This window comes from Zea mays, chromosome 6 (assembly GCF_902167145.1).
Source record: "Zea mays cultivar B73 chromosome 6, Zm-B73-REFERENCE-NAM-5.0, whole genome shotgun sequence".
Lineage (NCBI taxonomy): Eukaryota > Viridiplantae > Streptophyta > Magnoliopsida > Poales > Poaceae > Zea > Zea mays.
In genome coordinates, this window is record NC_050101.1 from 151,960,160 (window position 1) to 152,030,358 (window position 70,199).

The 70,199-nt window shown below is 46.3% G+C and overlaps 1 protein-coding gene across 1 annotated transcript; it reads right to left on the reverse strand.

Moving 5' to 3' along the window:
- Nucleotides 1-36,514: 36,514 nt before the first annotated feature.
- Nucleotides 36,515-56,459, reverse strand: LOC103631495 (phagocyte signaling-impaired protein). The gene is made up of 19 exons (NM_001351031.1): nt 56,133-56,459; nt 54,541-54,697; nt 54,328-54,446; nt 54,133-54,207; nt 53,321-53,414; nt 53,122-53,240; nt 50,320-50,390; nt 49,746-49,896; nt 49,490-49,665; nt 42,583-42,782; nt 42,326-42,456; nt 40,963-41,039; nt 39,868-39,942; nt 39,425-39,617; nt 39,107-39,226; nt 38,697-38,835; nt 38,537-38,583; nt 38,023-38,286; nt 36,515-37,570 (listed from the first exon to the last, which is right to left on the reverse strand). Exons 1-19 carry the CDS (start codon nt 56,277-56,279, stop codon nt 36,869-36,871), a joined length of 3,057 nt encoding a protein of 1,018 aa, NP_001337960.1. The 5' UTR covers nt 56,280-56,459; the 3' UTR covers nt 36,515-36,868.
- Nucleotides 56,460-70,199: the final 13,740 nt, after the last annotated feature.

Consider the following 70,199-nt stretch of genomic DNA (forward strand, 5'->3'; position numbering starts at 1 on the left):
GCACTTTGATTTATTGTAAGAACCATATGGACGTCTCAGACGTATGATGTAATCGACTATTTCCCTTATTAATACTATTTTGAGCACTGTGTGATGATGTCCATATTATGTAACTGCTGTGTACGTGAATAACTGATCCTGGCACGTACATGGTTCGCATTCGGTTTGCCTTCTAAAAACCGGGTGTGACATAAGTGGTATCAAAGCCGTGCTGACTGTAGGACCGCTAACCTAGAGTAGAATGGTCGTTCTAAGGATTATAGACCTCTGTCTCTTCCTTGACTTTGATATCCCTTCAAAAGTTGGTCCTACTGACCAAACCTATGTTCTACTACATATTATACCTTGCTGAAAATTATGTTTTATTCTGATCCTTCATTTATTTATGATTCATTACTTGCTGGTCATATTAATTCTGTTCTCACCCTTTTGCTTGCGATGTCTTTTGTAGATGGCTCGACTTAGACACACTGCACGAAAGTCAGTCATCCCCTTCTTACCCTCTCGCCTTGCTGAGCGTCCGCTTCGCCGTCCTGTGGCCGGACAGTCCAGCCACTTGGAGAGACTACACCACCGCCTGCGTGAGGAGCAGGAACGTCGACGACAGGAGCAGCAGAGCTCTTCCCTCTCGCTCCACCAGGAGATAGAGTCTGTGAGGAGCTGCTCCCCTGTGCTTCCTCTGGAGCCGCCCCCTGCACCACCACTGGGCGCCCCAGCCTCTGGAGTAGCTGCTGGAGGAGACCCAGACGACGGAGGAGGCGACGACAGCTCGAGCCACGACACCGACTTCTCTGCTAACCCTGAGCCGGAAGGATGGGTTGCTCGACCCATCACTCGCGACGCTGCTCGCGGGTGTCACTTCCATGATGCGCTCGACACCCTGCTACGTCGGGCATTTGACCGGCATACTTGGTCCGTCGAGTATCGCTGTGTGGTCTACCAGCATAGTCGCGGGGTCTACCCGGACCGCTGGGAGGCGACTTGCTTGGTGCGCTGCCCGGAGGACAGTCTCCAGGGTGCAGAGGCCTGTTCAGAGCACTATTCTATCTCTAAACGGGACTCAGCTGAGGCAGCCATGCAAGATGCTGCACGGCGTGCGCTTTCGCACTACTGCTCGGTTTTCGGTGGGGCAGCTGACGGTCTTGACCTGAAGTATTACCCCCGCCGTTCATCCGGCAGCACAGGAGGCGTGATTGTCTCACCTGTCGGTGAGGGCAATCCTAGGTTGAGCAGCACAGTCAACCTAGCCGCCGTGCTAAACACGGAGCTGGACCATGCATTAGACGAGCTGAGTAGGGCTCGTGCTGAGATCGCCCTGCTGCGGGCTGAGCGCGCGGAACGTCGTTATCTGGACGGTGGTTCCCCCGCTCCCGTTGGGACTCAGCACCCGTACCGCTCACCTCAGCGTGGACACCAGTCTTATGGCAACCCCGCTTGCAAGACCAAGATAACTCTAGAACCATAGATCGTTAGAGTTGGATCTTGTAATTAATACGAAATAAATATATACATGGAAGCTTCAGTCTTAGCGTTAGTCTCGGTCTTAGTTAGTTTTAGTTAGACAGGGTAGTTTGCTATATCCTGTGCATTTATGTTTGTCATGATGAACTATGTTTGGTTTGGATCTTTGTAATGATTGTCACCAGAGTGTGGGTATCCCCTGCATTTTGGTTTACATACTATGTCAATAAAGTTAGTTATATAGTTGGGAAACCCATTATTCTCCTTTCCTCTTTATCTGAGAAGCTGTGTGGTCTGTGTTGGAGATCAGTGAAGATGCTCATCTGTTCAGTGCTGTTGGAGAATTCTATACTCTTTTCTTATGCTGCAAGCTTTGCCAGATCAGTTCTGATGTGTGGTTGCGTTCTGCAGATGTCAGAAAACAGGCGTAGAGGAGGAAGGCGTGCTCAGCAGGAGCGAGCCGCTCCGCAGGATGAGGTGCCCCAGCAGCAGCACCTGCCGCCCCCGCCCCCGATGTCGATTGAGCAGATGTTTCTGATGCAGACTCAGGCAGTTCAAGCCATCGGTCAGACTCTGGCCGCCATTCAGCAGCAGCAGCAGCAGCAACAGCAGCAAGCACCACCCCAGCCTCAGATGCCTCAGATGCCTAGAGACAAGCGTGCTGAATTCATGAGAGGTCATCCACCAACGTTCGCTCACTCTTCTGACCCCATGGATGCTGAAGATTGGCTGCGCACTGTGGAGCGGGAGTTGCATACCGCTCAGTGCGATGACCGGGAGAAAGTCTTGTATGGTCCCCGTCTGTTGAGAGGAGCAGCCCAGTCATGGTGGGAGTCTTACCTCGCCACCCATGCCAACCCCGACACCATCACCTGGGAAGAATTCCGAGGTAGCTTTCGTCAGTACCATGTGCCTGCAGGTCTGATGACAGTGAAGAAGGAGGAGTTCCTGGCCCTTAAGCAAGGGTCATCGTCTGTCAGTGAGTATCGAGACAGGTTTCTGCAATTGTCTCGCTATGCTCCTGAAGATGTCAACACCGACGCCAAGCGACAGTACCGTTTCCTGAGAGGCTTGGTTGACCCTCTGCAGTATCAGCTGATGAATCACACCTTCCCGACATTCCAGCACCTGATTGACAGAGCAATCATGACAGAAAGGAAGCGCAAGGAGATGGAAGATCGTAAGCGCAAGATCAGTGGACCCCAGCCTGGAAGCAGCAGCCGTCCCCGTTTCTCAGGCAATCAACCTCAGCAGTTCAGGCAGAACCAGCGTCCATCTCAGCAGCATCAGCAGCGTCAGCAGTATCAGCAGTTCCAAAGGCAGTATCCTCAGCATCAGTACCAGAACCGTCAGAGCAATCAGTCAGGAGGTCAGTTTCAAAAGCAGAATCAGCAAACACCTCGTCTTCCTGCCCCAGCAAATCAGCAGAACAGTCAGGCAGCACCAGCTCAGGTTGGAAACAGGGCATGTTTCCACTGTGGAGAGCAAGGCCATTGGGTGATGCAATGTCCGAAGAAGGCAGCCCAGCAGCAGTCAGGCCCCAATGCCCCAGCAAAGCAGAATGTGCCTCAGCCTGGAGCAGGCAATCGCTCTCAGCAGCGCTATAATCATGGAAGATTGAATCACTTGGAGGCTGAAGCAGTTCAGGAGACCCCCGACATGACAGTAGGTATGTTCCCAGTCGATTCCCATATTGCAGAAGTGTTATTTGATACTGGAGCAACACATTCTTTCATTACTGCATCATGGGTAGAAGCACATAATCTTCCAACTACTACCATGTTAACCCCCATTCAAATTGACTCAGCCGGTGGTAGAATTCGAGCTGATAGCATTTGTTTGAATATAAGTGTGAAAATAAGGGGGATAGCATTTCCCGCCAACCTTATAGTAATGGGTACTCAGGGAATAGATGTCATCCTAGGGATGAATTGGCTAGATAAGTATCAGGCAGTTATCAGTTGTGATAAAAGGACAATCAAGTTGGTGTCCCCACTAGGAGAGGAAGTGGTGACCGAGTTAGTCCCGCCTGAGCCAAAGAAAGGAAGTTGTTATCAGATGGCTGTCGATAGCAGTGAAGCAGACCCAATTGAGAGTATCAAGGTTGTGTCTGAATTCCCAGATGTGTTTCCAAAGGATTTACCGGGTATGCCACCAGAGCGGAAAGTTGAATTTGCTATAGAGCTTCTTCCTGGAACCGCCCCCATCTTTAAGAGAGCTTACAGAATATCTGGACCAGAGTTGGATGAGCTTAAGAAGCAGATTGATGAGCTGTCAGAGAAAGGTTACATCCGGCCAAGCACCTCGCCTTGGGCCGCCCCTGTCTTGTTTGTGGAGAAGAAAGATGGCACCAAGAGGATGTGCATCGATTATCGAGCTTTGAATGAGGTCACGATCAAGAACAAGTATCCTTTGCCCAGAATAGAAGATCTGTTCGACCAGTTGAGAGGAGCCAGTGTGTTCTCCAAGATCGATCTGAGGTCAGGTTATCATCAGCTCAGGATCCGACCTTCGGACATTCCGAAGACGGCATTCATTACCAAGTATGGTTTATATGAGTTCACAGTGATGTCTTTTGGTTTGACCAATGCGCCAGCATTCTTCATGAACTTGATGAACAGTGTATTCATGGATTACCTTGATAAGTTTGTGGTGGTATTCATTGATGACATTCTGGTTTATTCTCAAAGTGAAGAAGAGCATGCAGATCATTTGAGGATGGTATTGCAGAGATTGCGAGAGCACCAGTTGTATGCAAAGTTGAGCAAGTGTGAGTTCTGGATCAGTGAAGTCCTGTTCTTGGGTCACATAATCAACAAAGAAGGATTGGCTGTGGATCCGAAAAAAGTGGCAGACATTCTAAACTGGAAAGCGCCAACGGATGCTCGAGGAATCAAGAGCTTCATTGGAATGGCCGGATATTATCGGCGATTCATTGAAGGGTTTTCGAAGATTGCGAAGCCAATGACAGCGTTGCTAAGCAACAAGGTTGAGTTCAAGTGGACCCAGAAATGCCAAGAGGCCTTTGAAGCGCTGAAAGAGAAGTTGACTACAGCGCCCGTCCTAGTCTTGCCTGATGTGCACAAGCCCTTCTCGGTGTATTGCGATGCTTGTTACACAGGTTTGGGATGTGTGTTGATGCAAGAGGGAAGAGTTGTGGCTTACTCGTCCCGACAGCTGAAGGTTCATGAGAAGAACTACCCAATCCATGATCTAGAGTTGGCAGCAGTGGTTCACGCACTGAAGACATGGAGGCACTATCTGTATGGACAGAAATGCGATGTTTACACAGACCATAAGAGTCTGAAGTACATATTCACTCAGTCAGAGTTGAACATGAGGCAGCGAAGATGGTTAGAGTTGATCAAAGACTATGAGTTGGAGATTCATTACCATCCAGGAAAAGCGAACGTAGTGGCAGATGCTTTGAGCAGAAAGAGTCAAGTCAATCTGATGGTTGCTCGCCCGATGCCTTATGAGTTGGCCAAAGAGTTTGACAGGTTGAGTCTCGGATTTCTGAACAATTCGCGAGGAGTCACAGTTGAATTGGAACCTACCTTGGAGCGCGAAATCAAAGAAGCGCAGAAAAATGATGAGAAGATCAGTGAGATTCGGCGATTGATTCTAGATGGCAGAGGCAAAGATTTTCGAGAAGATGCTGAAGGTGTGGTATGGTTCAAAGACCGCTTGTGTGTTCCCAATGTCCAGTCTATTCGGGAGTTGATTCTTAAGGAAGCTCATGAGACAGCTTATTCGATTCACCCTGGCAGTGAGAAGATGTATCAGGATCTGAAGAAGAAATTCTGGTGGTACGGAATGAAAAGAGAAATCGCAGAGCATGTGGCTATGTGCGATAGTTGTCGAAGAATTAAGGCAGAACACCAGAGACCAGCTGGATTGTTGCAACCGTTGCAGATCCCTCAGTGGAAATGGGACGAAATTGGTATGGATTTCATAGTCGGATTGCCTCGCACTCGAGCCGGCTACGATTCCATTTGGGTAGTAGTGGACCGCTTGACCAAGTCAGCCCACTTCATACCTGTCAAGACCAACTACAACAGTGCAGTATTGGCAGAATTGTATATGTCTCGGATCGTTTGTCTTCATGGTGTGCCAAAGAAGATAGTGTCAGACAGAGGAACGCAGTTCACCTCTCATTTCTGGCAGCAGTTGCATGAAGCCCTGGGCACGCATCTGAATTTCAGTTCAGCTTATCACCCGCAGACAGATGGTCAGACTGAAAGAACCAATCAAATTCTTGAAGATATGTTGAGAGCCTGTGCGTTGCAAGATCAGTCCGGATGGGACAAGCGATTGCCTTATGCAGAGTTTTCCTATAACAACAGTTATCAGGCCAGTTTGAAGATGTCACCGTTTCAAGCGCTGTATGGAAGGAGTTGCAGAACTCCGTTGCAATGGGATCAGCCTGGAGAGAAGCAGGTGTTTGGGCCAGATATTTTGCTTGAAGCCGAAGAGAACATCAAGATGGTCCGAGAGAATCTGAAGATAGCGCAATCAAGGCAGCGAAGCTATGCAGACACAAGAAGAAGAGAGCTGAGTTTCGAAGTCGGAGACTTTGTTTATCTGAAAGTGTCACCGATCAGAGGAGTCAGAAGATTCGGAGTGAAAGGCAAGCTAGCACCCCGCTACATTGGTCCGTATCAGATTCTTGCAAGACGAGGAGAAGTGGCTTATCAGCTCAGTTTGCCAGAGAATTTGTCTGCTGTGCATGATGTCTTTCATGTGTCTCAGTTGAAGAAGTGCTTGCGTGTGCCGGAAGAGCAGTTGCCAGTGGAAGGTCTGGAAGTCCAGGAGGACTTGACCTATGTTGAGAAGCCAGCTCAGATCCTTGAGGTTGCAGATAGAGTCACCCGAAGGAAGACCGTCAGAATGTGCAAAGTCAGATGGAGTCACCACTCTGAGGAAGAAGCAACCTGGGAGCGTGAAGATGATCTGATGGCCAAGTACCCGGAGCTCTTTGCTAGCCAGCCCTGAATCTCGAGGGCGAGATTCTTTTAAGGGGGATAGGTTTGTAACGCCCCGAATTTTGCAGTGAATTTTTTTTCTTTTCTTTACTCGCCAAAATTCGGGCGTTACCTTTTCCTTTTCTTTTTCCCTTCGCTAAACCTTGACCTTTTCCAAAGTTCTAAGCGGGATTCGGTTTGGAATTCCCGTGTAAGGAAAAACCCTAAATACTTTATGTTGTTTGATGCACCATGCCGAACCTTGCATTTCCTTTGATTGCTTTGAAAGCGCAATTGCATTCATGTAGAAAGATCGGATTTCGAAAATGTGGAGAAGATCTTTTCTTCCTTTTTTCTCCCTCTCTTTTTCTCTCCTCTTTTTCTCTCTCTCCCGCGCCGTGGGCCGACCCCGGCCGGCCCAGGCCCCTGCGCGCCCCCCCTCTTGGGCCTGGAAGGCCCAGCCGCCCCCCCCCTCTTTCCCTTATTCCCTAACCCTCTCCCTCTCCCCCCTCATTTTCTCCCTCCCCACCTAAGCCGCCGCCCCTACCCCCTACCCGCCCCCTGCCCTAGGTCGCCGCGCCGCCCCCTGCCGCCGGCCGCCCCTCGCCGTCGATCCCCGACACCGGTGAGCCCCCCCCTCCTCTCTCTCTCCCTCCTCCCTCTCTCCCCTCTCCTCCCTCCCCTTCCCCTCGCCGCTCGGCCCCATGGCCGGTTCGGCCGCCCGCCCCACCCCGCCGGCTCGGCCGCTCGGCCGCCCCGCGCCCTGCCCCGCGCCCTGCCCCGCGCCCTGCCCCGCGCCCCTGCGCGCCCTGCGGCTCGGCCGCCCCGCCCCCTGCTCGGCCGGCTCGGCCGCCCCCTGCGCCGCCCGCCCTCCCCAGCCCGACCCCCCCCCCGCGCGCCCGCCTGGCCGCCGGTTCAACCGGCCGGCTCAGCGGCTCAGCCGCCCGGCCAGCCCCGCCCGCGCCCGCGCCCCGCCTAGGGCCGGTTCAACCGCCCTAGGGCCGGTTCAACCGCCCCCCCCCCCTTCTGTTTTTTTTTTATTTTATTTTTTTTTATTTTATTTTATTTACTTTCTGTGATCATAATTACTGTATTTTAAGTAGGCTAATCACTGTTCATGCTATAGGAAAATAGGAAGTTTAATTTAAAATTCCGTTATGTTATTGATTCACGTAGTTAATTGTTTACCCTGTGCAATGTTGATCAACTAAAAGTGATTAGGTTTCCATCAGTATATATAAATATATATAACAGAATTATTTTGTTAAAAACCAATTGTGTCATTAGTGCATAAGATTTAACCCCCTGCGAGACCTTTCCCCGTTTCTTTCTAACCATAACAAATGCGTTATCGAATGTCATACTTGATGCATATTCGCTTTATTTGTTATCTTGTATGGTGTACTGTTCTTTTGTATTAAATATGTGGATGTATGTATGTACGTTTGCGCTCGCATAGAGAACGATCCGGTCGAAGAGCCCGAGGAATTCGCAGGAGAAGCCCCTGAGCAGCAGTCGTTTGGTGGAGGCAAGTGTCCTTTGACCTATCTATGTCCTATTCATTCTTTAATTCACTCCCCGCATTACACGTTTATACCTAAGGATTGACTAGCTTTTGTTATCCATGTCCTTGTTTACCTATTTGGGTCGGATTATTACTACTTAGTCTGATGCTATTGCTCAACTCTAATCAATGAACATGATGTGATTATCTATGATACGCTGTTTTCCCTTCTCTTATTATGATGTTGTACTTGTGGTTTTCAAGGGGACTCGAGCGGTTTCTCGAGTGCCTCTCCGTAAGGACCTGTTCTATGGATGACCGCCCGGGAAAACAGTGCAACCATGAGGGTGGAATGGGGTGCCCTTAGCTGAATAATTAGAGGATCCGGGATGTAGTTCACTTAGCCGTCGTGCCGTCAATGGGGCTCGGTGTATGCGGCTCGCTCTGCCAAGTTTGGGTTCGCCCCTTGGGGAGGAGTGCGGTGCATTTAGGAAACCTAACGGGTGGCTACAGCCCCGGGGAATCTTTGTAAAGGCTACGTAGTGAAACCCTGCCTATTCACCTTGGTAGTGTTTAAGGGTTTGATCGGCCCGAGGCAAGAGGGAATCACGGCTTATGGGTAAAGTGCACAACCTCTGCAGAGTGTTATGAAACTGATATATCAGCCGTGCTCGCGGTTATGAGCGGCCAAGGGAGCTCCAGTGATTAGTGATACTTGATCAGAGACATTGTGGTACAGGTGGCAATGAGATTGATGGTTCTGGTTATGATTATGGTGCTGGTAAGTGGTATTCTTTCCGTTTGGAAAGGGTACATCGGGTTAATAACTTGGGTTAATGCTAAAACTTGGCTTTCTACTAGTAAATAATAATCTGACCAACTAAAAGCAACTGCTTGACTTATCCCCACATAAAGCTAGTCCACTACAGCCAAACAGGATACTTGCTGAGTATGTTGATGTGTACTCACCCTTGCTCTACACACCAAACCCCCCCCAGGTTGTCAGCATTGCAACCACTGCTCAGGAGAAGATGAAGCTGTGGAAGGAGACTTCCAGGAGTTCCAAGATTACGACGAGTTCTAGGTGTGGGTTAGCGGCAACCCCCAGTCGGCTGCCTGTGAAGGCCGTGTTATCTACGTTTCTTTTCCGCACTTTGATTTATTGTAAGAACCATATGGACGTCTCAGACGTATGATGTAATCGACTATTTCCCTTATTAATACTATTTTGAGCACTGTGTGATGATGTCCATATTATGTAACTGCTGTGTACGTGAATAACTGATCCTGGCACGTACATGGTTCGCATTCGGTTTGCCTTCTAAAAACCGGGTGTGACACATACCAACTTGAGTTACCTGCTAGTCTATCAGATGTGCATAATGTGTTTCACGTATCTCAACTCAAGAAGTGTCTCTGTATTCCCGAGGAACAGTTACCCATGGAAGAGCTCAGTGTTCAAGGTGATTTGACTTACACGGAGTACCTGATCAAGATTTTGGATACTTTGACTAGAGTTACAAGGAATAAGGTTATAAAGATGTGCAAAGTGCAATGGAGTCACCATGGAGAAGATGAAGCAACTTGGGAAAGAGAAGAGCTTCGTATAGATTTTCCCCATCTTTTCTCTAGTTCTTCTTAAATCTCGAGGACGAGATTATTTTTAAGGGGGGTAGGATTTGTAATACCCACTTTGTAATTGGTTAGGAATAATACCAATAGAGAAACAGTTTCTCTTTATGTGAGTTTGATCTTTGTGCATCATCATATGTGAACACCATGTCCAAGAACAATTAATAAAAAAAGATATGCTACTAAATCCATGCATCATGTTGAATATTCTATTTTTGTGTGCATTTTGTAACAAGAAGATAATAAAGACCAAAAGGGGAAAATTAAATCCTAAAAGAAATTCTTGAAAATAGAGAAGAGAAAAGAATATTATTCAATACAAATAAAATTATCATTAAAAATTACTTCATCACAGTTGATATGTTCAAAACAAACAACTAATGTGAAATAATATTTGTCACAAAGAAATTTGAATTTAAACTTAGAAGATGATTTGAATTTTGAATAGGAAAGAAGGCAAAAAGGAAAAATAAGAAAAAGAAAAAGATACCTAACCATTACTGGGCCGGCTACGTTACTTTTGGCCCAACCCCGAATTCACGCCCGCGCGGCCCAGGCGAATCCTCCACCGCGCGCTGCCACTTCCACCCGGGGCCCGCATGTCAGTCGCTGGGCTCTCACGCGCGCGTCCGCCTGGGTGCCTCGCTCTCCCTTGCTCTGTGTGACTTACTTGTGGGTCCCTCCTGTCATCTTGTCGCCCAGCTGATCGTGGCCGAACAGACCGCTTCTTCCGCCATGGCCGTTGACCCACCTTCGCAACCACCACGCGGAATTCGGGCCCGGGGGTCCACGGGCACTGGGGATAAAGGCCTGTCCGCGCCGCAACGACCTCGCTCGAGCTCTTCCCTCTTGTTTTCCCCCCCTTCCAGCCGTCGTCCGCGGAGAAGTGAGTGCCGCCTCCGTCGGTGTTGGCATACGCCATCGCCAGTGCTTCGCGTGAGACCGGTGGACTTCGGTGGGGCATCCAGGAACCGTGTGGAGATCTCTGGGACACAGGGAGCCACAAGGCGAGGAGTATGATCTGATCTAGGTGGCGTTTCTCAGTTGACATTGGCGCCGACGATCCTTAGTTCGTTTTATCTTTATTATTTTATTTTGTAATAAGTCTTCCGCTATGTAATAAATACTCTGATGTTTTATGACATTTATCTCTATACACTCTGTTATTATATGTGTTGTCTTCTTGGCGCATGTATGAGATGCACTTGGCTTTGTTCTTTAAAGCCGGGTGTGACACACTCCTATGCGATAATGAGAGTGCTATCCGCATGGCGGAAAATCCTGTTGAACACAGCCGCACAAAGCACATAGACATCCGGCATCACTTTTTGAGAGACCACCAGCAAAAGGGAGATATCGAAGTGTTTCATGTTAGCACCGAGAACTAGCTAGCCGATATCTTCACTAAGCCTCTAGATGAGAAAACCTTTTGCAGGTTGCGAAGTGAGCTAAATGTCTTAGATTCGCGGAACTTGGATTGAATTGTAGCATACATGTATTTATGCCTTATGATCATGTTCCTTTCTGCATTTTGTTGCTTATTATGGTGCTCAAGTTGTACAAACACTCCCTGGACCTCACAAGTCCGTTGCAAAGTGATGCACATGTTTAGGGGGAGATGTGTTACAACTTGACCCTTGGAGACTAACCATGTGTTTGAGTTTGATGATTTAGTCTCGAAGGAGGATTAAAAGGGAAAAAGGTGGACTTGGACCATGAAAGACTTCCACTGCACTCCGATGAGAGGGTAACTTCTCCAAGTTCATCTTTTAACTCTTATTGCCTATTTGCTCTTAATTGAAGATTTTGGTAAGGCAATGGGGTTAAAGGGCCAAGATTGATCCCGTTTTGGTGCTTGATGCCAAAGGGGGAGAAAATAAAGGCCAAAGCAATAGATGGATCAGCTACCACTTAGATGGATCAGCTACCACTTGAGAAACTTTGAAAATAGTAGTGGTTTGTCAAAACTCTTGTATTGTCTCTTTTGTCAAAAGTTGGCCTCTTGTGGGGAGAAGTGTTGATTATGAAAAAAAGGGAGTTTTTGAAATCTTTGATCAATCTCTTTAGGGATAACTCTCTATATGCTTCAACATGTGTGTTTGACTTAGAGATAGAGATTTGAGTTTGATTTGCAAAAACAAACCAAGTGGTGGCAAAGGATGATCCATATATGCCAAAATTGAATCAAAATCAATTTGAGTTTTATTTGAAGTGATTTTGCACTTGTTCTAGTTGCTTTATGTTGTGTTGGCATAAATCACCAAAAAGGGGGAGATTGAAAGGGAAATGTGCCCTTGGGCCATTTCTAAGTATTTTGGTGATTGAGTGCCAACTCAAGTGCTTAAATGTGAATTTATGCCATGGATGAATAAAGTGCAAATCAAGAGCAAAGGTATGTTTCTAAGTCTTAGTACATTGGTTTTGTGTACTAATATACTTGTCTAAGTATTGGAAACAGGAAGAAAAAGAAAAGAAAAGAGTTGGCTGTGTATAGCCAGAAGGCTGCTTCGGTCTGGAGCACCGGACTGTCCGGTGGTGCACCGGACAGTGTCCGGTGCGCCAGGCTGCCTCGGTCGAAGAGGCCGCTCTCGGGAATTTGCTGACGGCGTACGACTAAAATTCACCGGACTGTCCGGTGAGCCAACGGTCGGCCGGGCCAACGGTCAGCCGCGGATTCTGCGCGCGACACGTGGCCAAGCCAACGGTCGGAAGGGGGCACCGGACTGTCCGGTGTGCACCGGACATGTCCGGTGCGCCAACGGCTCCCAGATCTGCAACGGTCGGCTTCGCCATTTAAGGAAAGGAATTGGGCACCGGACACTGTCCGGTGTGCACCGGACTGTCCGGTGCGCCCGATGACAGAAGGCAAGGATGGCCTTCCAGATTTGTTCTCAACGGCTCCTAGCTGCCTTGGGGCTATAAAAGGGACCCCTAGGCGCATGGAGGAGTAGACCAAGCATTCCTACAACATTCCTAAGCACCAAGACATCGATCTCGCGCATTCGTTTCATTGTGATAGCATAAGGAGCTCTTGTGGAGTTATGAACTCTTTGAGTTGTGTTGCGAGCTCTTGTTGCGACTTGTGTGCGTGTTGTTGCTCTGATCTTTTGAAGTCTTGTGTGCGTTGCTCATTCCCCCTTTGCTCTGTGTTCTTTGTGAACTTCAATTGTAAGGGCGAGAGGCTCCAAGTTGTGGAGATTCCTCGCAAACGGGATTGAGAAAAAGCAAGCAAAACACCGTGGTATTCAAGTGGGTCTTTGGACCGCTTGAGAGGGGTTGATTGCAACCCTCGTCCGTTGGGACGCCACAACGTGGAGTAGGCAAGCATTGGTCTTGGCCGAACCACGGGATAAACCACTGTGTAATCTCTGTGATTGATCTCTTGTGGTATTGTGTTTTGTTGAGACTCCTTTCTAGCCACTTGGCATTTATTGTGCTAACACTTAACAAGTTTTTGTGGCTATAAGCTTAAGTTTTACAGGATCACCTATTCACCCCCCCCCCTCTAGGTGCTCTCAGTAGGTTCGGCATGGGTGCATTCAATGCACCCAGGTGTAATATATAAATACAATATATATATATAGTGGGGAGCCAAATGTTATGTTTAGGGTGTGTAAAAAAACAGGTTTATCAAGATTCGAACTGTGTGACTGATAAGTTCAATACACAATACTTACACCACTAATCTAACTACTCTTTCTTAGGTACGCATGGACCATCCGCTGGATCCGCCATGTATATAGAAGTATATCATCCATAATGCCATATTGTACTCGTATGTGCTGCATCGCTACAGTAGTAGCTAGGTCTCCACGTTCCATCCTATGGCTTACGTTGTTCATATAACGTATGTTTGGTTGTCCAAGCGTACAAGCCCAGGCTCATAACATGCATTGATCAAGCAAATGTGCTTGATTGGTTGACTGCATGATGGATCTAGAAACTGCATGCACGGGTGTAAAGTGGACCATTTTAGTTCTAGTTTGGGTACTCTAATACTGACCCCAAACCATGTGTATTGAGGTGATATTGAGGTGGATTGGGATGTAATTTAAACTAATTTATACTTAAATCCACCTAAATACATGTGGGTTGGGACCAATACTAGAGTACTCAAACAAAGTCTTAAGGAACGTGGAATGTGGGTTGCATCCGCAGGAACGCGTGGGTGAGGCCCGTATCTCTCCGTGCATGCTCTGGCGGGCTGCGCTCGTGCGTCTGGCCAACCAAACATGACGATAGTGTTTAGGTCGAATGTGAAAGTCGCCTAGAGGGGGGGTGAATAAGGCGAAACTGAAATTTACAAATATAAACACAACTACAAGCCGGGTTAGCGTTAGAATTATAAACGAGTCCGCGAGAGAGGGCGCAAAACAAATCGCAAGCAAATGAAGAGTGTGACACGTGGATTTGTTTTACCGAGGTTCGGTTCTTGCAAACCTACTCCCCGTTGAGGAGGCCACAAAGGCCGGGTCTCTTTCAACCCTTCCCTCTCTCAATCGGTCCCTCGGACCGAGTGAGCTTCTCTTCTTAAATCACTTGGGAATCAAACTTCCCGCAAGGGCCACCACACAATTGGTGCCTCTTGCCTCAATTACAAGTGAGTGTTTGATCACAAGAAAGAATCAAGAAAGAAGAAAGCAATCCAAGCGCAAGAGCTCGAAAGAACACAAGCAAATCTCTCTCTCTAGTCACTAGGGCGTTGTGTGGAATATGGAGAGGATTTGATCTCTTTGGTGTGTCTAGAATTGAATGCTAGAGCTCTTGTAGTAGTTGGGAAGTAGAGAACTTGGTTCAATGAATGGTGGGGTGGTTGGGGTATTTATAGCCCCAACCACCAAAAATGGCCGTTGGGAGGCTGTCTGCTCGATGGCGCACCGGACAGTCCGGTGCCCCCTGCCACGTCATCACTGCCGTTGGATTCTGACCGTTGGAGCTTCTGACTTGTGGGCCCGCCTGGGTGTCCGGTGCACACCGGACATGCACTGTTCCTTGTCCGGTGTGCCAGTATGGGCGCGCCTGACTTCTGCGCGCGCAGAGCGCGCATTAAATGCGCGGCAGAGAGCCGTTGGCGCGGAGATAGCCGTTGCTCCGGAGTCGCACCGGACAGTCCGGTGTACACCGGACAGTCCGGTGAATTTTAGCGGACTAGCCGTTGGAGTTTCCCGAAGCTGGCGAGTTCCTGAGGCCGCTTCTCCATGGCGCACCGGACACTGTCCGGTGTACACCAGACAGTCCGGTGAATTATAGCGCGAGTGCCTCTGGAAATTCCCGAAGGTGGCGAGTTGGTGTTGGAGTCCTCTGGTGCACCGGACATGTCCGGTGGTGCACCGGACACTGTCCGGTGGCACACCGGACAGTCCGGTGCGCCAAACCAGAGGTGCCTTCGGTTGGCCCTTTGCTCCTTTGTTGAATCCAAAATTTGATCTTTTTATTGGCTGAGTGTGAACCTTTAACACCTGTATAATCTATACACTTGGGCAAACTGGTTAGTCCAATAGATTTGTGTTGGGCAATTCAACCACCAAAATTAATTAGGGACTAGGTGTAAGCCTAATTCCCTTTCAATCTCCCCCTTTTTGGTGATTGATGCCAACACAAACCAAAGCAAATATAGAAGTGCATAATTGAACTAGTTTGCATAATGTAAGTGTAAAGGTTGCTTGGAATTGAGCCAATATTAATACTTACAAGATATGCATGGATTGTTTGTTTCTTAAATAACATTTTGGACCACGCTTGCACCACATGTTTTGTTTTTGCAAACTCTTTTGGAAATCCTTTTCAAAGTTCTTTTGCAAATAGTCACAGGTAAATGAATAAGATTATGCAAAGCATTTTCAAGATTTAAAATTCTTCTCTCCTTGTTTCAAATGCTTCTCCTTTAACTAAACAAAACTCCCCCTGGAAGAGATCCACCTCTTAGTGTTCAAGAGGGTTTTGATATATCATTTTTGAAATACTACCTTCTCCCTTTTGAACACAATAGGATACCAATTGATAAATACTTTTGAAAAACACTAAGTTTTTGAAATTGGTGGTGGTGTGGTGCGGTCCTTTTGCTTTGGGCTCATTTCTCCCCCTTTTTGGCATGAATCGCCAAAAAACGGAATCATTAGAGCCCTCGAAGTGCTATCTTCCCCTTTGGTCATAAATAAATGAGTTAAGATTATACCAAAGGCGAAGTCCGGTCCTTTAGCTTTGGGCTCTTACTTTCTCCCAAAGACGAAGTCCTTTTCTTTGATGCTCATTTCTCCCCAAAGAATAGAGAGTTGCTTGGAGTGATGGCGAAGTATGAGTTACCGAGTGAAAGCCTTTGTCTTCGCCGAAGACTCCAATTCCCTTTCAATATACCTATGACTTGGTTTGAAATACTCTCGAAAACACATTAGTCATAGCATATACAAAAGAGATATGATCAAAGGTATACTTGTGTGCTATGTGTGCAAACTAGCAAAAGAAATTTCTAGAATCAAGAATATTGAGCTCATGCCTAAGTTTGGTAAAAGTTTGTTCATCAAGTGGCTTGGTAAAGATATCGGCTAATTGATCTTTAGTGTTAATGTATGAAATCTCGATATCCCCCTTTTGTTGGTGATCCCTAAGAAAATGATACCGAATGGCTATGTGTTTAGTGCGGCTATGCTCGACAGGATTGTCGGCCATTTTGATTGCACTCTCATTATCACATAGCAAAGGAACTTTGGTTAATTTGTAACCGTAGTCCCGCAGGGTTTGCCTCATCCAAAGTAATTGCGCGCAACAATGACCTGCGGCAATATACTCGGCTTCGGCGGTTGAAAGAGCGACCGAATTTTGCTTCATTGAAGCCCAAGGCACCAAGGATCTTCCTAAGAACTGGCAAGTTCCCGATGTGCTCTTTCTGTTAATCTTACACCCCGCCCAATCGGCATCCGAATAACCAATCAAATCAAATGTGGATCCCCGAGGGTACCAAAGCCCAAACTTAGGAGTATAAGCCAAATATCTCAAGATTCGTTTTACGGCCGTAAGGTGTGATTCCTTAGGGTCGGATTGGAATCTTGCACACATGCAAACGGAAAGCATAATGTTCGGTCGAGATGCACATAAGTAAAGTAATGAACCAATCATCGACCGGTATACCTTTTGATCCACGGACTTACCTCCCGTGTCGAGGTCGAGATGCCCATTTGTTCCCATGGGTGTCTTGATGGGCTTGGCATCCTTCATCCCAAACTTGTTTAGAATGTCTTGAGTGTACTTTGTTTGGCTAATGAAGGTGCCCTCTTGGAGTTGCTTTACTTGGAATCCTAAGAAATACTTCAACTCCCCCATCATAGACATCTCGAATTTCTGTGTCATAATCCTACTAAACTCTTCACATGAAGACTCGTTAGTACACCCAAATATAATATCATCAACATAAATTTGGCATACAAACAAGTCATTTTCAAGAGTTTTAGTAAAGAGTGTAGGATCGGCCTTGCCGACTTTGAAGCCATTAGCAATAAGGAAATCTCTAAGGCATTCATACCATGCTCTTGGGGCTTGCTTGAGCCCATAAAGCGCCTTAGAGAGCTTATAGACATGGTTAGGATACTCACTGTCTTCAAAGCCGGGAGGTTGCTCAACATAGACCTCTTCCTTGATTGGTCCGTTGAGGAAGGCACTTTTCACGTCCATTTGATAAAGCTTAAAGCCATGGTAAGTAGCATAGGCTAATAATATGCGAATTGACTCAAGCCTAGCTACGGGTGCATAGGTTTCACCGAAATCCAAACCTTCGACTTGGGAGTGTCCTTTGGCCACAAGTCGAGCTTTGTTCCTTGTCACCACACCATGCTCATCTTGCTTGTTGCGGAAGACCCATTTGGTTCCTACAACATTTTGGTTAGGACGTGGAACTAAGTGCCATACCTCGTTCCTTGTGAAATTGTTGAGCTCCTCTTGCATCGCCACCACCCAATCCGAATCTTGTAGTGCTTCCTCTACCCTGTGTGGCTCAATAGAGGAAACAAACGAGTAATGCTCACAAAAATGTGCAACACGAGATCTAGTAGTTACCCCCTTATGAATGTCGCCGAGGATAGTGTCGACGGGGTGATCTCGTTGTATTGCTTGGTGGACTCTTGGGTGTGGCGGCCTTGGTTCTTCATCCTCCTTGTCTTCATCATTTGCATCTCCCCCTTGATCGTTGCCGTCATTTTGAGGTGGCTCATCTTCTTGTTCAACATCTTGAGTCTCATCCTCAACTTGTGTTGGTGGAGATGCTTGCGTGGAGGAGGATGGTTGATCTTGTGCATGTGGAGGCTCTTTGGATTCCTTAGGACACACATCCCCAATGGACATGTTCCTTAGCGCTATGCATGGAGCCTGTTCTTCACCTATCTCATCAAGATCAACTTGCTCTACTTGAGAGCCGTTAGTTTCATCAAACACAACGTCACAAGAAACTTCAACAAGTCCAGTGGACTTGTTAAAGACCCTATATGCCCTTGTGTTTGAGTCATAACCAAGTAAAAAGCCTTCTACGGTCTTAGGAGCAAATTTAGATTTTCTACCTCTTTTAACAAGAATAAAGCATTTGCTACCAAAGACTCTAAAATAAGAAATATTGGGCTTTTTACCGGTTAGGAGTTCATATGATGTCTTCTTGAGGATTCGGTGAAGATATAACCGGTTGATGGCGTAGCAAGCGGTGTTGACCGCCTCGGCCCAAAACCGATCCGAAGTCTTGTACTCATCAAGCATGGTCCTTGCCATGTCCAATAGAGTTCGATTCTTCCTCTCCACTACTCCATTTTGTTGTGGAGTGTAGGGAGAAGAGAACTCATGCTTGATGCCCTCCTCCTCAAGGAAGCCTTCAATTTGAGAGTTCTTGAACTCCGTCCCGTTGTCGCTTCTAATTTTCTTGATCCTTAAGCCGAACTCATTTTGAGCCCGTCTCAAGAATCCCTTTAAGGTCTCTTGGGTTTGAGATTTTTCCTGCAAAAAGAACACCCAAGTGAAGCGAGAATAATCATCCACAATAACTAGACAGTACTTACTCCCGCCGATGCTTATGTAAGCAATCGGGCCGAATAGATCCATGTGTAGGAGCTCCAGTGGCCTGTCAGTCGTCATGATGTTCTTGTGTGGATGGTGAGTGCCAACTTGCTTCCCGGCTTGGCATGCGCTACAAATCCTGTCTTTCTCAAAATGAACATTGGTTAGTCCTAAAATGTGTTCTCCCTTTAGAAGCTTATGAAGATTCTTCATTCCAACGTGGGCTAGTCGGCGGTGCCAGAGCCAACCCAAGTTAGTCTTAGCAACCAAGCAAGTGTCGAGTTCAGCTCTGTCAAAATCTACCAAGTATAGCTGACCCTCTAACACTCCCTTGAATGCTATTGAATCGTCACTTCTTCTAAAGACAGTAACACCTATATCAGTGAATAGACAGTTGTAGCCCATTTGACATAATTGTGAAACGGAAAGCAAATTGTAATCTAATGAATCAACAAGAAAAACATTGGAAATGGAATGGTCAGGTGAAATAGCAATTTTACCCAAACCTTTGACCAAACCTTGATTTCCATCCCCGAATGTGATCGCTCTTTGGGGATCTTGGTTTTTCTCATATGAGGAGAACATCTTTTTCTCCCCAGTCATGTGGTTTGTGCACCCGCTGTCGAGTATCCAACTTGAGCCCTCGGATGCATAAACCTACAAAACAATTTTAGTTCTTGACTTTAGGTACCCAAACGGTTTTGGGTCCTTTGGCATTAGACACAAGAACTTTGGGTACCCAAACACAAGTCTTGGAATCCTTGTGTTTGCCCCCAACAAACTTGGCAACTACCTTGCCGGATTTGCTAGTAAGCACATAAGAAGCATCAAAAGTTTTAAATGAAATAGCATGATCATTTGATGCAATAGGAGTTGATAGTCGCCTAGAGGGGGGGTGAATAGGGCGAAACTGAAATTTACAAATATAAACACAACTACAAGTCGGGTTAGCGTTAGAAATATAAATGAGTCCGAGAGAGAGGGCGCAAAACAAATCCCAAGCGAATAAGCAAGAGAGACACGGAGATTTGTTTTACCGAGGTTCGGTTCTTGCAAACCTACTCCCCGTTGAGGAGGCCACAAAGGCCGGGTCTCTTTCAACCCTTCCCTCTCTCAAATGGTCCCACGGACCGAGTGAGCTTCTCTTCTCTAATCAAAGCCGGGAACAAAACTTCCCCGCAAGGGCCACCACACAATTGGTGCCTCTTGCCTTGATTACAATGGAGTTGTGATCTCAAGAACAAGTGAGAAAGAAAAGAAGCAATCCAAGCACAAGAGCTCAAATGAACACGGCAAATCACTCTCTCTAGTCACTAGGGTTTTGTGTGGAATTGGAGAGGATTTGATCTCTTTGAATGTGTCTAGAATTGAATGCCTAGAGCTCTTGTAGTAGTTGAGAAGTGGAAAACTTGGATGGCAATGAATGTGGGGTGGTTGGGGTATTTATAGCCCCAACCACCAAAAGTGACCGTTGCTGGCAGCCTCTGTTCGATGGCGCACCGGACAGTCCGGTGCACACCGGACAGTCCGGTGCCTCTGCCACGTCACCATTGCCGTTGGATTCTGACCGTTGAAGCTTCTGACTTGTGGGCCTGCCGAGGTGTCCGGTGCACACCGGACATGCACTGTTTGATGTCCGGTGCACCGGTATGGGCAGCCCTGACGTCTGCGCGCGCTGCGCGCGCATTTAATGCTCCGCAGGGAGCCGTTGGCGCCGCAGAGAGCCGTTGCTCCGCTGGCATACCGGACAGTCCGGTGCACACCGGACAGTCCGGTGAATTATAGCGGAGCGGCTGTCGTGAAAACCCGAGGATGACGAGTTCCGGAGGCCGCGGTTCGTTGGCGCACCGGACATGTCCGGTGCACACCGGACAGTCCGGTGAATTATAGCACGCTGGCCTCCGCGAATTCCCGAGGGCGAAGGGTTGAAGTCGAAGTCCTCTGGCGAAGGGTAGAAAACGAAGTCTACGGGCGCACCGGACACTGTCCGGTGCACACCGGACAGTCCGGTGCCTCCAGCCAGAGGTGCCCTCGGTTGCCTTATTGCTCCTTTGTTGAATCCAACACTTGGTCTTTTTATTGGCTAGATGTGAACCTTTTGCACCTGTATAACTTATACACTAGAGCAAACTAGTCAGTCCAATATTTGTGTTGGGCAATTCAACCACCAAAATTATTTAGGAACTAGGTGTAAGCCTAATTCCCTTTCAATCTCCCCCTTTTTGGTGATTGATGCCAACACAAACCAAAGCAAATATAGAAGTGCATAATTGAACTAGTTTACATAATGTAAGTGCAAAGGTTACTTGGAATTGAGCCAATATAAATACTCATATGATGCGCATGGATTGTTTTCTTTGTTTTTGACATATTGGACCACATTTGCACCAAGGGTTTTGTTTTTGCAAATTCTTTTCAAAGTCATTTTGCAAGATAGTCAAAGGTAAATGAATGAGATTTGCAAAGCATTTTCAAGTTTTGAAATTTTCTCCCTTTGTCCAAATGCTTTTCCTTTGACTAAACAAAACTCCCCCTCAAATAAAGTCTCCTCTTAGTGTTCAAGAGGGTTTTAAGATATCAAGTTTGAAAATACTACTTGCTCCCCCTTTAGAACACAAAGAGATACCAATTTTGAAATTTATCAATTGAAAAATCATCAAATTTTTAAGATTAGGGTGGTGCGGTCCTTTTGCTTTGGGCTCATTTCTCCCCCTTTTTGGCATGAATCGCCAAAAACGGAATCATTAGAGCCCTTGAAGTAATTTCTTCCCCTTTGGTCATAAGTAACGAGTTAAGATTATACCAAAGATGAAGTCCGGTCCTTTTGCTTTTGAGCTTTTACTCTCTCCCCCAAGGATGAAGTCCTTTTCTTTGATGCTCATTTCTCCCCAAGGAATAGAGAGTTGCTCGGAGTGATGGCGAAGCATGAGTTACGGAGTGGAAGCCTTTGTCTTCGCCGAAGACTCCAATTCCCTTTTAATATACCTATGACTTGGTTTGAAATAGACTTGAAAACACATTAGTCATAGCATATAAAAGAGATATGATCAAAGGTATTTAAATGAGCTATGTGTGCAAGCTAGCAAAAGAAATTTCTAGAATCAAGAATATTGAGCTCATGCCTAAGTCTGGTAAAAGATTGTTCATCAAGTGGCTTGGTAAAGATATCGGCTAATTGATCTTTAGTATTAATGTAAGAAATCTCGATATCCCCCTTTTGTTGGTGATCCCTAAGAAAATGATACCGAATGGCTATGTGCTTAGTGCGGCTATGCTCGACGGGATTGTCGGCCATTTTGATTGCACTCTCATTATCACATAGCAAAGGGACTTTGGTTAATTTGTAACCGTAGTCCCGCAGGGTTTGCCTCATCCAAAGCAATTGCGCGCAACAATGTCCTGCGGCAATGTACTCGGCTTCGGCGGTGGAAAGAGCGACCGAATTTTGCTTCTTTGAAGCCCAAGACACCAAGGATCTTCCCAAGAACTGGCAAGTCCCTGATGTGCTCTTCCTATTAATTTTGCACCCCGCCCAATCGGCATCCGAATAACCAAGTAAATCAAATGTGGATCCCCGAGGGTACCAAAGCCCAAACTTAGGGGTATAAGCCAAATATCTCAAGATTCGTTTTACGGCCGTAAGGTGGGATTCCTTAGGGTCGGATTGGAATCTTGCACACATGCAAACGGAAAGCATAATGTCCGGTCGAGATGCACATAAATAAAGCAATGAACCAATCATCGACCGGTATACCTTTTGATCCACGGACTTACCTCCCGTGTCAAGGTTGAGATGCCCATTAGTTCCCATGGGTGTCTTGATGGGTTTGGCATCCTTCATCCCAAACTTAGCAAGAATGTCTTGAGTGTACTTTGTTTGGCTAATGAAGGTGCCCTCTTGGAGTTGCTTGACTTGGAATCCTAGAAAATACTTCAACTCCCCCATCATCGACATCTCGAATTTCTGTGTCATGATCCTACTAAACTCTTCACATGTAGACTCGTTAGTAGACCCAAATATAATATCATCAACATAAATTTGGCATACAAACAAGTCATTTTCAAGAGTTTTAGTAAAGAGTGTAGGATCGGCCTTGCCGACTTTGAAGCCATTAGCAATAAGGAAATCTCTAAGGCATTCATACCATGCTCTTGGGGCTTGCTTGAGCCCATAAAGCGCCTTAGAGAGCCTATAGACATGATTAGGATACTCACTGTCTTCAAAGCCGGGAGGTTGCTCAACATAGACCTCTTCCTTGATTGGTCCATTGAGGAAGGCACTCTTCACGTCCATTTGATAAAGCTTGAAGCCATGGTAAGTAGCATAGGCTAATAATATGCGAATTGACTCAAGCCTAGCTACGGGTGCATAGGTTTCACCGAAATCCAAACCTTCGACTTGTGAATACCCCTTGGCCACGAGTCGAGCTTTGTTTCTTGTCACCGCACCATGCTCATCTTGCTTGTTGCGGAAGACCCACTTGGTTCCTACAACATTTTGATTAGGACGTGGAACCAAATGCCATACCTCATTCCTTGTGAAATTGTTGAGCTCCTCTTGCATCGCCATCACCCAATCCGAATCTTGAAGTGCTTCCTCTACCCTGTGTGGCTCAATAGAGGAAACAAACGAGTAATGTTCACAAAAATGTGCAACCCGAGATCGAGTAGTTACCCCCTTATGAATGTCGCCGAGGATGGTGTCGACGGGGTGATCTCGTTGTATTGCTTGGTGGACTCTTGGGTGTGGCGGCCTTGGTTGATCATCCTCCTTTTCTTCATCATTTGCATCTCCCCCTCGATCGTTGCCGTCATTTTGAGGTGGCTCATCTTCTTGATCTTCTTGTTCAACATCTTGAGCCTCATCCTCACCTTGAGTTGGTGGAGATGCTTGCATTGAGGAGGATGGTTGATCTTGTGCATTTGGAGGCTCTTCGGATTCCTTAGGACACACATCCCCGATGGACATGTTCCTTAGCGCTATGCATGGAGCCTGTTCTTCACCTATCTCATCAAGATCAACTTGCTCTACTTGAGAGCCGTTAGTTTCATCAAACACAACGTCACAAGAAACTTCAACAAGTCCTGAGGACTTGTTAAAGACTCTATATGCCCTTGTGTTTGAGTCATATCCTAGTAAAAAGCCTTCTACAGTTTTAGGAGCAAATTTAGATTTTCTACCTCTTTTAACAAGAATAAAGCATTTGCTACCAAAAACTCTAAAATATGAAACGTTTGGCTTTTTACCGGTTAGGAGTTCATAAGATGTCTTCTTGAGGATTCGATGAAGATATAACCGATTGATGGCGTAGCAGGCGGTGTTGACCGCCTCGGCCCAAAACCGATCCGGTGTCTTGTACTCATCAAGCATGGTTCTTGCCATGTCCAATAGAGTTCGATTCTTCCTCTCCACTACACCATTTTGTTGTGGCGTGTAGGGAGAGGAGAACTCATGCTTGATGCCCTCCTCCTCAAGGAAGCCTTCAATTTGAGAGTTCTTGAACTACGTCCCGTTGTCGCTTCTTATTTTCTTGATCCTTAAGCCGAACTCATTTTGAGCTCGTCTCAAGAATCCCTTTAAGGTCTCTTGGGTTTGAGATTTTTCCTGTAAAAAGAATACCCAAGTGAAGCGAGAATAATCATCCACAATAACAAGACAATACTTACTCCCGCCGATGCTTATGTAAGCAATCGGGCCGAATAGATCCATGTGGAGTAGCTCAAGCGGCCTGTCGGTCGTCATGATGTTCTTGTGTGGATGATGGGCTCCAACTTGCTTTCCTGCCTGACATGCGCTACAAATCCTGTCTTTCTCAAAATGAACATTGGTTAGTCCTAAAATGTGTTCACCCTTTAGAAGCTTATGAAGATTCTTCATCCCAACATGAGCTAGTCGGCGATGCCAGAGCCAACCCATGTTAGTCTTAGCAATTAAGCAAGTGTCGAGTTCAGCTCTATCAAAATCTACCAAGTATAGCTGACCCTCTAACACTCCCTTAAATGCTATTGAATCATCACTTCTTCTAAAGACAGTGACATTTACATCAGTGAATAGACAGTTGTAGCCCATTTGACATAATTGAGAAACAGAAAGCAAGTTGTAATCTAAAGAATCTACAAGAAAAACATTGGAAATAGAATGGTCAGGAGATATAGCTATTTTACCAAGACCTTTGACCAAACCTTGATTTCCATCCCCGAAGGTGATAGCTCGTTGGGGATCTAGGTTTTTCTCATATGAGGAGAACATCTTCTTCTCCCCTGTCATGTGGTTTGTGCACCCGCTGTCGAGTATCCAACTTGAGCCCCCAGATGCATAAACCTACAAAACAAATTTAGTTCTTGACTTTAGGTACCCAAACTGTTTTGGGTCCTTTGGCATTAGAAACAAGAACTTTGGGTACCCAAACACAAGTCTTGGAACCCTTGTGTTTGCCCCCAACAAATTTGGCAACTACCTTGCCGGATTTGCTAGTAAGCACATAAGATGCATCAAAAGTTTTAAATGAAATGGCATGATCATTTGATGCATTAGGAGTTTTCTTTCTAGGCAACTTGGCACGGGTTGGTTGCCTAGAGCTAGATGTCTCACCCTTATACATAAAAGCATGGTTAGGGCCAGAGTGAGACTTCCTAGAGTGAATTCTCCTAATTTTGCTCTCGGGATAACCGGCAGGGTACAAAATGTAACCCTTGTTATCCTGAGGCATGGGAGCCTTGTCCTTAACAAAGTTAGACAAATTTTTAGGAGGGGCATTAAGTTTGACATTGTCTCCCCTTTGGAAGCCAATGCCATCCTTGATGCCAGGGCGTCTCCCATTATAGAGCATACTTCTAGCAAATTTAAATTTTTCATTTTCTAAGTTATGCTCGGCAATTTTAGCATCTAATTTTGCTATATGATCATTTTGTTGTTTAATTAAAGCCATATGATCATGAATAGCATTAACATCAATATTTCTACATCTAGCGCAAATAGAAACATGCTCAACATTTGATGTAGAGGGTTTGCAAGATTTAAGTTCTACAACCTTAGCATGCAACATTTCATTCTTAGTTCTAAGGTCGGAAATGGTAGTATTGCAAACATCAAAATCTCTAGCCTTAGCAATCAAATTTTCATTCTCTAATCTAAGACTAGTAAGAGAAATGTTCAATTCTTCAATCCTAGCAAGCAAATCATCATTATTATCTCTAGGAGTGGAAATTGAAACATCACAAACATGAGAATCAACCTTAGCATTTAAAATAGCATTTTCATTCCTAAGGTTGTCAATTATTTCACGGCAAGTGCTTAGCTCACTAGATAATTTTTCACATTTTTCTACTTCTAGAGCATAAGCCTTTTTAACCTTAACATGTTTTTTGTTTTCTTTAATTAGACAATCCTCTTGGGAATCCAAAAGGTCATCCTTTTCATGAATAGCACTAACCAATTCATTTAACTTTTCTTTTTGAGCTATGTTAAGGTTGGCAAAAAGGGAACGCAAATTATCTTCCTCATCACTAGCATTGTCATCACTAGAGGATTCATATTTAGTGGAGGATTTAGATTTAACCTTCTTTTTGCCGTCCTTTGCCATGAGGCACTTGTGGCCGACGTTGGGGAAGAGGAGTCCCTTGGTGATGGCGATGTTGGCGGCGTCCTCGTCGTCGGAGGAGTCGCTTGAGCTCTCGTCGGAGTCCCACTCGCGACAAACATGTGCATCGCCGCCCGTCTTCTTATAATACCTCTTCTTTTCCTTTCGTCTCCCCTTCTTGTCGTCACCTCGGTCACTGTCACTAGATATAGGACATTTAGCAATAAAATGACCGGGCTTACCACACTTGTAGCAAACCTTCTTGGAGCGGGACTTGTAGTCTTTCCCCCTCCTTTGTTTGAGGATTTGACGGAAGCTCTTGATGACGAGCGCCATTTCCTCATTGTCGAGCTTGGAGGCGTTGATTGGTTGTCGACTTGGTGTAGCCTCCTCCTTCTTCTCCTCCGTTGCCTTGAATGCAACGGGTTGGGCTTCGGATGTGTCGCCAAGCTCGTTGATTTTCCTCGAGCCTTCTATCATGCACTCAAAACTTACAAAATGCCCGATAACTTCCTCGGGGGTCATTTTAGTATATCTAGGATTGCCACGAATCAATTGAACTTGAGTGGGATTAAGAAAAATAAGAGATCTTAAAATAACATTTACCACTTCGTGGTCGTCCCACTTCTTGCTCCCGAGGTTGCGCACTTGGTTTACCAAAGTCTTGAGCCGGTTGTACATGTGTTGTGGCTCCTCCCCTTTGTGAAGCCGGAACCGACCGAGCTCCCCCTCGATCGTTTCCCGCTTGGTGATCTTGGTGAGCTCATCTCCCTCGTGCGCGGTTTTGAGTACATCCCAAACCTCCTTGGCGTTCTTCAACCCTTGTACTTTGTTATATTCCTCTTTGCTTAGTGAGGCGAGGAGAATTGTTGTGGCTTGTGAGTTGAAGTGCTCGATTTGGGCTACCTCATCCTCATCATAGTTCTCATCCCCTACCGACGGTACCTGTGCACCAAACTCAACAACATCCCATATACTTTTGTGGAGCGAGGTTAGATGAAATCGCATTAAATCGCTCCACCTAGCGTAATCTTCACCATCAAAAGTTGGTGGTTTGCCTAATGGGACGGAAAGTAAAGGTGTATGTTTGGAAATGCGAGGGTAGCGTAGGGGGATCTTACTATACTTCTTGCGCTCTTGGCGCTTGGAAGTGACGGAGGGCGCATCGGAGTCGGAGGTCGATGTTGATGAAGTGTCGGTCTCGTAGTAGACCACCTTCCTCATCCTCTTGTGCTTGTCGCCTTTCCGATGCGACTTGTGGGAAGGAGATTTTTCCTTCTTCTCTTTGTGATGAGAAGAAGATTTCTTCTCCTTCCCTTTGTTGGAGGAGCTCTTCTTCTTCTCCCTCCTTTTGGTGCGGGACTCTTCCGATGAAGTGCTCCCTTGGCTTGTAGTGGGCTTTTCGCCGGTCTCCATCTCCTTCTTGGCGTGATCTCCCGACATCACTTCGAGCGGTTAGGCTCTAATGAAGCACCGGGCTCTGATACCAATTGATAGTCGCCTAGAGGGGGGGTGAATAGGGCGAAACTGAAATTTACAAATATAAACACAACTACAAGCCGGGTTAGCGTTAGAAATATAAATGAGTCCGAGAGAGAGGGCGCAAAACAAATCCCAAGCGAATAAGCAAGAGAGACACGGAGATTTGTTTTACCGAGGTTCGGTTCTTGCAAACCTACTCCCCGTTGAGGAGGCCACAAAGGCCGGGTCTCTTTCAACCCTTCCCTCTCTCAAATGGTCCCACGGACCGAGTGAGCTTCTCTTCTCTAATCAAAGCCGGGAACAAAACTTCCCCGCAAGGGCCACCACACAATTGGTGCCTCTTGCCTTGATTACAATGGAGTTGTGATCTCAAGAACAAGTGAGAAAGAAAAGAAGCAATCCAAGCACAAGAGCTCAAATGAACACGGCAAATCACTCTCTCTAGTCACTAGGGTTTTGTGTGGAATTGGAGAGGATTTGATCTCTTTGAATGTGTCTAGAATTGAATGCCTAGAGCTCTTGTAGTAGTTGAGAAGTGGAAAACTTGGATGGCAATGAATGTGGGGTGGTTGGGGTATTTATAGCCCCAACCACCAAAAGTGACCGTTGCTGGCAGCCTCTGTTCGATGGCGCACCGGACAGTCCGGTGCACACCGGACAGTCCGGTGCCTCTGCCACGTCACCATTGCCGTTGGATTCTGACCGTTGAAGCTTCTGACTTGTGGGCCTGCCGAGGTGTCCGGTGCACACCGGACATGCACTGTTTGATGTCCGGTGCACCGGTATGGGCAGCCCTGACGTCTGCGCGCGCTGCGCGCGCATTTAATGCTCCGCAGGGAGCCGTTGGCGCCGCAGAGAGCCGTTGCTCCGCTGGCATACCGGACAGTCCGGTGCACACCGGACAGTCCGGTGAATTATAGCGGAGCGGCTGTCGTGAAAACCCGAGGATGACGAGTTCCGGAGGCCGCGGTTCGTTGGCGCACCGGACATGTCCGGTGCACACCGGACAGTCCGGTGAATTATAGCGCGCTGGCCTCCGCGAATTCCCGAGGGCGAAGGGTTGAAGTCGAAGTCCTCTGGCGAAGGGTAGAAAACGAAGTCTACGGGCGCACCGGACACTGTCCGGTGCACACCGGACAGTCCGGTGCCTCCAGCCAGAGGTGCCCTCGGTTGCCTTATTGCTCCTTTGTTGAATCCAACACTTGGTCTTTTTATTGGCTAGATGTGAACCTTTTGCACCTGTATAACTTATACACTAGAGCAAACTAGTCAGTCCAATATTTGTGTTGGGCAATTCAACCACCAAAATTATTTAGGAACTAGGTGTAAGCCTAATTCCCTTTCAGGAGTTTTTTTCTTAGGCAACTTAGCACGGGTTGGTTGCCTAGAGCTAGATGTCTCACCCTTATACATAAAAGCATGATTAGGGCCAGAGTGAGACTTCCTAGAGTGAATTCTCCTAATTTTGCTCTCGGGATAACCGGCAGGGTACAAAATGTAACCCTCGTTATCCTGAGGCATGGGAGCCTTGCCCTTAACAAAGTTAGACAAATGTTTAGGAGGGGCATTAAGTTTGACATTGTCTCCCCTTTGGAAGCCAATGCCATCCTTAATGCCAGGGCGTCTCCCATTATAAAGCATGCTACGAGCAAATTTAAATTTCTCATTTTCTAAGTTGTGCTCGGTAATTTTAGCATCTAGTTTAGCTATATGATCATTTTGTTGCTTAATTAAAGTCATGTGATCATGAATAGCATCAACATCAATATCTCTACATCTAGTACAAATAGTGACATGCTCAATGGTAGATGTAGAGGGTTTGCAAGAATTAAGTTCAACAATCTTAGCATGTAGTATATCATTCTTATCTCTAAGATCGGAAATTGTAACTTTGCAAACATCAAAATCTTTTGCCTTAGTAATTAATTTCTCATTTTCACTCCTAAGGCTAGCAAGAGAATCATTCAATTCCTTAATCTTAGCAAGCAAATCATCATTATCATTTCTTAAATTGGGAATTGAAGCATCACAAACATGAGACTCAACCTTAGCATTTAAACTAGCATTTTCATTTCTAAGGTTGGTAATAATGTCATGGCAAGTACTTAGCTCACTAGATAATTTCTCACATTTTTCCACCTCTAGAGCATAAGCATTTTTAACCTTAACATGCTTTTTATTTTCCTTGATTAGGAAGTCCTCTTGGGAGTCCAAGAGGTCATCCTTTTCATGTATGGCACTAATTAGCTCATTTAGTTTTTCCTTTTGTTCCATGTTAAGGTTGGCAAAAAGAATGCGCAAGTTATCCTCCTCATTGCTAGCATCATCCTCATCACTAGAGGTTTCATATTTAGTGGAGGATTTTGATTTTACCTTCTTCCTTTTGTCGTCTTTTGCCATGAGGCACTTGTGGCCGACGTTGGGGAATAGGAGTCCCTTGGTGACGGCGATGTTGGCGGCGTCCTCGTCGGAGGAGGAGTCGGTGGAGCTCTCGTCGGAGTCCCACTCGCGGCACACGTGGGCATCGCCACCCCTCTTCTTGTGGTACCTCTTCTTTTCTCTTCTCTTTCCCTTCTTGTCGTCGCCCCTGTCACTATCACTTGATAATGGACATTTTGCAATAAAGTGACCGGGCTTACCACACTTGTAGCAAACCTTCTTGGAACGGGATTTGTAATCCTTCCCCTTCCGTTGCTTGAGGATTTGGCGAAAGCTTTTGATGATTAAAGCCATCTCCTCATTGTCGAGCTTGGAGGCGTCAATTGGTTGTCTACTCGGTGTAGACTCCTCCTTCTTCTCCTCCGTCGCCTTAAATGCCACCGGTTGTGCTTCGGACGTGGAGGGTTCATCAAGCTCGTTGATCTTCTTGGAGCCCTTGATCATACATTCAAAGCTCACAAGATTCCCGATAACTTCCTCGGGGGTCATTTGAGTATATCTAGGATTACCACGAATTAATTGAACTTGAGTGGGGTTAAGAAAAATAAGTGATCTCAAAATAACCTTAACCACCTCGTGGTCATCCCATTTCTTGCTCCCGAGGTTGCGTACTTGGTTCACCAAGGTTTTGAGCCGGTTGTACATATCTTGTGGCTCTTCTCCTTGGCGAAGTCGAAAGCGACCGAGCTCCCCCTCGATCGTTTCCCGCTTGGTGATCTTTGTTAGTTCATCACCCTCGTGCGCGGTCTTGAGGAGGTCCCAAATCTCCTTTGCATTCTTCAACCCTTGCACTTTGTTGTATTCCTCCTTGCTTAGAGAGGCGAGGAGTATGGTTGTGGCTTGGGAGTTGAAGTGCTCGATTTGGGCCACTTCGTCCGTATCGTAGTCTTTATCCCCTACGGATGGTACCTGTGCTCCAAACTCAACAACATTCCATATACTTTTGTGGAGTGAGGTTAGATGGAATTTCATTAAATCACTCCACATAGCATAATCTTCGCCATTAAAGGTTGGCGGTTTGCCTAATGGAACGGAAAGTAATGGAGTATGTCTAGATGTACGAGGGTAGTGTAAGGGGATCTTACTAAACTTCTTGCGCTCTTGGCGCTTAGAAGTTACGGAGGGCGCATCGGAGTCGGAGGTCGATGTTGATGAAGTGTCGGTCTCGTAGTAGACCACTTTCCTCATCCTCTTGTGCTTGTCGCCTTTCCGATGCGACTTGTGAGAAGAAGATTTTTCCTTCTTCTCTTTGTGATGTGAGGAAGAAGATCTTTTCTCCTTCCGTTTGGAGGAGTCCTTCTTCTTCTCCTTCCTCTTGGTGCGGGACTCTTCCGATGAAGTGCTCCATTGGCTTGTAGTGGGCTTGTCGCCGGTCTCCATCTCCCTCTTGGCGTGATCTCCCGACATCACTTCGAGCGGTTAGGCTCTAATGAAGCACCGGGCTTTGATACCAATTGAAAGTCGCCTAGAGGGGGGTGAATAAGGCGAAACTGAAATTTACAAATATAAACACAACTACAAGTCGGGTTAGCGTTAGAATTATAAACGAGTCCGCGAGAGAGGGCGCAAAACAAATCGCAAGCAAATGAAGAGTGTGACACGTGGATTTGTTTTACCGAGGTTCGGTTCTTGCAAACCTACTCCCCGTTGAGGAGGCCACAAAGGCCGGGTCTCTTTCAACCCTTCCCTCTCTCAATCGGTCCCTCGGACCGAGTGAGCTTCTCTTCTCAAATCACTTGGGAATCAAACTTCCCGCAAGGGCCACCACACAATTGGTGCCTCTTGCCTCAATTACAAGTGAGTGTTTGATCACAAGAAAGAATCAAGAAAGAAGAAAGCAATCCAAGCGCAAGAGCTCGAAAGAACACAAGCAAATCTCTCTCTCTAGTCACTAGGGCGTTGTGTGGAATATGGAGAGGATTTGATCTCTTTGGTGTGTCTAGAATTGAATGCTAGAGCTCTTGTAGTAGTTGGTAAGTAGAGAACTTGGTTCAATGAATGGTGGGGTGGTTGGGGTATTTATAGCCCCAACCACCAAAAATGGCCGTTGGGAGGCTGTCTGCTCGATGGCGCACCGGACAGTCCGGTGCACACCGGACAGTCCGGTGCCCCCTGCCACGTCATCACTGCCGTTGGATTCTGACCGTTGGAGCTTCTGACTTGTGGGCCCGCCTGGGTGTCCGGTGCACACCAGACATGCACTGTTCCTTGTCCGGTGTGCCAGTATGGGCGCGCCTGACTTCTGCGCGCGCAGAGCGCGCATTAAATGCGCGGCAGAGAGCCGTTGGCGCGGAGATAGCCGTTGCTCCGGAGTCGCACCGGACAGTCCGGTGTACACCGGACAGTCCGGTGAATTTTAGCGGACTAGCCGTTGGAGTTTCCCGAAGCTGGCGAGTTCCTGAGGCCGCTTCTCCATGGCGCATCGGACACTGTCCGGTGTACACCGGACAGTCCGGTGAATTATAGCGCGAGTGCCTCTAGAAATTCCCGAAGGTGGCGAGTTGGTGTTGGAGTCCTCTGGTGCACCGGACACTGTCCGGTGGCACACCGGACAGTCCGGTGCGCCAAACCAGAGGTGCCTTCGGTTGGCCCTTTGCTCCTTTGTTGGATCCAAAATTTGATCTTTTTATTGGCTGAGTGTGAACCTTTAACACCTGTATAATCTATACACTTGGGCAAACTGGTTAGTCCAATAGATTTGTGTTGGGCAATTCAACCACCAAAATTAATTAGGGACTAGGTGTAAGCCTAATTCCCTTTCAGAATGACTATACAAAATTATGTCAATGCTTCTATATATTTGAGTAACCATCAAATTAAATGTGAAACGTGATAGTATCATACACTAGTAAGAGCATTTCAGGTACTAGTTAAATTAAATGTCACATGCAATGATATTAGATCACGGGGTGTGTATCTTTTGACTATATAGGAAGACAACATTGCTAGTGGTGGTGATGTTGTTACTGATGGTACGAAGTCGTTGATGAGTGGTGGAAAAGAGCTTAAAACAGCAGACAACGAATACATCGGGACGTGGGTCGCTGGGCTTGGATGGAAGACGACTCAATGTAAAAAGTTGAGAGCGTAAAGACCGCTTTCCAAAAACCTTATTCGTCATCTTTCGATTTAGGATCACAAAGATGAGGATTCTGAAGACATGTTCTACTAAACGCCAATGCACGCACATGCCAGTGTAGACAAAATAAGATTATAGCACGGCGGCGAAAAGACAAAAAATACTAATTAACTACCTTGTGGTTCTCCAAACCAAAAACTACCAAAAGTAGCTTAATTGTGCATTTAATAGGAGAAATTGGTACATACATATAGGAAGAAAATCTTTCTACTTTCATGTCAACTAGCAATATAGTACTAATTAATGTTGCACATTTTACCTCTACTTAGGGATCAACACCGGTATTGGGCCTTTAAGATTTGTTAGATGCATATAGGTTTAGGGAAATTAGACCATATAAATTCTAATAACCTTCCACTAGATCTCAAATGTTCATTATAGATATTTCCCTTATCTCACTATTGTTTATATACCAATATTTTAGCAAATATTGTTTAGTTAAAGATCTGTCTAGATCTTAAAGCTACACTTATCTATAATTTAAATAATGAGTGATGCGTTCAATTACAAGTTTTGTGCGAATAAGTTTCACTCGAAGTCTAACTAGTACTTGGCTGCTAGTAGACTTCCCCATGGGTGGAGCATATATGGCGTACGTCGTTGTCAACATTTGACAGTCGGGGTAAAAGGTTTAGCAAGGGGCTCTTGGTGTGCTACTCTACTATCTACCACGGTGCAGGGCCTAGCTCGTTTGTCGTAGGATGGCTACGACAACACTTTGAACGCGGCTAGGGAACTAGGGGATTTTTTGGAAGTTCATGCCACCGAGGCGTAATATCCTACGTCCTCCTTAGTTGGATTGGATTGCAATAGATCAGCTAAGTCCAGTTACAATTGGCTAGTTTATAGCCTAAGAGTATGAATGTGTGGACTTATCTGAGTTAGCGTATGTTGTCCCTTACCCTCAGGTAGGCAACCTGATATTGTCCCGCTCTATGAAAGGCCTCCTCCTTTTTATAGACCAAGGGAGAGTGTTACATATGGTAGGTAGGGTCGGCCCTGACACCTATCTTGTCCTCCATTTATGGAAGCAACATCTTGTATTTATGGAAGTCATGTTGATGTTAGTCTTGTCGTCCTATGGAAATGTTATTGCGCTACAAGTGCATGTACCAGATATCCTAGGCGTTGTGTGGCTCGTGTGCAAGTTTGTCGAAATCCTAGAACATGGCAAAGATAGAGGCAGGCTCTTTATGCCTCCACAAGAGACCTAGGAAGTTGTATCGTACGTTACCGATGACGACGTGGTTAGAGACTATAGCCTATGAAGTGGGTGACCTAGGACATTATAGTCCACGGTGGGCACCGCCCATATTGCCAAAGTGGTCATGGCTGGACGCGCCCTGGAGCATGCATGCTGCCATAGGGCCACACTGGCACCACGCCTTGGCTTACCTAGGCCCGATAGAAGAGAGTGGGCATGATGGTAAAACAGTTGCACCTGACGTGTCGAACACACGCAATACGTCTTCTCACTCTACCAACTCCTTTATCGATCATGACGTCGCTTGTTGGCCACACATCGATTCTAGAGCCCCCCCCCTCTTGATCAGGGTCGTCGCGGGGTCCCCGAACACATGGCACGCCATAAGCCCAACAGGCTGGTGCCTGCTGGAGCCCGGGTGTGGTAGTCCCCTAGGCCCTACTTGGTGGTTGGCGGAGCGATTGCATGTAGAAGTCCTCCCTAGGGGTCCAAGGGCCCCAGCACAACGTCAAGTTATTCGATTTTTTTTGCATTGCTTAGTTGAAACAAAATTTTGAACATTAAGTCGTTCAATTTTTCCTACAAACAATGTTAAGACATTTCAACAAAACTGCAACAAAAAACAATATATGCCATTCATTCAACCAACTAGAAACGAATCTAAGTTATTCATTCAATCAGATTTAGATATTTAATCATATATGCACTAGGTCATTAAGAATTTTTAGATCCATACATGGAGTTATGTAGTGATCTAAGATATTTTTTTTCATATTTTTAAGCAAAAATTGAGTGTATGGAGTGCGGGGGAATTACTCAAGTTTACTATGAATGACTGACTTAGCAGTTCTCGAGGTAGATGATAGGACATATGGTCGCCATAACGAGGGTGTGGGGGTACTACAGTGTGGAGCTTCAACTTCGGCGTCCACAAGAGCACCGTACAGATCTAGAATGTGGCGCACATCCAGGTGTGGGGGGGAGGGGAGTGGTATGGGGAGGTTGGTGTGGCGGTGTTGTGGAGCTTTTTTATGGAGGCTTAGTTGGGGTGGTTGTGGCGGGGCAGGGGAATCGCGCGTGGATCGGTAGGTGGACAAGGATGTATATATAGTGGCGACTCGAGAAAATCATCGTGGATTTCATTACATAACGGCACCACCGGGGTGGACGGTATGATTCACCCTCGATTTGAGACGTGTTCACGAGTGAACCACGAGGTGGCGCACTTGTTGGTCTAGGTGATGGACTTAAAACTGGACCATATAAATTTTAATAGTGTCTGCTACACAAACAAGGGTTAGGGGGTAAAGACTGCGGTGGTCTCGACAGACTTAGGGTGTGTTTGGTTTGACTTTTGGCTTTGGCTTTTGCCCCCTAAAAGCCAAAAGCCAACCAAAGGGCTGGATCCAGGAAGTAACTTTTTCTAAAAGCCGACTTTCTTGTAGTGTAAATCTGAAAGCACCCCTGGACCTGCTTTTAGTGGCTTTTCGGATAGAATTGTGAAAACATATATCGAAGAATTTTTAACGACTTTTAGTGGTTTTCACCAAACGGTTTTAGCTTTTTAACAACTTACAGCCTACAGCGGCTTTTTCCACAGCTCACAGCCCACAGCAACTTTTTTAACAGACACAGCCCAACCAAACAGACCCTTAGCTATCTTTACCAGCTTATTCATACTGATAGTCATATTCATACTTCACATTATCAAAATGTGTTTTGGATAGCTGAAATGGTGTACGCGGTCTGACCTGACACCAACGGCGACGAGCACCTCCCCCAGACCCCACCCACCCTGCACGGCTGACAGTGAAAACGACAGCCCATGGCCCTCCATCTCCATGCCCATCCATCAGACCGTCGCGACTCAACAGTCACGTCTATCCCATCCCTTTTACAGCCGTCCCTACAAATTCGTTCACCACCATTGACCTATCCTACTGACTCGTTCATTCCGAGTCCGGACAGACCCAAACAAACAGAGTGCCTTTTCGCTCCACGTATCTCTGCGACTATGCATAGACACCTACGATATAGCCCTCAAGACGAGCGCATATTTCAAAAACAATATCAGTTTATAACCCAGGAATTTGTTTTCCCTACATACTGCATTTTATCTATGAAACCAAATACAATCCAGTAAAATTCTTAAGTGCCCTCAACCAGTAGACAAATACAGTTCAAGAAACGGAGGTCATCAATCCATCACGATCACAAACGACGTATGGATTCTAGCAACAGTTCCACCACGACCAAAGACAGACAGCAGGCATGCAAACAGCTCGGAAACTAGCATGTCACTCAAACCAAAATTGCATCGAAACAACAAACACCAGCGCACATTAGTTTGGTTTACAACATCAAGGGGGCAAGAGGAAGGCACGACAGCAGTCGGGGATGAGGATAAAAAAAATCTCACGATCAAAATTTCCCAGCCTAGTGCAACACCAAGGACAGGGAAGCTGATGCGGACGCAAGGAGCTTGAGCTTCGAGGTGCAGATCTTCATCAACTCGGCTATCGTCTCATTCTCAGCCCCAACTATTCTTCTCATCACGCCGGCGCGGCTCCACGGCTCTAGAGAATGGGCGATCCGGCCACCGATTTCGGAGCTGGCAGCTGCTGCGCTCTCGTCCAAGATACGGGCGATCTGTCCAGGGCCTTCGGCACCGGTTCCTTGCAAATGTGACACCAGCATGTCTAGAGCTTGCTCTTCTGGCTTCATCTGTTCTGACAGACATTTCTGGACTCTCTGGAGAGTGTCAGTCATGCACTGAACGGAGCTCCGAATTGCCTGCAGGTGAGGTGTGTTTGGTCGCTCAGATGGCCCGCCTTTCTTCTTCTTCTTCCCTTGTGGAGCCATAGATCTCATACAGGATTGGATTACAAGAAGGTGCCAGGAAATGGGCTCTGTCACCATCCACGCTAGAAGTGGAATATTGCTTCCTGGAGATGTCAGAATTTGATTGGTATCAGCCAACTGCTCATCTATGCAAATTTTGACGAGGTTATCCACGATCCACCAGGAGTTTGGGCTGCTTTTGTCAGTTCCAGGGATCACTGACACATTAGAACACAAGTTCCAAGCATTGATAAACACAGCAAAGTTCATCCAGCTGACTATATCAGGAGCCAAATCCTACAAATGTAAACTGCATCAGCAAGGCACCAGCTAAATCAATCATTATACTCTCACTATGGAAAGTATATGGGACATCACTTCAGTTCTAATCATACAGACAAGTCTATTCCCAGAAAGTTTAATGCATATTGCTAATTACAAAATCCCATTCTCCTAAAAAGATATGAAAACAAAGAGATAATTCTACGAGATCCTACAAGGATATGGCACTTCAATGATTTCTACAGCATTATGTTATTTCAAATAAAAATAACTATAATGTGAAACTTTTAATATTAAAATCGAAAAGCAAATAGAATTACTGGATAACAAATTCTACAAAATGTGATCAACATGAGCTCATACTGAAAAAATGCAGATAATGTTTTTCAGGAACACAATAATATCCCGAGCATATAAAATCAGAAAAAAGTGTGAAAATACAATCAGGATAAAAAAAAAGTAGTTACCTTAACAGCCTTCTTGCCATATGAGATACCCAGAACAAAATTTAGAGCATCATCAAAAGAGTAACCAATACTCCTAGCATATTTATCAAGCAAAGTTTTCATCTCCCCAGAAGCAGTTACATCAGAGGAAGCACCATTTGATTCACTCTCCCTGAGAAAAGACACACAACCATGTGTGGAAAGATAAACAAGTCGAGGAACAAGAGATTTTCTCTCTACATCTTTCAGCTTCAAACCGTCCTTCTCATTAGATTTGTGCTTGCACTGCAAAGATATAGTTCTTGTGAGAGCGGGAATGGTTAACATGAGAAACAAACATATGCGTACAAGATACGTCCAGTAATAAAAAGTATCGCTGTTGCTGTCTATTAAGAAGTCACATTTACCAATATAATATGTTCAAAGTCACTTAATGCAAATGGACAAAACCCAGTCCTTTTATTGTAACACACGATTGTGAAACCTAACTATTGTCTAATTTGGCTTACAAAAGGTCTGAATAAAAATGGCATACCATTTTGGCCCTATAGCTTGCAGGTGTTGAACTTTCATCAAATGGTTCTGTAAAATCATGGCGATACTAGTAAGCACTTTTGTACATGAGAGAATATAATCGGCTCAGACACCCAAAAAAGGATAAAGTAACTGAAACTCACATCACAAGAACCAAATACCTGAAAGAAAATTAACGCTGCTTGTTGGCGTCCACCAAGGCCGTGCATCAAGATCTTCGTTGAAGGTTAAGTCCACCATGCTATCCTCATTAGATAGCTCAACCAGCTTTGTGCCATGGCTAACACTTTCTAGAATAGACTGCAATGAGAAGTAAAATAAGAATCTTCAAGTTAGCAACAAATATAGGAATTGACAAGCATCAATATATCCTCTCATAACAGCAACTGACAGCATAACCAGGCCACATTAATACATAATTTAAGGATCCAAAATTACATGTTCGGAATGGTTAGAGGCAGAAAACAAAAAAGGATACATTTGCTTATATATACATCAACACATGCATCCATATAGCGAAATCTAAATTTGGGCCAGAGCAATGCTTTCAAATTGACAAGGGTGGCCTCACCTCCACTTCATCAAGAGAGTCCGCCTTCTGCTTGAGATGTAGCATAACAGAATCTGATTTTGCAGAAAGATATTGCATGGAGTGATGCAAGCGGTCTTTAAATTGAACAAACTCAATTACCTGAACAAAAAAGATAAATGCTTAGATTAAGATTGGATGACTGAAGTATTACCTTCACAAGTAAATCATGTAGTAGTCTCTTCTTGACATGACACGTTGACATTTTCATAATGATAGAGGAGCATCATATCGGTTGTATATGTATTTCCTTACATGGTTCCATGCAGACACTACTCAGCAAGAGAGGACTATGCCTACCTTTGAGTAAGTACGGTGTCTATATGCGAGACACGTAAGATCAGCAGATTCTTTCAAATGATCATCCATAAATTTCAAATAATCCTTAACAAGATCAGCAGTTTGTTGCAAAAAGGGAGAATTTAACATTTGTGGCAAGATGTGATGCAAAACAGACTCTAGAAGAATGTTTTTCACTTCCAAGGTTGTGTACCTGCATATAAAAACATCGGTCAGTGTACGATTAAGAAAAAAGATATCACTGGATGTGTGGTGGGGGGTGGGGTGGGGTGGGGTGGGGGGGGGGACATAAGTCCTAAGAGGAAGGTACCAGTGCAAGCATGCAACAGAAAAGGAAACATTCTATAGGCGAACTACATGGGATTGCATTGTAGGGTGGAAATCCATGTGGAATACAAATGTGAGAAGATAAAAATAAATAACATATTCAAAGGAGAAATTACCATTTATGTGCTAAAGGAAGTGCCCCCAGGTAAGAGTACAGATGGACCAGAGTAACCTTGTATTGCCAGACATACCTGAGCACATAACCAAATTCAGTCAGAGAAATACATTAGGTTGCCAAGTGCAACGTGCTGCACATTGGGATGTGCATCAGACCACTTCAATTACGACATAAAGAAAGATTGATTAGTTACAGATTTGTTGTAGCTTCCTCTATCCAAGAGATTCAATAGTTCTTTTTCCTCATTAAAGATTAGTGAGCGTTTATATTGCTCACGCAATATATGCTGATACAAATCACATTGGTAGGGCATAGCTAAATTCACAACAACATACATGTAAACACAACGTTACATTTTATAATATTGCTAGAAGGCTCTACAGTGAAGGCTTAATAGTTCTGAGATTATTGACAATTACTATTCATGAGATGTTAACTGCAAACATCGAAGGATACACATATTGGAGCAAAGTTGCAACCAGTCTACAAGACATAAGATGGGTTTGTGCATGTAACAAGAGCAGAACAAGGCATGTGATCGGAAATAGACTACAATACCCATGAATAATGGCCAGCATAGATGAAGCAACAGAATCCAGTAGAACCAGTCTACTTGATTATATTGCAAATAAACAAATGATTACTTTGGTAAATAAATATAACAAATCACCAATAATGCTCCCATAATTTTAATTTTCAAAAGTTCATGGGAACTACCATTTATCATAATCACTATTATTTTGCATATATTTTTGCCTTCAAGGCACATGCAAGTTCCACCGGCAGGATTTGTGAAACAGAACACATGAGAAACTGAAAACAGATATCCTAGTAATATAACAAACATGACAAGCAACTGATGGAATAACAGAGCTTGTCTACGATATGCTCATACTGAATCCAGGAATAGGAGCACATCTAATTCCCAAAAGAGATGCTGTTAAGCGCATCAAAAAGTATCCACTCTTAAATCAATGGAACCGAGTAATCCAATAACACTTCATGTTATGACACAGCTGAAGAATAAAATGTTAGTTATAAAATGGTACCATTGTATGGCTGGATTAGTATCGTATTATGATTATGAACTTACTTGCGAACAGTCAATCCAAACTCCAGTATCAAAATTGCTTCAAGTAGGTATCCTAAATCCCTGGTGCGCCAGTATAGCTGTTTCAAGGCATTACAGAGCGCAATTAATCATGAGCTTTAGAAAGTGAAAAGTCAAAAGACAAATTTGTAATATCAAAAGGTGAAGGAATAAAACTCGGCCGGGGAGGGAAAGACCGCCCTCCCAGCATTATATTAAGAAAACAAAACATGGTCTCAGCCGAGAAAATCCCCAAACCCTGGCCATCACCGCTCACTCCGCAACGGCCTAGACGGAGGGTGACAGACGTAACCCGGGAGCGGACGGAACACAACGAGAGGATTTTTTTAACCAAGCCCGAAATTTGCACCCGAGGGGAAACGAACCTAGGGTCCTAGAGGTGCTACTCAGAAGCCTAACCATTACACTAGAGGCCCTTTCGCAAAAAAAAAAGGTGAAGGAATAAGAAGCTTTACTGGAGTTTGGTGATAGCAAAGACAATACTATATCAGGAGAAGCAGGATTCTTAACTATCATGAAGGTAAAAGATAATATAACACGATTTTGGTAACATGACTTAGTATACATGAACAAAAAGCTACTTCCCCCTATCAGAAATGTAAGTCCATCTAGGTTTGTCTTGAGCAGAACTTTTTTTGAACTTTGACCATTCATATACGAAATTTCATAGAGATTGACAACAAGATTGACATTACTAAATTCATTTTGAAAACTAATTTTGTACTGCCTCCGTTCACAAATATATGACAACGTTGACTTTTTCGAAAACTTTGACCATTCGTCTTATTCAAAATATTTATTCAAAAATGTAAAATTTTAAGTCAAGCTCAAACTAGTGATAAAACAAATCACAAAAAAATAAATGATAACTCATTATTTTTTTTGAATAAGACGAGTGGTCATAGTTTTTTAAAAAGTCAACGGTGTCATATATTTATGAACGGAGGGAGTAGTATAAAACTCTTTCCATTTAGTGTTCACTAAAAACTCATTTCATCTAAGACTACTTTTATAGGTATTGCTAGTCAAAGTTGCAAAATTTTGACATACAACTGCAATGCAGCAAATGAATAAGATAATAATAGCATCCTGTTTCCAGTTTTCCAGAAAAAAAAAAGGAAAAATCCAGATACATCTTCATACATCACAGTAGTTGGTAACTCATTGGATGCACCAATAGAGACAGCGAGTTGCGACCCAATAATTAATAAATTGGGAATCAAACTATACAATACGAATAAGCATCAGAGAAACCTCTAGAGGTCTTATTTTCTTACAGATTTTGAGACATGATATGTCCCTTTTTTCTCTCTCATGCTAATAGTAACTAAATAAAGCTACAAACCTGCACAAGGATACTGCTGGCCATTGACAGAAGCTCTTCACCGTACATGCTTTCCTGAGGATCCAAGTAATTTGATAGAGGCAGGTTTTTGTAAAAGGTATCAACCATTCTTTTTGCAATGCCCTCAAGTTCTGGATTTGCAAATAAAATTTAAGGTACATTAGTAAACAAATGATAATTGGGACCCCCAGGAAAACATTCAATACAAAACTGAAAATTGAAACATGTAACACTTCAGCAAAAGTAGCCCTGTACACCTGAAGTTGGTTTTGTGAATGAAGTTCCCAAAAGTTCCTGGACCTTGAAAAGAGTAATTGTTGAACCCAGTGTGTTAACTGAAATTGATGATGCATCAAAAGATCTAGTAATTTCATCTAGCAGCTCAGATATCTCATTGTTGGATAGCATGTGAAGGTAAATTTCAACATCAGATGCTGAGCAAGACAAATGACCAAATCTGCAAGTGCCAAAACAACATTTAGTAATTTTAGTAGACTAGTACTGGAAGTAAAAAAGATAAACATGGTTACTCTATATATCATCACAACGCTAGGTATGTGCCCGTGCGTTGCCACGAGGCGAGGGAATGTGGGGAGTGGCGCCTAGGCTACAAATATAATTTTTGTTTATTTTTTAACACTAAGGTATGTGTAGTCGGTTAGTCCCAAATTTATGGAGTACAGGGGTGTGGGTTCTAGTGCTCGTTTGCACTATTTTTTGCGGGTGAAGCCGTGGTAGTACCAGGTGCCCACATTAGATTCTTAATAGAGTAGTATAGATTCCAACAAAAAAGGTAACAGGCAGGGTGGCAAATCCTAAAATCCATCTTTTGCGGTGAAATGTCCATAAGGGCTCACCTTAATACCAATATAACAAACATGTATAGCATTATATAGTTATATGTGTACAAAGTTGGTTTAGACAACTACTCAGCAAAAGCAATGTTAAAAAAAGGGCACCCCGGTGCATGTGCTCCCGCTTGTGCAGGGTCTGCGAAGGTGTTGGAAACTGAACCCATACCCTAAACAGGGTTGGGAGTGATATTAATAGAGTAGGTAACTGGGCCAGGCCCATTACACTGGGGGTATGACGGTCATTACATGGGGAATAACACAAACCCTAGACTGATAGTCTAACACCCCCCCCCCCCCCGCAGTCACAACTCTATCCTGTACAGATGTTGAGACTGGATCGAAAGTCTAAAAAGACACTCGACGGTAACCCCTTGGTGAAGATGTCGACGAACTGAAGCGTGGTGGGGACGCTGAGAACACGGACGTCACCGGCAGCGACACGCTCGCGGACGAAGTGCAGGTCGATCTCCACATGCTTCGTGCGCTGATGCTGCACGGGGTTGGTGGAGAGGTAGACCGCGCTGACGTTGTCGCAGTAGACGAGGGTGGCGCGCTGGAGGGGACTGTGGAGCTCGTGGAGGAGCTGGCGCAGCCAGGAGGCCTCGGCCACGCCGTTGGCCACGGCACGGTACTCGGCCTCAGCGCTGGAGCGAGAGACGACGGGCTGACGCTTAGCGGCCCAAGAGACTAGGTTGGCGCCCAGGAACACGGCGTAACCGGAGGTGGACCGGCGCGTGTCGGGACAGCCAGCCCAGTCAGCGTCGGTGTAGACCACGAGCTCCGACGTCGGGGACGGTCGGAGGAGGAGGCCGTAGTCGAGGGAGCCACGAAGGTAGCGCAGAATGCGCTTGAGCGCGGTGAGATGGGGCTCCCGCGGAGTGTGCATATGCAGGCACACCTACTGGACGGCATATGCGATGTCGGGCCTGGAGAAGGTGAGGTACTGGAGTGCGCCGGTCAGGCTCCGGTAGGACGTCGCGTCGGCGACCGGAGGCCCGTCGTCCTCAGAGAGCTCCGCCTGAGTGTCGACAGGCGTGGAGCAGGGCTTGCAGTCAGACATGCCAGCCCGCTCCAGGATGTCGATGGCGTACTGGCGCTGGTGGAGGAAGAGACCCTGGGGCCGACGCTCGGCGGTGATGCCGAGGAAGTGGTGGAGGGGCCCCAGGTCCTTCATCGCGAACTCCCGCTGAAGGGCGACGATCGTGCGGTGTAGAAGGTCGGCGGTGGATGCCGTGAGCACAATGTCGTCGACGTAGAGCAGGAGGTAGACGGTGTCGTCGCCGCGCCGGTAGATGAACAGGGACGTGTCCGACTTGGCCTCAACGAAGCCGATGGAGGCCAGGTAGGAGGCAAAGCGACTGTACCAAGCCCGTGGCGCCTGCTTGAGGCCGTACAGGGACCGGTTCAGCCGGCAGACCAGATCCGGACGGTCGGCGTCAACGAAGCCGGTGGGCTGGCTGCAGTAGACAGTCTCTGTCAGAGTGCCATGGAGGAAGGCATTCTTGACATCGAGCTGATGAATTGCCCAGTCGCGAGAGAGGGCGAGGGAGAGGACGGCGCGAACAGTGGCGAACTTGACGACGGGGCTGAAGGTCTCGTCGTAGTCCACTCCGGGGCGCTGTGTGAAGCCCCGAAGGACCCAACGGGCCTTGTAGCGGTCGAGGGAGCCATCCGAGGTCAGCTTGTGGCGAAATAGCCACTTGTCGGTGACCACATTGGTGCCTGGTGGACGCGGCACCAGGTCCCAGGTGTGGTTGGCCAAGAGAGCCGCGTACTCCTCCTCCATAGCCTGACGCCAATGTGGGTTGGCGAGGGCAGTGCGAACGGAGGAGGGCACCGGGGAAGCGTCGGGGGGGGGGGGGGTGCTGGACGTAGTAGCTGCCAGGATCAGCCGGTCGACGGGGCGGAGAACGCCAGCAGCGCGCCGAGTCACCATCGGGTGGACGTGCCCAGGGTCGCGGTGGATGGCGACCGGGTGGTAGACGGACGACTCGGAGTGAACCGCCGGAACGTCGGGAGCGGCTGGTGGGGCCGGCTCGCGGCGGTGATAGACGACGGCGGGGTCGGCGAATCGGGCCGCGCTCGGCGACGGGCCCGAGTCGGGGGGCGCCGAGGTAGTGGCGTGGCCGCGGCGATGGTAGACGAGGGCGGGGTTGGCGAATCGAGCCGAAGTCGACGGGGCCGCGCGTGGCGCAGGCGGGATCGACGGGGCCGCGCGTGGCGCAGGCGGGGTCGACGGGGCCGCGCGTGGTGCAGGCCGGATCGACGGGGCCGCGCGTGGCGCAGGCGGGGTCGACGGGGCCGCGCGTGGCGCAGGCGGGGTCGACGGGGCCGCGCGTGGCGCGGAAGAGGTCGTGGTGGCCGCACGAGGAGCAGGTAACGGCGCAAGACGGGGAGCCGAAGGTGGGGGAGGAATCGGATCGGACTCGAGGAGGGAGTCAAGATCGGTGGGTGGGGTGGAGCCAGCAAGGGGAAACACATCTTCGTCAAAGATGACATGACGAGAGATGATGATGCGGTGGGAGGTGAGGTCCAGACACCGGTACCCCTTGTGGTCAGGGGAGTAGCCAAGGAATAGACAGCGGGTGGAGCGAGGAGAAAGCTTATGTGGAGCGGTGGCGGAAGTGTTGGGGTAGCAGGCACAGCCGAACACGCGAAGGTGGTCATAGGAAGGAGTTGTGTCGTATAGGGCGAAGTGAGGGGTAGGGTGGTGTACCGCCTTCGAGGGAAGACGGTTCAGGAGGTGGGTGGCAGTGTGCAGAGCCTCTGCCCAGTAGCTGGCAGGGAGAGACGCCTGGAAGAGGAGGCAGCGGAGCATATTAGTGGTGGTGCGGATCATGCGTTCGGCTCGGCCGTTCTGTGCAGAGGTGTAGGGGCACGAGAGACGCAACTGGACGCCATGAGTGAGGAAGAAAGAGCGAGAGGCGTTGTTATCGAACTCGCGGCCATTGTCACACTGCAGAGCACGGACCGGGCGACGAAACTGAGTGGATACCCAGGTGAAGAAGTGTGTGAGGGTGGTGAATGTGTCCGACTTCAACCGAAGCGGGAAGGTCCAGAGAAAATGGGAAAAATCATCCAAAATCACCAAATAGTATTTATAGCCAGAAAGACTGAGTACAGGGGAGGTCCAAAGATCACAGTGAACCAGGTCAAAAGCCTGCTCAGCCCGAGAAGTAGTAAATGGGAGACGAGTATGTCGGCCTAACTGACAAGCATGACAGAGACCCTCAAAATGTCCCCTACTACATGAAGGATCTAGACTACTGGTGATCTTGGTCATGACGTCGGGTCCAGGGTGGCCGAGACGACGATGCCATGTGGTGGAGGAGGTGGTGGAGACCAGGGCAGGAGGTGGAGACACGCCGGCGGTGGAGGGCTAGAGCGTGTAGAGAGGCCCCGAGCTGTCACAGCGGGCGAGAAGGGTCCTGGTGGCCAGATCCTTCACAGAAAAACCAGAGGGGTCAAACTCAATGGAACAGGAGTTGTCAGTGGTGAATCGACGAACAGAAAGAAGGTTGTGAGTGATGTGGGGAGCTACGAGAACATCGTTGAGGTAAAACGGCCCAGGGAGAACCGAGGCACCTACTGAGGTGACAAGCAGAGTGGAACCGTTTCCAACGACGATCGAGGATGGGTGAGAGGGGAGGGGGGATGAGAGCGAGAGAGCGTGCCTGTCGTGGGGGTGGTGTGGTACGAGGCACCGGAGTCGATCACCCAGTCGGAGGGGGGTGGGGTCATCGCCATGGTGCTGAAGGCAGCAGCGAGGGATGCGTTGTCCCAACCGCCAGCCGGCGGGGACCAGGGCGCCGAGGTGTGGGTCCCCGGAGGCAGGAGCGCAGGCGGAGCCTGAGGCACGACGGGCACACCGTAAGGAGGCGTCGGGGGCATGCCGTAGTGAGGTGCAGTCAGGAGGGCCGGCGCCGAGGGACGGGGGGCACTCGGTGCCTGACCCGGCCACATGGCGATGGTCCCGGTCCAGGGGTTGTAGAAGGACGGCCACGCGTGGCCGCCACCCTGGCCGGAGGGACCACCACGAGAGGATCCGCCACCCCCACGGCCGCCTTTGCGGGAGCGACGACTTCCGTCGGTCGTGGAAGGTGGACGAGGGGCCGCCGGGACGGAGGGTGGTGGGCGGGCAGGAGCCCCGGTCGGCGGGGAACGGGTGGCTGGGCCCCCCGAGGGCGGCTGACCGCTGGTAGGAGCGCTGTAGAGAGCCGAGGCAGGAGTGGGTGCCTCATTCGCCATGGTGAGCTCCTCGAGGAGAAGCTCGTTCCGCACGGCGTGGAAGGTGGGGAAGGGCACGCTCCTCTTGATGAGAGCCTTCAGGTGGCCGTAGCGGTGGCTGAGGCCACGCAGAAGGTTCAGCACCAGGGTACGATCGGCAACAGGCTCGTCGAGATCGCGGAGAGAGTCAGCCAGGCCCTTCATCTGGCGGCAGTATTCGCCCACGGAGAGGTCCCCCTGAGAGAACAGGTGGAATTGGGCGTCGAGGTGGAGTGCCCGAGCATCACGATTCCCGAGGAACTGGTCCTCGAGCGCGAGCCACGCCTGGCGCGCAGTGTCCGCCTGGTCGCGGATGATGTCTTGTAGCTCGACGGTGATGGTGCCGTGGAGCCACGAGAGGACAACGTTGTCCATGAGGCACCAGGAGCGAGGCGACGGAGTGTCGTGGTCGACGAGGACGTGATCGTCGAGGACGAACCGCCGCAGCGTGAGAAGAACCTGTCCTCGCCACCGGGAGTAGTGGGGAGACGCCGGATCCAACACCACGGACACGAGGGCCCGGATGTTGTGCAGGCCGGCGGCTTGAGCGTGGAGAGCAGCGATGAGGTCGGCGTCGAGGTCAGAGGCGTGGGGGTCCTCTGGGGGCTCCGCATCGGCGAGTGTCGGGCGGCCGAGGAGACGCTGCGTGGTGGCCATCTGGGTGGTCAGAGCAGCGCCCAGGGCACGCTCACGCTCCAGGGCGAGGGATGCAGCGCGCTCGCGCTCCCGCGAGGCCGTCACAGCGGCCTGGATCGTGGCGAGGGTGCCGACGAGCGGGGGGTCGGTGGTGGGGAGTGTGGAGGGTGCGACACGATGACTCCAGGTGGGTGAGGCGAAGGCAGGGAAGCCCGGCGGGGAGGTGCGACGCAGGGGCAGCGGGGAGGAGGCGTGGAGCGGCCCGAGGCCGGTGATGTAAGGGGCCCCTCCATGGGCGGGCTCGCTGCCGATCGCAGCGGGGGCGATGGGGCCGGTGGCGGCAGTGGTGTTGGCGTCCATGGCGGCGGCGGAAGGAGGGAGTCGCAGGGAGGAGGGGCGCAGCCGGGCCTGAGGGCCTGGCGGCGGTGCCAGGTGCGGTGAGGACGGGCGCCGGTCCCCGGGAGAAGGCCGGCGGCGCCGGCGGCGGGGGCTGGAGGTCGGCGGCGGCGGCCGTGCAGGGGCAGAGGCCCTGTGCGCGACGGGCGCGCAGGGGAGGGGCGACGGGAGGCGCTCCCTGGGCGCGACGGGCGCGCAGGGGAGGGGCGACGGGAGGGGCGCCGGGAAGGAGGAGAGGTCGGCGGCCGAGGGAGGGAGGAGGCCGGCGGCGCTGGCGGCGTGGAGGCCGGCGGCGGCGGCTACAGTGGAGGGAAAAACCCCCTGGCGGCTGTGGCTGCTCGGGGAGAGAAAAAAAGACTAAACCTAGCCGATACCATGTTGGAAACTGAACCCATACCCTAAACAGGGTTGGGAGTGATATTAATAGAGTAGGTAACTGGGCCAGGCCCATTACACTGGGGGTATGACGGTCATTACATGGGGAATAACACAAACCCTAGACTGGTAGTCTAACAGAAGGGTCAGACCCATTTGGGTCTATAGTATGCAGTATTTCCCTGCATTTGCAAGAGGCTGTTTCTATGACTCGAACCTGTGACCTTGTCACAATGCAGCAGCTTTACCACTGCGCCCAAGGCTCCCCTTTTTCAGCAAAAGCAGTGTTATTATAGTATAAACGTAACAGCAATGAAGAAACAATCTTATAACTAGCTAGTAATATAATTGTTCTCTCGTAGCAACCAGATCATTAAACTATTAGAAACCAACAGACTGCTAGAGCGCTATAAAAAAAAGAAAAAATATAGAAAGACAGGTGAAACCTATAAGTTGCTCACTGCGTCTAAAATAAGTAACAGTTCTAACAGATTAGTTAAGTAAAGTGGAAAAGTACTACTCCCTCAAGTCTAGTGTTTCTTAGGCGCTTGGGAGTTTTGCTGTACATTCAGTATGTATGGCATATTGGGTTCCATGGCCACAGCACAAATAGGAATGCACAAAAGCTTGATATTACCTGTGGAGGTACTGCACCAAAGCTTCCATAAGCTTGATATTATCTGGGTTTCCATTGAGGCACCGCTGCCGTTCAATTTCAATTTTTGCCAGATGAGGTCCTCTGACACAATCGCTTGAGTTATTTTCTTGTAGACTTTGCACAAATGACAACGCACTTGTAAGGCGAGATTCAACCTACAAAGACGTAATATCAGTAAACTATATTCACATCACAAACACAAAACTAGAAGAGTTGCTCTAGGTGCAGGAAGTACCAGCTCCTTGTCAAGAGAAGTCTTGTTGGATAATGCTGAATCAACAGAGCAAGAAGGACAAGTGTGTTCGCCAGTGGATGGTTTAGGGAGATTCACATCATGCTCCAGCAAACATCCTATATAATGGAGAAAGGACTCCCAGTCATCAGGACTGCCCAGTCAAAACGAGATGACAAACATCAAAAACTAAACAGAAGTTAAAATAAGAAAAATTACAAATGGTGTATATAAAAATATTATGCAACAAGCAAGAGGATAAAACAAAGCAAAGTATTGCAGTGTCTGTTGAGCCAATGCCATAAATAAAACTTAAATATGTAGTGTAGTTAAAAAAAGCCAGATTATACTCCCTCCGATTTTTTTATTTGAATCTGTTTAGTTCAAACTTGAACTGCACAGCGACAAATATAAAAAAAACAGAGGTAGTATATGACTAAAGTAGGATAAATCGATACACCGGGACATTTAAAAAAAACAGGCCATGAATTTTGAAACATGATTAATATGAGCGAGGTTAATCACCAACTTCACAGGATAAGTGAAATTTATACAAATTAAAGATGAGAACCATTACCAAGACTCCAGAACCTTCTGGTATATTTCAGAAGCAGACAGATAGCTACTCGCTTGAGCAAGAAGACATCCCTGTTAACTTAAAGTCAGACAACCAAGTGAATGATACTTAAGAAGCAAATTAATCAAAGGAGGAAACAACAGAGCCTCAGAGGCCAAAGAAAGCACGTATAGAGTTGGTCACATGTGCTAGAGGTGCAACATGCTTTGCAAAATAGTACTCTCTCTGCCCAACATGCTCTGTTGTTTTGGACACAACACATATCATACAATAGGCAAATATACCTGATAACATATATGTGTAACATACATATGTTTGTAGCAACTATAAGAGCAAGGAAGGCGTCCACACCCCTGGATGCCCCGCCCCCTCCCACGCCCGAGCATGAAGCAGCCTCCCAGCCCCTGCCGTGCCACTCCCGCCGCCCACATTGGCCATGTATCTCACCCGCACGACCGTGCAGGCACCGTCCCACGAGATTGCCGTCCCGCTCGCCATGCCACCATAGATCTAGCTTCACATCCGAGGAGGCCGAGGACGACTCCGACGACCCCGACGAAGACGACTCGGATGCGAAGAGCGACTACGAGCGAGAAGAGATCGCCAGAAGAGGGGTGCACGGAGATCGACGCCTCCACACCACGAGCGAGAGGAGACCGTCGAGCACCGCATCACAACGTCACGCTGGTGCGAAGCCTCCCAGGCATGTGCCGCTTCTCCCGCAGCCAATCGCCAGTCCTCGCCTAGGTTTAGGTGTCCGGCGACCGCAACCTCCACACCACGAGCGAGAGGAGATGGCCGGAAGAGGAGCGCGTGGAGATCGGCGCCTCCACCGCCGCACCGTCGAGCAATGCATAACGCTGATGCGGGGCCTCCTGGGCATGCGACGCATCCACCGCCGCACGCTCAAGGCTGTCGTTGCTCAGAATGCTCACCTAGGTAAAGCGCCTCATCACCGTCAAGACCAAGGAGATGTACACCGCTCGCAACCAGGCCGAAGCGGAGAGGCGCGCGCCCAGAGCCCTGCTCGTCGTCTCCCACCATTTATCGCGGCTTCTGAGACTTCACCTCCCATCGAGTTCCTGCCGACTACTACGATCGCTCTCTCTAGGTGCGCTGCGGCCTGCTCCGAGCCGACTCAATTGCCCAGCTCTGCAAGAGCATTGTCATGGTATGGCTCTCCCCCTTTCCAGTCATTCCGCAGCATCGGTCGTGATGTTTGAGACATCTTTGTTAGCCTGTCAAGGTGCAGCTTTGAGATGACTGTCGGTGGCCTTTCTAGACTCACTGTGCATCACAGGGAAAATCTCAGAGCACGGTCAGAAGAGTCGTTGGGCTAATCTCCCTCCTAAGCTCCTCTGTGATGTGATCCGAAGGCTCGAGGCCAGTGAGAGCACCTGGGCAAATCGCAAGCATGTTGTGTCCTGCGTTGTTGTTTATCAGGTATGGAGGGAGATGTGCCAAGAGATTGTGTTGAGCCCGAAATTCTGTGGGAAGCTTACCTTCCCAGTCTCTCTAAAGCAGGTAAGCTTAATCCTTGACCTGATTACCAGAATGCTTCTTGGGAATGGCATTTTGTACCTAATAATGACACTTCCCAATCCTTGACCTGTTTTGACAGTGTTTGTCTTCACAGTCTCACCACCGTCGAGACGGAATGATTCAATGTTTCATAAAGCGAGATAAATCGAAGTCCACATATCATCTCTACTTGTGCCTGACCACTGGTACGTTGTGCCTTTATTTTGCTTGTATGAATAGATCCTTTAGTGTTTGTGAATTCCTAGGATGATTTTGGCAAATATCTATTAGCGTCAAGTAGACATTCTGGTCTCTGTTCTGCCTGTGTCTTCCCATCATTTCTGCCCCCAACATTCTTTCTATTTGGAATGCAATTGTTTACTCTCCTTTTTTACCCCTCTGGATCAGCTGTACTTACGGAGAATGGTGTGATAGCAATGAGAAGAAAGGAAGAGGAAGACTGAAGTAGTCAAAGGAAAGATGGAATATACCCAAAGATTTACCCTTGAATGCATGGAAAACGGCTATCCATATACCAGAAGGCTTTGTTGTTGTTGTTGTTGACATTAGCAGTCACTTCCAAACTGACAGCCTTACCCAAAATGTCCATAGAATATGATAATATGTTGGTTGCAACTAGAAATATTCTGTATAATGGAAAAATATATGCATGACGAGTTATACCTTTACTTAAATCTAAATATATTTATCGACATTAGTAGCCACTGATAAATCGGTTGCCTTACCCAAATGGTACTTAGGGTCTGTTTGAATGCACTAGAGCTAATAGTTAGCTGCTCAAATTAGCTGGAGACATCCAAACAACCAGCTAATAGTTCAGCTATTAGCTGGAGACATCCAAACACTCTCAGCTAATAGTCCAACTAGCTATTAGTTGAACTCTCAACTACCCATTAGTTCGTTAGCAGGTTCAACCCAGCTAAAATCTAGTTAGTCAGCTATTTGTTAGTCAGCTAATTTCACTAGCAATTTTTTAGCCAGCTAACTATTAGTTGTAGTGCATTCAAACAGGCCCTTAATATAGTCTATGAAAAATTCCAATAGCATCCATATCGATCACTCTAGATAGTAGAGTGATGATGGTAAATAATCAAATTGTAAACTATAGCGACACAAAATTGCATCAATGAATAGATGCTGTCAAATCTTGTTTGTTGCAGCGGAGTGGAACGTGGAAAGATAAATGTGGTTAATTGAAACTTGTACCATGGACCAACCAAATGCAACAAGATATTATCAAAGAAAACTGACTTAAATTACCTGCAAACGAAGCTTGTCCTCCTCCCTTCCAAGAAGAGATCCCAAGTCTCCAGAAAGAACTTCCAAAGCAGTGTCATACTTTTTCTCTTGCTCCAAAATTGAAACATAGAGAGAAAGTGCTGCCACAAGGTCCAAACATGTCAGGAAAGAACCACATCAATGTATGGAAAAAGCAAAGGGTACTAAAAATCAGAAATACCTTCTGGCTCATGTAAACTATGAGAATTTATGTGCTTCTTCAGCAATGCTTCGGCTAGTGCCAATAATTTCACACCACCACTGCTAAAATGCACCTGCAGTGACAAAAAATAATGTAATGTATAGCAGAAAATAATGCATTCAAATGACGCATCGAATCAGATGGATTCACGCACAACTCTGCAATATAACACATGTGCCCAAACCTTGAATGCGGATTCTATTGGGTTTTTAACTCTAGCCTACCCCAACTTGCTTGGGATAAAAGGCTTTATTGTAGTTGTTGTAGCAAGAAAGTCGTGTATCATTATATTAAGAAGAAAAAGGAAGAGACTTTACAAACGCACACACAAAAACCACAAAATCCATGCTACTAACAATCTAACTCACCTGTGACAAATGATCCAGCGACGCAACCAAATCAAACACACTACACTGGCACAAAGCAGACCTGACAGTTTTGATGTTTTATATCATTTTGACTTTTTCCACTCTTATATGAGTCCCTCACTCACTTATATTTTTCCTCTGCACACTCGCCCACCCCAGTGACTCCGCTCTCTCAGACATATAATGTGTTATCTTCTCATCGTGTTCAGCCTACAGTGGTAATACTATTATTGTACCCACTGGACCATGAAACACGCGTAATTGACCAAGTGATAAGTGTGCCCATTGGTCCATGACAAACACAATGTTTCTACTTACTACTATCCTAAACCTTTAGTGAACAAAACAGTCCTTCCTGGTAACGAATTTGAAATGGTAAATGTATATACTACAATCCATGCAAATATGAGAAATATTTCTCACCTGCAGCTGAATGCTGCAAACAGCCCAAAGCAAAAACCTTTCTTCTCCTACAGTTTTGTACATTTTGAGAGCTGTCTGCAAAAGATACCAGGCAAGGAGGCCAAGCATAGAAATAAGATATCAAAAGGAATGTAAATTAAGTAGCAATGAAAGTGGTAGCAGTGTAAGTACCCAATGTAAGTACCATCATTATACCTGCTGTTGTTTCACGTATGAGTACTCTCGAACATAGCAATTAAAAAGCCCCATCATTAATTCCAAGTTACTTGGATACTTTGTACAGGCATACTCATAGCATGAAGTAGCAAGATCCACTGCATTAGCATGGTCATGATCATGACAAAAATTAGAGATAAACTACAGTAATAATGTTAAATGGATAAAATAAATGAGCAAGTACAAACGCACATCGGTCAAGCCTTTGAAATACTATCTGTAGAGTGCTAAGTGTAAGATCATCAAAATGAAAAATGTTGTCTGAATACAATAGCTCCTTAGCATTCAGGGCCCCGCTCAATGCTTCATCAGGCTTTCCCATCCTCTCCAGAATAAGAGCCTTGAGGGCCTGAAATGAGATAATTTAAGGTAAGTCTTCAACAGTTCAGTGCATTGACAGACAGCATAAAAACAACAAGAGTTTCATTATAGATCTGTAATGGTTTCATTACAGGTCTTAACAGATGTGCAAGGAAAGAATGGATATCAATGCCCGAAACTTGAGGCTTCAAATTAACAAGAGAAACATGTCAAACATTTAATTTGGTGTTCAATAGTATTACTGGGACACGGGTGCAGGTGTCAGTCAGGCTCTGGTCTGGATTGGCAAGCTGTACAAAATAGAACCTGTGGGGAATGGGGATTCATTTGCTATATATTAATTTATTCAAAATCAGAAAATAAATGTAAGTATGTTGGCAAGAAACAGGCTGCCAAAAAGTGCAAAAACAATTAACTTATTCATGAACTAACCTTGAAATAGATCCAGCCAAATACAAAATGTGGGAAGAGAAACATATAAGAGAGAAGACAATTTCCACATGCTGGTTCATCCAGCTCAACTAAGTACCCTAACCAGTAACCACTATTCTACAGGTGGCTCACACATGCCGCAGCAGCCACAACTTCTGGTTTCCCAACCCCCGCCCACCACCACCACACACCCACACACACATCCATTGATATTTCTTGTCCGACAATGCAGCCTCTAGGGTGCTATAGATTGTTGCTGCCAGACCCCAGCAAGCACCTATGAGTAGCAAGCAAAATAGATACCGCATGACTACCTCACTAATCAGTGCCCTTCTCCAAAGACGGCTACCTCCTTGGTTCTCTGTCTGGACTCTGGAAACAAATCTGGAGTGTGTTGAACAGGGATACGCATCGACGGGGGGAAACAAAACAAAAAAGGCACACGAGTCTATGTAGCACTTTTGTACAGCACATAGCATAAATTGCTCCAATACCAATTCCCAATAAGGAAAAACAGTTTTAAAAGAAATTGGGATGCTATCCTCATTTCTTCGCTGAAGAAACGAATGGGCCGAGCCTAATCCAACTATCTTAGCTGACCACGAGGCTCCCCTCGCCCGGTAGAAAGCTTCCTATTGATTTTTTTTATATAAGTATGTGCTAACTAGGCATGCGAGTTGAGTGATGCACTGTTGCTTGAAACTGGAACAGCAGGTAACATGTCCGAAGCCCTTAAACATCGTAATAATCCACAAAAGCTTAGAGCAAACTAGTATAAACCAAATTATAACCCAAAAGAAAAGACGTAGAATAAAAATCAAAGGTAATCGAATCGTTATCCATCAGAGCATCACTGGACTAGCTATCCATCCATTTGATCAAACATTTCGCTGATAATAGAAAAAATAAGAAAAGCGCGCCGAACTGGACTGCTGATTGCCCAAACAGCCGTTTCACGCCAGATTCGCCAAAAGTACACTAAAATAGCCAAAAAGAAAAGGAGGTTCAGCTGAGATAAATAAAGTGCTCACGAGCGCGTAGGGGGATGTAGGGTGCTTGGCGAGGAGCGCGGTGCAGAGCTTGAGCGCGGGCTTGTACTGGCGTGAGTCGACTGCGTCCCAGATCGGTCTCACCCGCCGCTCCGGGATGCCGCCGGCGAGCCCAAACTTGCTGGTCATGTCCTCTTGCAATCTAGGGTTACGGTTTTGGGTGTGCTGCGCGCCGCGGGTGGGGAAGACGAAGCAGAGGAGGAGAGGGAGTGAGGCGCGGAGGCGGACGAGAGAAGGGTTTATCGAGTCGGGAATGTGACAGAGCGCCGCGCGCGTGGGGACGTAGAGGATGGGGATGGCACGGTCCGAGGAAGGGATGTGAGGGCATCACGCCCGTTGATGTTACGACGGGCGGTCGGCGATCGTCAACAAAAGGAAACTGGAGGTGGCTGCTGCCGTAACCCTATCGTGGGGACGTCACAAAGATCTGTAGTACTGTATTAGTGTATTTTATGAGAGGCCTGGATTAATGAGACTGAACCACACAAAAGTGAAGTATTTTTATTTTTTCAAGGTAATACTATTGTTTTTTATACTATATAGTATATCTTATCTTCTCGGTATCTAACTATACTTAAAACACAAGTTCGGTCGTCACGCGTCATCTTTTTACAAATAATTCCTCACAGCTAATTCAAATTAATCCGTTACACGACTATAGATAGTCAAACGGCGGCCGACACGGGCCAGATGCCCGCGAGCCACAACTCTGGCACAGGCACATCATGCCGGCCTGTTGACTGTATCGGGCTAGCCTGTAAAAAACAGTGTAGAATGTATGGTTTGAACTCATGCCTTAATAGAAGAAGGACAAGAGATATTGGGTGAAGCTGTCTAACCAGTAGAACATTATGATCAGATGTTTTAAATATTAAATATAAATTGTATATATGTTTTTTAAATAAAAAATATATAATCGTGTCGGGCCGGGCCAGCACAACGGGTCGAGACTACAGCCTAAGCACGACACGACGTTCTTGACTCTTGCAAACATTAGGTTGTTTCTGAGACCACATAATATAAATTGTATATATGTATATATGTTTTTAAAAAAATAAAAAAAACGTGTCGGACCAACACTACGGGCCGAGGCTACAGTCCAAGCACGACACGGCGTTCTTGGCTCTTGCAATCATTTGGTCGTTTCTGAGACCACATTGGCGCAATAGACTCCATGGTGTTTGAGGTTGCTGAATTAGATGGAGCAACAATGATTTGTCACACTAACAGTAAAAAATGAAAGGTTATTTGTTGGCTTTAAACGTTAGTAAATTGCTACGAAGTAGCATAATTTATATGGAGCGCATCCAGTTTTTATTGATACCTAACTTTATCAATCACTCTATATTTTGATCATCAAGTTTGAGTTTATGTGACTTATTTTAGAAACTTGAGCTCACAACTTTCTCTTATTTGGTCTTTGTATGGTGGAATTATGTCATTTTATAATCTATGTTCATTCAGTCAGTCGTTGTGAACTCTCTTCTAATCGCTCACTTCATTGACCGTGTTGTACCAAGACATATTGCATGGAGTAAACAATAACATCAGTTAGCCAAATCAAAAAATATATTATACGGAGAGCGGAGACAATCAATAAAAATTTTTGAAATTTTTTTGGTAGACAATTTACGTGGGTATTGTTGTAAACCGTCGCAACGCACGGGCAACCGACTAGTATACTATTATATAAGAGTGGATTGTAGGTGTGAAAGGGAAATGTGCCCTTGGGCCATTTCTAGTATATTTTGGTGATTAAGTGTCGAACACATATTGAGAGGGTTATTATATATCAAATGATGAATGAAGTGCAAATCAACAAGAATGTATGTTTCTAAGACTTAGTACATTGATTTGGGTACTAATGTATTGTATCTAAGTGATAGAAATAGAAGAAAAATGATTGGAAAAGAGTTGGCTGTGTGCTCGGTCTCGGTGCACCGGACAGTGTCCGGTGTGCCAGACTGGCTTCCGGCGAACTGACCGCTCTCGGGAAAACTTCGGCGGTGTACGGCTATAATTCACCGGACTGTCCGGTGGTGCATCGGACTGTCCGGTGAGCCAACGGTCGCCAGCGCAACGGTCGGCCGCCAAATCCGTGGGCGACGCGTGGCCCGCTCCAACGGTCGGCTGGGGGCACCGGACAGTGTCCGGTGCGCCAACCTGCACGAAGTTGCAATGGTCGACTGCGCCAAGAATGGAAGGAAATCGCGCATCAGATATGAACAGTGGATGTCCGGTGGTGCACCGGACTGTCTGGTGCACCACCCGACAGAAGGCAACTTTGGCCTTCCAAGAATGCCTCCAACGGCTCCTAGCTGCCTTGGGGCTATAAAAGGGACCCCTAGGCGCATGGAGGAGTCACCCAAGCATATTTTGAGCATTCTAAGTCTTCCGCATTCCGTCTCCGCGCACTTGATTGACTTTGTTAGTGATTTGAGCTCCGTTCTAGTGGTGAACTTGTTGCGCTTCATTTGAGCTCAAGTCTTGGCTTGTGTGCGTGCGTATTGATGCGGATTTGTGTGTGTTGCTTCCCACCCTTACTCTTGTGCTTTCACCGTGATCTTTATTGTAAGGGCGAGAGACTCCAACTAGTGGAGATTCATCGCGAACGGGAAAAGAGATAAGAAAGAAGAACACTGTGGTATTCAAGTTGATCATTGGATCACTTGAAATGGGTTGAGTGCAACCCTCGTCCATTGGGACGCCACAACGTGGAAGTAGGCAAGTGTTGTACTTGGCCGAACCACGGGATAACTCGCGTGTCTCTTGTGATTGCTTTTCTGTGATTACCTGTGTATTCGCAAGAACTCGCTACTTAGCCATATTAACACTTAACGAAGTTTTATTGGCTATTAGTTATTGAATTTTACAGGATCACCTATTCACCCCCCCTCTAGGTGCTCTCAATTGGTATCGGAGCCGTTCTCTTCACGAAAGGGACTAATCGCCCGAAGAGATGGATCCTAAGGGAAAAAGGATGGTGGTCAACGACAAGGAGAATGAGTCCTTCCTCAACGAGCCGAGGTAGGACAAGCCCACTGACTCTGACTCAAGTCATAAGAAGAAGGACGGGAAGAAGAAGAGGCGCATCAAGAAGATCGTCTACCACGACAGAGACGAGTCTTCTTCTTCCCCAAGAGACGACGAATACGACGAGAAAAAGAAACCGGTTAACTCAAATTTTTCATTTGATTATTCTCGTATTCCGTATAATTCCAATGCTCATTTGCTCTCTATTCCTCTTGGTAAACCTCCACACTTTGATGGAGAGGACTACGCTTTTTGGAGTCACAAAATGCGTAGTCACCTTTTCTCTCTCCATCCTAGTATTTGGGAGATAGTTGAGATTTGAAAATGGAATGCAATTTGATAGTACGGATAACCCTGTATTCGTTAACAAACAAATTCATAAGAATGCACAAGCTACCACTGTTTTGTTAGCATCATTGTGCAGGGATGAATACAACAAGGTGAGCGGCTTGGACAACGCCAAGCAAACATGGGACACCCTCAAGATATCGCATGAGGGGAACGACGCCACCATGATCACCAAAATGGAGTTGGTGGAAGGCGAGCTAGGAAGGATTGCCATGATCAGGGGAGAGGAGTCAACGCAAACGTACAACAGGCTCAAGACCCTGGTCAACAAGATCAGGAGCTATGGAAGCACGAGATGGACGGACCACGACATCGTCAGACTTATGCTCAGGTCTTTCACTGTTATTGATCCTCATCTTGTAAACCTCATCCGTGAAATTCCCAGGTACACAAAGATGACTCCCGAGGAGATTCTTGGGAAGTTTGTGAGCGGGCAGATGACGGTGAAGGAAGCGCGATACGTTGATGATGCTCTCAATGGCCCTCGACCCGTCTACGAGCCTCAAACCATTGCTCTCAAAGCAACAAGTAGCAGGGAGGCGCTGCCTAGCAAGGTGGCACAAGTTGAGGCGGCCGGGCTAAACGAGGACGAGATGGCCCTAATCATAAAGCACTTCAAGACCGCATTGAAAGGACGCAAGGAGTACCCTAACAAGAACAAAGTGAAGGGAAAGCGCTCTTGTCTCAAGTGCGGTAAGACTGGTCATTTTATAGCAAATTGTCCCGATAACTCTAGTGACCAGGAACAAGGAAAGGGCGGAAAGAAAGAGAAGAAAAAGAGCCATAGGAAGGCAAAGGGCGAGGCACACATCAGAAAGGAATGGGACTCGGACTGCTCAGCTTCCGATTCCGACGACGAAGGACTCGCTGCCTCAGCCTTCAACAAGTCCTCTCTCTTCCCCAACGAACGCCATACCTGCCTCGTGGCAAAGGAGAAAAAGGTAAGCGTTCGTGAAACTCCTAAGTATACTACTTCAAGCGATGATGAATCTAGTGATGATGAAGTAGACTATACTGAATTATTTAAAGGTTTAGATAGATCAAAAGTAGATAAAATTAATGAGTTGATTGATGCTTTAAATGAAAAAGATAGACTACTAGAGAGGCAAGAGGACATTTTGTATGAGGAACATGACAAATTTATTAGTGTTCAAAAGTCTCTTGACTTAGAAATTAAGAGGAATGAATTACTATCTTCTGAGTTATCTACTTGCAATGAATCTATCTCTAGTTTAAAGACTTTGAATGATGATTTAATTGCTAAGCTAGAAGTAGTTAATAAAACTAGTTCTTGTGTAGAGCATGTTGTCATTTGTAATAGGTGTAAGAATTTTGATGTTGATGCATGTGTTGAACACCTTACTTCTATTACAAAATTAAATGGTGAAGTGGTAAGTCTTAATGACCAACTTAAGACTTGCAAAAAATGACATTGATAAGTTAAAATTTGCTAGGGATGCCTACACCATTGGTAGACATCCCTCCATTAAGGATGGACTTGGCTTTAGAAAGGAAGACAAAAAATTAACAAGCCAAAGGGCTCCCATTCCCAACAAGGAGAAAGGGAAGGCCCCTATGGCTAGTGGTAATCTAAAGAAACATGCTTTCATGTATAACGATAGAAAATTTTCTAGAAGTTCTCATTATAATAGGAGTTATAATGCTTTTGATTCACATACTATGATTGCTTCAAGTTCTAGTTTTATGCATGGTAGAAGTAGGCCCAGGAAGGGAAATGTTATTCATCATGTGCCTAGGAAAATGCATAATGAATCTGCTACTGTTTTTCATGCCTGCAACACTGATTTTGTACTTTCATGTAAAAGTAAGAAAGTGGTTGCTAGGAAGTTGGGGGCCAAATGCAAGGGAGACAAGACTTGCATTTGGGTCCCAAAGGATATTGTGACTAACCTTGTAGGACCCAACAAGAGTTGGGTACCTAAAACCCAAGCGTAAATTGTCTTGTAGGTTTATGCATCCGGGGGCTCAAGCTGGATTATCGACAGCGGATGCACAAACCACATGACGGGGGAGAAGAAGATGTTCACTTCCTACGTCAAGAACAAGGATTCCCAGGATACGAATATCTTTGGAGATGGGAACTAAGGCAAGGTCAAAGGCTTGGGCAAGATAGCCATCACAAATGAGCACTCTATCTCTAATGTATTTTTAGTAGAGTCGTTAGGCCATAATCTCATGTCTGTTAGTCAATTGTGCCACATGGGCTACAATTGTTTGTTTTCAAATGTTGATGTATCTGTCTTTAGAAGGAGTGATGGTTCATTAGCGTTTAAGAGTGTACTAGATGACAAACTCTACTTAGTTGATTTTTCGAAAGAGGAGGCCGATCTAGATGCATGCTTAATCGCTAAGACTAGTATGGGCTGGCTGTGGCATCGCCGTCTAGCACATGTTGGGATGAAGAACCTCCACAAACTTCTAAAGGGAGAGCATGTGTTAGGACTAACAAATGTATGTTTCGAAAAAGATAGACCTTATGCAGCTTGTCAAGCAGGCAAACAGGTGGGAAGTACTCATCACAGCAAGAATGTGATGACCACATCAAGACCTATAGAGCTACTTCATATGGACCTCTTTTCGGACCCGTCGCCTACCTTAGCATCGGGGGAAGTAAGTATAGTCTTGTTATTGTTGATGATTTTCCCCGCTTCACTTGGGTATTCTTTTTGCAGGATAAAACAGAAACCCAAGGGACCCTAAAGCGCTTTCTAAGAAGACCTCAAAATGAATTTGAGCTCAAGGTGAAAAAGATAAGGAGCGACAACGGGTTCGAGTTCAAGAATCTTCGAGTGGAGGAGTACCTTGAGGAGGAAGGAATCAAGCACGAGTTCTCCGCTCCCTACACACCACAACAAAACGGTGTGGTAGAGAGGAAGAACAAGACACTCATAGACATAGCGAGGACGATGCTTGGAGAATACAAGACGCCCGAGCGGGTTTGGTCGGAAGCTGTGACCACAGCTTGCCATGCCATAAACTGGCTCTACCTTCATCGCCTCCTCAAGAAGACCTCGTATGAACATCTGACTAGTAACAAACCCAATGTTTCGTACTTTCATGTATTTGGGAGTAAATGTTATATTCTAGTGAAGAAAGGTAGAAATTCTAAATTTGCTCCCAAAGCTGTAGAACAGTAGAAGGGTTTTTGCTAGGTTGAGTCAAATACAAAAGGCGTATAGAGTCTTCAACAAATCATCGGGTTTGGTTGAAGTCTCTAGCGGCGTTGTATTTGATGAAACTAATGGCTCTCCAAGAGAGCAAGTTGTTCTTGATGATGTAGATGAGGATGATGTTCCAACGGACGCAATTCGCACCATGGCGATTGGAGATGTGCGACCATAGGAACAATAAGAGCAAGATCAACCCTCTTTCTCAACGATGGTGCATCCCCCAACTCAAGATGATGAACAGGTTCATCAAGAAGAGGCATGTGATCAAGGTGGAGCACAATAAGACCAAGTTGTGGAGGAAGAAGTACCACTAGCCCCTCCAACTCAAGTCCGAGCAACAATTCAAAGGAATCACCCCGTCGATCAGATTCTGGGTGACATAAGCAAGGGAGTAACTACTCACTCACGATTAGCTAATTTTTGTGAGCATTACTCATTTGTCTCTTCCATTGAGCCTTTCAGGGTAGAAGAGACCTTGCAAGATCCGGACTGGGTGTTGGCCATGCAAGAGGAGCTCAACAACTTCAAGCGAAATGAAGTTTGGATCCTGGTGCCACGTCCCAAGCAAAACGTTGTGGGAACCAAGTGGGTGTTCCGCAACAAGCAAGACGAGCACAGGGTGGTGACACGTAACAAGGCTCGACTTGTGGCAAAAGGTTATGCCCAAGTCGCAGGTTTGGATTTTGAGGAGACTTTTGCTCCTGTGGCTAGGCTAGAGTCCATTAGAATATTGTTAGCCTATGCCGCTCACCACTATTTCAGGTTGTTTCAAATGGACGTGAAGAGCGCTTTCCTCAATGGGCCAATCAAGGAGGAGGTGTACGTGGAACAACCCCCTGGCTTTGAGGATGAACGGTACCCCGACCATGTGTGTAAGCTCTCTAAGGCGCTCTATGGACTTAAGCAAGCCCCAAGAGCATGGTATGAATACCTTAGAGATTTTCTAATTGCTAATGCTTTCAAGGTTGGGAAAGTCGATCCAACTCTTTTCACTAAGACTTGTGATGGTGACCTCTTTGTATGCCAAATTTATGTCGATGACATAATATTTGGTTCTACTAACCAACAGTCTTGTGAGGAGTTTAGCAGGGTGATGACACAGAAATTTGAGATGTCGATGATGGGAGAGTTGAACTACTTCCTTGGGTTCCAAGTGAAGCAACTCAAGGACGACACCTTCATCTCCCAAATGAACTACACGCAAGATTTGATCAAATGGTTCGGGATGAAGGACACCAAGCCCGCGAAGACACCAATGGGCATCGACGGACATGTCGACCTCAACAAAGGAGGTAAGTCCGTTGATCTAAAGGCATACCGGTCTATGATAGGGTCTTTACTTTATTTATGTGCTAGTAGACCGGATATTATGCTAAGCGTATGCATGTGTGCTAGATTTCAATCCGACCCAAGGGAGTGTCACCTTGTGGCTGTTAAGCGAACTCTTAGATATTTAGTTGCTACGCCTTGCTTCGGGATCTGGTATCTAAAGGGGTCTACCTTTGACTTAATTGGATATTCAGACTCTGATTATGCTGGATGCAAGGTTAATAGGAAGAGTACATCAGGGACATGCCAATTCCTAGGAAGGTCCCTGGTGTCTTGGAGTTCAAAGAAACAAACTTTCGTTGCCCTATCCACCGCTGAGGCCGAGTACGTTGTCGCAGGACAGTGTTGTGCACAACTACTTTGGATGAGGCAAACCCTCCGGGACTTTGGCTACAATCTGAGCAAAGTCCCACTCCTATGTGACAATGAGAGTGCAATCCGCATGTCAGATAATCCTGTTGAACATAGTCGCACTAAGCACATAGACATCCGACATCACTTTTTGAGAGACCACCAGCAAAAGGGAGATATCGAAGTATTCTATATTAGCACTGAGAACCAGCTAGCTGATATCTTTACCAAGCCTTTAGTTGAGAAAACCTTTTGCAGGCTGCGTAGTGAGCTAAATGTCTTAGATTCACGTAACTTGGATTGATTTATAACATACATGTGTTTTATGCCCTTGATCAAGTTAATTTATGCATTTATGAGATTTATTGTTTATTTATGGTTCTCAAGTTGTGCAAGGGATCCCCGGACCTCATAAGTCCATGTGTGAATGATGCACATATTTAGGGGGAGAAGTGCTACAACTTGACACTTTGAGACTAACAATTGTGCTTGAGGATACTTGATGTAGTCTCAAAGGTGAATTGAAAGAGAAAGGTGAACTTGGACCATGCAAAGACTTCCACTGCACTCTGGTATTAACTCCAAGTTCATATCTATGCTCTTATTGCCCTTTTGCTCTTAATTGACAACTTTGGTAAGGCAATGGGGTTAAAGGGCCAATAATGATCATGTTTTGATGCTTAATGCCAAAGCAAATGGATTAGCTACCACTTGAGAATTTTGAAAATAGTAGAGTTAGAACTTTTGATTTGTCAAAATGCTCTTATTGTCAAAATCTGGTCTCTTGTGGGGAGAATGTTTGATTATGGGAAAAGGGGGAGTTTTTTGCTCTTAATCATTTTTACTCTTGGATTATCTCTCTTTGTGCCCAAACAAGTGTGTTTGACTTAGAGATAGGAAAATGAATTTGATTTGCAAAAACAAACCAAGTGGTGGCAAACAAACGATCCAAATATGTCAAATCTTGTCAAAGACTATTTTGGTTCTCAATTGCATTGATGTTGCACTTCTATTTGTTGTTTTTTGATGTGTTGGCATAAATCACCAAAAAGGGGGAGATTGAAAGGGAAATGTGCCATTGGGTCATTTCTAGTATATTTTGGTGATTAAGTGTCAACATATATTGAGAGGGTTATTATATGTCAAATGATGAATGAAGTGCAAATCAACAAGAAGGTATATTTCTAAGACTTAGTACATTGATTTGGGTACTAATGTATTGTATCTAAGTGATATAAACAGAAAAAAAGGATTGGAAAAGAGTTGGCTGTGTACAACCAACTGCTGCTCGGTCTGGGTGCACCGGACTGTCCGGTGGTGCACCGGACTGTCCGGTGTGCCAGACTGGCTTCCGGCGAACTGACCGCTCTCGGGAAAACTTCGGCGGTGTACGACTATAATTCACCGGACTGTCTGGTGAGCCAACGGCCGCCAGCGCAACGGTCGACCGCCAAATCCGCGGGCGACGTGTGGCCCGCTCCAACGGTCGGCTGGGGGCACCGGACTGTCCGGTGTGCCAACCTGCGAGAAGTTGCAACTGTCAACTGCGCCAGGAATGGAAGGAAATCGCGCACCGGACATGAACAGTGGTTGTCCGGTGGTGCACCAGACTGTCCGGTGCACCACCCGACAGAAGACAACTTTGGCCTTCCAAGAATGCCTCCAACGGCTCCTAGCTGCCTTGGGGCTATAAAAGGGACCCCTAGGCGCATGGAGGATGAAAGGAAAATAGGGTCAAACCTTTTCCTAATTGATTTTGGTGGTTGAAACACAAATAATTGTACTAACTAGTTTGTTCAAGATTATACATTCTACAGGTGCCAAAGGTTCAACACAACCCAATCAAAAGAACAAGTTAGGTCTCAAAAGAAAGGAGCAAAAAGGAAACCGAAGGTTGCCCTGGTCTGGCGTACCGGACAGTCCGGTGTGCCACCGGACAGTGTCTGGTGCACCAGGGTGAATCGGCTCGAACTCTTCACCTTCGGGTTTCCCAGGCGCAGCTCCGCTATAATTCACCGGACTGTCTAGTGTGCCACCGGACTGTCCGGTGCACCAGCGGAGCAACGGGTATCTGCGCGCAACGGTCGACTCTGACGGATGAATAGTACCGCGACAGAAGTCAGAACAACGGTCAAAAGGGCACCGGACTGTCCGGTGTGACACTGGACTGTCCGGTGCCACATGAGGACAAAGCCTCCAACGGTCGACCAGCTCAGAGGCCTAACGACGAGGTGACGTGGCGGCGCACCGGACACCCTTCGCCAGCAGACTACACCAATGGCTAGATTTTGGTTGGTGGCTATAAATACCACCCCAACCGGCCACTTCAAAGTGTGGGAGTCCAAGCAACATTCCAAGTCATATAGTTGACATACTCAAGCCCTCCCAACCACATATATTCATTGATCCATCATATACACAAGATTTAGACCACTACAACCAACATAAGTGCCACAAAAGAGAGAGCAAGCAATAGAGAGCTACTCATTTGGGTTTAGCACTAGTGCCTTGTGAGATTCATTGAGAGATAGTGTGTGCTACATCTTTGTGTTCATTTGCGCGTGGAGTTTTGACTCCCATTGAACTTCCTCCAAAGTTTTGGAGGCTTGTAAAGCTAGCAAGAGACACCAAAGTGTGTGGTGATCCTTGCGGGGTCTTAAGTGATCCTTGAGAAGAAGAAGAGCTCGCCGGTCTTTGGTGATCGGTGGAGAGAGGGAAAGGGTTGAAAGAGACCCGTCCTTAGTGGACTCCTCAATGGGGACTAGGCCTTCGAGGGCCGAATCTCGGTAAAACAAATCACCCGTGTCCATTGTGTTTATTGCTTGTGATTTGTTTGTTTTCCCTCACTCTAAGTTTTTCTTGCACTATTCTTTGCTAACCTTATTTGGTGTTGCTTTAAGTTAAATTCTCATTTAGTGAAGCAACACATTGCAAGAAAGAACTCGTGTCATTACTCTTCTCATCTAAGCCTTCTTGCTTTATTCTCATAGACTTGTTAGTAGTATTGATTTATCAATTCCGCATTATTTAAGAGCAATACTCTTTACAAGCAAGAACTTAGTTTTTATACTCCGATAATTGTATATCTTGTTCTAACCACTAATCAAGGGATCTAGTTGGGGGGATAAAGTTTTAATTTTCAGGTATCGCCTATCCACCCCCCTCTAGGCGACTTTCAATTGGTATCAAAGCTAGGCACTTCATATTGAGTCTAACAACTCGAAGTGATGGCTCGTAAAAGATCCCAAAAGAACAAGAACACAACTCGGAAGGAGGTAACTCTTGAGATATTATTTTCCGATTGTTCTAACTATGATTCATGGTCTACTAGTGTGCTAAATGCTTTTAGAATCATAGATCCACGATTAGAATAAATTATAGACAAGAGTATCATACCCTATGATTATGACGCTTCCGAGGAAGATCAAAGATGTATACGCTTAAACTATCTAGCTCTTGACATCTTAGGTAATTCTCTTAGCGAAGAAGATTATCATGCCTTCATTACAAATTATAATGAACATATTCCTGATGTGCATGATATTTGGACTAGAATTAAAAGCAAATTTGATGAGTCCAAAAATGATGGTTCAATTGATACTTCTACTTCCTTTAGTTCTTGTGATACTAACCCTTTGAAGGAAGAAGAAGACAATGAACGATGGAGACCAAACAATGAATCCATCTCTTCAAGAGGTTTGTCTTCCCATTTTGATTCCCACATATGTTGTGTGGCTAATGAAAATGATAGTGGAAGCACAAATGAGGATGAGGAGGGAGAAAGAAGCTTTGTGCAACTCTACGCTCGCCTAAGCCAAGAAGATAAGGCGGTCATGCTTAAACTTCTAGAAACAGCGAGAGAGCAAAGCAAAACTCATCAAATGCTAGAAGATGTTCTCTCCATGAAAATGCAAAGCTTTGATGAGTTGACTAAAGAATATAAGGAGCTAAAGTGCTCTTATGTTGATTTGGTCCAAAGGTATGAAACTATTTCAATTGAGCAAGATAACGCTTTACATTGTATCGCTCAATTAGTAAATAGGAATGCCTTGCTTAAGGACCAAGTAGAAAAGCTAAAAGTTGAAAACCTAGCTTTTCAAGAAAGACATGATATGCTTCTATGTTCTCATGAAAATCTTATGAATGATCATATCATGTTAGATATTACACATGAGGTTGTGATAGAAAACTTAAAATCCCAACAACCTCACTCATGCACAAGTATTCAAATTGATGCTATATTACCATGTGTTAATGCTTGTTGTCCGTCAACAAGCAAACCTTCCTTTGAGCTAGAATTTGCAGGAACAAAAGATGATACATATCAAAAGCTCAAGGAAGAAAATGAGAGGCTAAAGATGAGCTTGACACAACTAAAAGGGAAATGCATTGCCCAACCTTCTCAAGATAACCGTGATCACATGGTGAAGAAGCTTGAGACGGGAACAACCGTGGCATGCATTAAACCCCTTGAAGGAAATGTCAAGGACTTGAGGATTGCCAAGAGGAAGGAACAAAAGATGAAAACAAATGCCTCCTCCAAAAGCCTCAACCACGCCTCCATAAAAGGTAACATCCGAGGTAATAATCAAGCCACACTTTACACTAAGAGAAGTAAGAAGTATAAGGATTGTTTTGAAAAGGGACACTTGATTAAGTCATGTTCCTATATTAAGAATGGCTTGATTATTAAGTGTAAGTGCAATCAACCCCAAGTGAGGGTTTTGGTGATTTAATGACAAAACAAATAAGGGTACTAACAGTTTTTGTTCTCAGTATCTGATTAGAAGGAAACAGGAACTTAAGGAAGCACCAAGGACTTCATGCAACGGACGTATAAAATTTATGTAAAATCTTGTGTTGCATGATGTAATTCTTCCTTGTTCTTTTCCGCACAGGTACAGGTGTTTGCTATAGCTCAAGTCCTCTAATTCAAAAGCTATTTTTGAAAACCAAAAATCACTTTAACTTTATTTGGCTGACCATGGTTTGGGTTGAGAAACCTAGAGTGTTCTTGCTGAAAAACAGCTGAACTTCTTCAACTGCAGCTGAGCTTTCCAGCTGAACTTAACTTCAGCTGTGATGAGCTTCTTCAGCTGCAGCTGAGCTTTTCAGCTGAGCTGGACTTCAGCTGAGTTGAACTTTCAACTCCAGCTGAACTTCAACTTCAGCTGCGGACCTCTCTGACCATACCCAGCTGAACTTGCCCCAGGGCAGTTGAGCTGGGGTTTTCTCTCCAAAACTCTCTGGTCTAGACCAGCTGAACTGGTCCTGGGGGGCAGCTCAACTGGTCTCTGACCCTCTGACCTCTGATCTACAGTCTGCCAGTCAGACTGGCAGTCAGGTCGCCAGGGGTGTCAGGGCGCGGTTCAACCGGTCCTGGCCTGTCTGACCCGCCTGCAGGTCAGTCTGCTAGTCAGTCTGCCAGTCAGACTGGCAGACAGTCTGCTGACCTGTCAGGGGGCGGTTCAACCGCCCTAGGGGGCGGTTCAACCGGTTTTCAACGGGGTTTTTGGTCAAACGGCTAGTTTTTGAGCCGTGACTATAAATAGACCCCCCTCTCTCTCTTCTTCAATACGGCTGAACACTCACTCATTTATTGCTCACCTAACTTGAGACAAAGCACTCATCTCTCCATCTCTCTCACACTTAAATCTTTCTCAAGATTCAACCTTGTTGGAGGAGCTCTTGGGTGTGAGGTTTGTGCTTGTGCTCACAATTTGGTTTTCCTCTCCCATCTCTCTTTCAGAGACTTGAGCTTGTGCAAACCCCTCTTGTGCGTTCTTGGTGTTCTTGA

Excerpts from the sequence above, each read along its gene's own strand:
- LOC103631495 (NM_001351031.1), bottom strand. The coding sequence starts at position 56,279 with ATGACCAGCAAGTTTGGGCTCGCCGGCGGCATCCCGGAGCGGCGGGTG. Across the intron at positions 39,943-40,962 it reads TTTGGATTGACTGTTCGCAA|GTATGTCTGGCAATACAAGG; the intron begins GTAAGTTCATAA and ends TTATGTGCTCAG. Across the intron at positions 39,618-39,867 it reads CTTCCTTTAGCACATAAATG|GTACACAACCTTGGAAGTGA; the intron begins GTAATTTCTCCT and ends TTTTATATGCAG.